Raw genomic sequence first — 72089 nt, 5'->3', positions numbered from 1 at the left:
ATTTATTTGTTAATGTTTATTGGCTATTTAATTTCGGGTGTTTAAAAATTTAAAAGGTTCTCTTTAACGGCGAATGAAAGGAAGATGACGATTTGAGGAAGAGAAAATATTTCACTGAGTTGTTAGTCAGCGCTGCGAGCCTGTTTCCCCACCCGTGCCTGCTTCGATCTGGATAAGCATCGTACCGGCGTGCGGTCCTATTTCACTACTGCGTGGTGCACGTTAATAATAAAAGACCCCAGGCTAGCAGTCGTACTACACTTGCTAAATCGCTTATCTACAGTGGGAAACTATTGCGCCATGTTCAGGCAGACTAACCTCCTTGTGATGGGTGATCCACCACGAAGACAAGGAAGAAAACACGTGGAAGAACAGAGATGCGCGAGGGATGGTGAAGTTTTTGAAAGGGGCTCGAGAAGGGCGCGAGCACAGCTCGGACTCAGAAGGCGAAGCTGCGAACAGCTGTTCGAACCTCCGTAGACGTGACCAGGAGTCAGAGGCCCGGCTCTGTCCCCGCCTCCTCTCGTGGTCAAGGCGGTGGCCTGCCTTAGGCCGACTGCACTACGCGAGGCGCTGAAGACAACTCTAGCGGCCGGGTTCAAAAACATCTCCGGGAACCAGACGCTCCAGGCTAATAACAACTGCCTCCGAGCTCATCAACGACGAGCCCTCCACCATCCTCCGGCGCTACACGTCCATGTGACCAGGGTAAAACTGTGAGAAAGGCAACACGTATAATGACATTCTGTAAAATAGCCGCAGTGTAAATATTTTGTTTTTCTTTTCTTCTGACGTCTATATTGCAATAGTGAAATATTCCCGAACGCATCCTGAGTCTTCCGTTATTCTGTTAACACCCTCAACACAAAAACCGTACCATCACAATTGGCGTCCGCGACAGGACGGAGGACACGTTGGATCGTTCGGAAATAATCACTAAACTATGCATCTGAAAGAAATTATAGAGCTAGGCAAGCAGCTTGGCCTTCAAAGAGTGGAACTTAGAGAATGGACGGAAAAGAAAGTTGCCTACGAACGCGAAGAGGAGGCGCGTGAAATAGAGAAAGGTTTTGCGGATAGAATAGCAACCCGAGAGAAGGCTGAAGTAGAAGAACGGACATTACAATAACGCATAAGGCTAGCTGACACAGGAGCGACAACTACTGCCGAGATCACAGAAGAGGGGAGCACTAACGGAAGAACAAACTCCAGTCACCTATGTCCCCGGAAATTAATTTCTCCTAACGATGAAAGGCGAGACGATTTAGACTCCTACTTCGAGCGTTTTGAATGCAGTGCTAAGGTTTGAACACAGGCCAGAACCTAAATGGGCTACCGCTCTAAGCATGTGCCTGACGGGAGAGACGTTGAAGGTCTACGGCAGACTATCGCCTAGTGAATCTATGAGTTAGGAAGCGAACAAATGACCTCTCCTGAATAGATTCCGATTTACAACTGAGGGATATTGAGAGAAATTCAGGAAATCAAAACCCAAAGAAGGGGAGACAGCCAGCCAGTACACTGCCCCGCTTCAAGGATACTTTGATTGGTGGATGGAGGTGGGAAAGACACCTTCAACATACGAACTGCTGAGAGATGAGATCCTGGCAGAACAGCTCTTATCTGTGCGCCACACAAAAATTACCATCTTTTTGAAAGATAGAAACTGTCAGACGCTAGCATCTATGGTTGAGGCCGCCGATCGATTTCTAGAGGCTCAACAACAAAAAAAGCTCTCCTCCTTTAGAGAGGACCCAAGAGCCACGTCAACCAATAAAGCTAACCTCGATGCACGGGCGTTTGCGAAACCTAAATGTTTCTTCTGTGGCAAGCTTAGTCACAAAGCACGTGAGTGCCGAAGTAGTTTCAGACAGAAGATCCCATCCTGTTCGTTTTGCCAAAGAGAAGGGCCTGAGGTAAAAGACTGCCTTAAGAAACAAAGAAATCCGCGAATCATGTGTATGGTGGAGCCAGTATCAGTTCAAAGTACACAAACTCCGCTTGGAAACTTTATAGAGGGACCAGGTCTAGTATCCACAAACAATTGTAATGCAGGGCTAGTTTATTTTATTTATTTATTTTACCCTTAGGGTGTGAGCACTACAGAGGAGGAAGTGGTTGCATGAGATATTGAAAAAACAGAGACACATATAGACAGGAAATACAATCAGTGTAGATTAGAAAAAAATACGTTCCGAGGCTTTTTTTTTGTTGAAAAGGTCGTGATCTATGATCGAGACAACGGGTGCAGCCAGGTGGTTCCAGTCAAAGGATGTAGACGGTATGAGGGATTGGTGAAAGACCTTGGTGCGAACATATGGGATGCCAACTTTGTGTTGATGGTGAAGCCTAGGTGAAACGTAAAGAGGAGGATAATTAGCTTATTACGCAGCGTCTAATTATTGAAATAAACTTTATGAAACAAACTTAGACGGGGTACTTTTGTACGAGTTGATAATTCAAGGAGAGAAACATTAGACTTCATAGTGCTTACGCTGTCTGTCCGATGGTAATTCGAAAATATAAATCTAACAGAACGATTTTGGACGGTTTCAATCAAATCAATTAGTACAGACTGACCAGGGTTCCAAACAGAAGATGCATATTCAAGCTTTGATCATACAAGGGTTTCTTAAAGAATTAGCTTCAAAGACTGGGGTGTTAAAGAAAATTCATTTTAAGAAAACCTAGCATGCGATCAGCGTTGTTAACGATGTAGTTAATGTGAGTCCTTCATGATAAATCAGATGTAATATGAACTCTTAAATACTTATAGGCTGTAACTAATTCAAGGGGACGGTTATTTAGCGTATCATGGGGCTGAGATGAAGTACAACGGGCACTCTCAAAACTTTACATTTGCTAGAATTTAGTAACATGGACTATGAGTCGCACCAGTTGGAAAGAGAGTTCATATCGTTTTGTAGTATGTTAGAATCAGAATCATGAGTAATTTCTCGATAAATAACGCAGTCATCAGCAAATAAAGACATTTTCGAGGATACATGAGAGGGTAGGTCGTTAATGTATATAAGAAATAATAACGGACCGAGCACAGAACCTTGAGGAACGCCTGATGTTAGTGATACCATAGCAGTGCTTGTGTTATTTACGTTGACAAATTGTTTACGGTTTCTTAGAAATTACTGTATCCACGCCAGTACCGCCGGATCAATATTTAGTTTACTGAGCTTGGAAAAGTGTAAGGTATGGAGCACTTTATCGAAGTCTTTAGAGAGGTCTAGAAATACGAAGTCTGCTTTGGTGAAAATGTCAACGATAGAATGAAGGTCATGCGTGAATGAGAGAAGTTGTGTTTCGCATAAGAATGTCTTTCGAAAGCCGTGTTAAAAGGGACAAAAAACCTATTTGATTCTAAAAAATTGACTATGTAAGAGTAAATGATATGCTCTAAAATATTGCTTGGGACACTGGTGAATGAAATTGGGCGAAAGATTTGAGGGTGGAATTTGTCACCTCCTTTGTGAACTGGGACCACCTTTGCTACCCTCTAGTCGTCTGGTAAAATACCTTGGTCTAAGGATTGGGAAAATGTACTCGGAAGAAGAATGGAAGAGTGCATTCTAGTATTCTTAAAAAAACTTGGAGTTTATGCAGTCTATACCACATAGCGAGGATAGTTTAAGGGAATCGATTATGTTCACAATTTGTCAGGACTGATTGATATGGGGTACATGGGGAGGTAGACATAGGACATGTATGTTTGATCATTACTTATAGGGCGGTCAAAAAAACAGCTGACAAAAATAGCATTGATTTCATTGACACACCCTTCACAAGAAATAGGGCTACCATCATCGGCTCTGAGCGCTACAACTGTATTACTTTTCTCTTTCGTGGGGTTCCAGAACTGGCGGGGGTTATTAATTAGCATAGATGTTAACGTACAATTAAAGTAAGTACTTTTCACACTACACACAACTGTCATGTACAAATCAGCAGAGGCATGGTATGCGTCCCATCGGTGAGCTGTGGGATCACGCTTAGCGGCACAAATAAAAGAACTCTTTTTCTTGTTCCTAAGTCTCCCGATTCTTCTAGTAAACCATGGTGAATTTAAGTTCGAGTAAATTTTTTTGAGTGGGATGTGCGATTCAAGGAGCTCATTTACTTTCAGTTTGAATATATTCCGATTTTCGTTAACAAACGCCTGAAAAAGCCACTTAGAATAGTGTCTAAAAACAATGCCAATTCACTATTAATAGCATTGAAGTCTGCTTTACTATAACCCCGAATGTTTTAAATAGTATTGGAAGTAGCTTGCAAAGGTATGTTTAAATCAATCTGTAGCAAGCAGTGGTCGCTCAAACGTGGTTCACGAGAACGACGAGGTATTCGACCTATATAACATGGCCGTCTTACGAGGGTTACTTAATGAACAATCAATCAGCGTGGTGCGTGACAAGGTGGCAATGCAGTGAGAGTTCGATACGGCTTGGTGAAAGATTCTTGTCTCACGGGAAAGAGAGAAAGGGTTTTTCTCGAATGTGTACATCCTTGCAGTTGCCGGAGGCAAAAATACTGTTGCGTTCTCCATACTTTGTCGGGAAATTGATCGTGGAGTGCATGGACACAGCTCTCTAAGATGTGATTGTAGGAAGTATTCAGGGTGCACGATTAGTCGATGAGCCGGCCTTCAAATGGAAAAACAAAACGGTCCAGCAGGCCTTACAAGAACCTGAAAAGGAAGATGCCTCGATAGACACTGCTGCAACGACTGACATATCAGCTGCAAACAAACTGAAGTCCTCGAACAAAAAGGGCACATCTAAGGAAGTGGAAAGGCACAAGGTCGCCACCGAAGTCCTAAAGGAATATCAACGATTCGATCGCACTTTGGAGAATTGTCATAACAAAATCGGAGAGATATACCACGGCAAGGATGAATCGACATATAGTTTGTATTTCTTGAAGGGTGTGCTATGTCGATGTTATAGACAGAATAAAGGTGAGGTGTTTAAGCAAGTAGTCGTTCCAGCCGACCTGAGAACGTACGTAATGGAGATAGCACATAACAGCGTAATGGCTTGCCACCAGGGAATTAAACGTACCACTGACAATGTACTAGAGGCCTTCTATTGGCCAGGAGTGCAGGCCGACATTAAAAGATATGTGAAATCTTGTGATGCATGTCAGAGGGCCACCACTATGGGGACGGTCAAGAGGGCGCCTCTTGGCCGAATGCCAATCATTAATACTCTATTTGAAAGGTTGGCTATCAACCTGATATGTCCGCTTCCTACGAGCTCCGAAATGAAGAACCGCTACATTTTAACTATGGTAAATTTCGCGACGAGATACCCTGATGCGGTTGCGGTACCATCCTGTGACTCTCACACAGTAGCGGAAGGCCTATTGGAGATCTTTTCGCGCGTGGGCCCCCCCAGACAGATTTTGTCTGATCGTGGGACAAGCCCCACATCGGGGCTCATGCAGGAGCCTGCTCGACTGATGTCCGTCCAACAGCTGCTGACGGCTCCGTACCACCCCATTTTTAACGGTTTAGGAGAGAGGTAGAACGGTACTTTGAAGCAGATGTTGTGCAGGATGTGCTAGGAGAAGCCCCGATCATGGGATAAGTATCTCGCCCCGCCCCTGTTTGCTTATCAACAAGTCCTCCTAGCGAGCCTAGGTTTTTCTCCATTTTAATTGAGCTATGGGAGGCATGTTCGGGGACCGTTGACGATACTAAAAGAAACCTGGACGGACGAGGAGTTAGGACGAGATCTAAAAACAACATACTCGTATGTTTTGGACCTGCGGCATCGCTTTGAAAAAAACCACGGAACTGGCACATCAGAGCTTGGCAGCCACCAGCAAGCACCAGAAGAGGATATACGACAAAAAGGCGGGAAGGCAACTTTTAAAAGTAGGAGATAGTGCACTGCTGTTGGTACCGGTCAAGAATACCATGCTGCTCGTGTACTGGAAGGGTCCCTATAAAGTAGTAGGAAAAATAAATGAAGTAGACTAGGTCATAGATTTAGGGCATACCTCCGAAGGTGTTTCATATTATTATGCCAAAGAAGTATGAGGAGCGAGAGAGGAATACCGAGGACAAGAATCAGGCGTGCTCAATAATACCTATCGAGGAGGGGGAAGCGGAGCAGGGCATACCGTATATGGACATCAGGCCTTTCCAGGGAATTGATGATGTGGTGGTGGCCGAAGACCTCAGCGAGAGAAAGAAAATGGACGTCAAGAGCGTTCTACAAAAATTTGAAGATATCTACCGAGGTGCCTGGACGAACAGAACTGTTGGAGCGCAAGCTTGAGTTGACGGCAAGCAATCCTATTCAGACTCCACACTACCCAATCCCCTTCGTAACGAGGGAGACGATAGAGGAGGACGTGTCACAAATGTTGGCGCTACAAGTGATTGAGCAATCAACGTCACCGTATCGTTCTCATCTGTTCGTAGTGAAGAAGCAAGATGAATTACATCGCGTCTGCGTTGACTTCCGACGTCTAAATGACGAATTCATTCCTGATGCCGAACCAAATCCTCGGATAGAGGACGTATTCGCGGAAGTTGGAAAAAGACAGTTCTCCACGTTAGACTTGTCAAAAGGGTACTGGCAGATTCCCCTTACCAGCGACTGTAAAGAAGAAGCATCATTTTTTACCGAAAGCAGTTTTTATATCACTTCAAATACATGCCTTTTGAGATTAAGACTGCTTCTGCCGTTTTTACGGGACTAATGAGGAAGGTTTGCACAGGTTTCAAAGGGTTACAATATTACATCAACGATATTCTAATCGCCACTGAGACTTGGGATGAACACATCAAGGTGCTCGAACACGTACTTCGGCTAATTAGCGAAGCAGGATCTGACTGCTAAACCGACTGTGATTAGCGATCCCGCGACAAGCCGAAGAGGACGAGGAAGAAGAAGACGAGGTGGGGGCATGGAGAGAGCGCGAGAGGGGATTCGGGCGGTTGAGAAAGGACGGAGCAGACGCGACCAGGCCGGACCTCCGTCGGCGTGACCAGACGTCAAGAGGCCCGACCCACAACCCACTTCTCACGCAGTCCGGGCGCCAACCTTCCGGAGGTAGACAAGACTGCATGCGTGGCGCAGTTGAACACCCGCTGCCGCTCCGTGCCACAGACGTTCTGGGCCTGACTCAAGCCTTCGGCCAACGCCCAACTGCCTCGTCGCTACATCCTTCGGCCCAGACCTTGGCGGACACCTGGTCATAGGCTGCCACCGGCGTACGGAGCCTGATTCAAGCCTTCGGCCATTGGTCAACTGCCTTGTCACTACGTCCGGACCTCGGCCCTGACGTCGTAGACCCCTGATCATCGACTACCACGGGTGCTACGCCGCAAGGACTGAAAAGTCGTGAGCGAGGGACTTTTTAGGGGACACTGAAACCTTAACATTTGTTGAAGTGGTGTAAATAGTTGTGTAAATATTCTTTTTCTATATTTCTACAGTGCAATGTGAATTATCCCATAACGCATCATCGTGTCTTCTGTCATTTCTTTACCATATCACGAACCTCACGACAATTTGGCGTCCGCGACAGGACGGAGACACTTTGAATTGTTCGGGATAATTCACTCCACCATGGATCTAAAAGATGTAGTAGACGTAGGCAAGTCGTTAGGCCTACAGGGCGTTGAATTGAGAGAGTGGGCAGAAGAGAAAGTTGCCTACGAAAGGGAGCAAAAGGCGCGGGAGAGAGAGGAGAGAGCCGCCTAGAGAATAGCAAGTAGAGAAAAAGCCGAAATAGAGGAGCGGGCGCTGCAGCTGCGTTTAAGGCTAGTTGAAAGCGGAGCTGCAACAAATGTTGAGGCAACGCCCGAGGGCAGTAACAATGAGAGGACGAATCCTGGTTCTATTTTTTCCCGTAAATTCATCCCGCCATTTGACGAGAAGCGAGATGATCTGGACGCTTATCTGAAACGGTTTGAATGTATCGCAAAGGGAGAAGAATGGCAAGAATCAAAGTGGGCAACGGCGCTGAGCATGTGCCTTACGGGAGAGGCTTTAAAGGTGTACGGCAGACTATCGCCACGAGACACTATGAGTTACGAAGCCACCAGGAGAGCTCTTCTGGAAAGATTCCGATTTACGACAGAGGGATATCGAGAAAAGTTCAGAAAATCCAAACCCGAGGAAGGAGAGACAGCTAGTCAATGCGCCGCTCGGCTAGAAAGTTATTTTGATAGGTGGCTGGAAGTAGGAGAGACGCCTACAACGTACGACGCGTTGCGAGACAAAATCTTGGCGGAGCATTTTCTGTACCAGTGCCACGAGAAGGTCGCTATCTTTCTGAGGGAGAGAGACTGCAAGACACTTTCGTCAATGGTTGAGACGGCTGATCGATTCCTCGAAGCACAGAAACAAAAAAAAGTCTATTCTCTTTTAGAGAAGAGACAAAAGCCGCCTTGAATCAGAGGGGTAATTCTGACGCGCCTGAATTTTCCAAACTTAAATGTTTCCTATGTGGCAGGTTCGGACACAAGGCACCTCAGTGTCGAAATGGGTATAAGCAAAAGATTCCAGCGTGCTCTTTCTGCCGAAGAGAAGGGCACAATGAAAGAGACTGTCCCAGGAAACGCGAAGAGAGACCACATGCAATGTGTTTCGTTGAGCCTCCTGGGACAACTAAGGGTGAGGTAGAACCACCTACGAGCGCTATCAAGGAAAAAAGGCCTTCACTCTCCGACGATGATGAGGTTGAGGTGATTAATGTAACCCAAGAACACAAGAAAGTAAACAAGGGTCGAAACATGCCTCTCTTGCAAGGTGTACTTAACCAACAACGAGTCAGCGTATTGGGCGACTCTGGCAGTAATACGGTAATTGTTCGACGCAGCTTAGTCGAAAACACCAGTCTCACTGGAAAGACGGGTGTGGTATTCCTTGTGGATGGAACATCGTTACAGCTACCAGAGGCTAGGGTGGAACTGTGTTCTCGATATTTCACCGGAAATTTGCTTGTAAAGTGCATGGAGTCACCTCTTTATGATGTAATCTTAGGAAATATTGAAGGAGCCCGAAGTGCAGAAGAGCCAAATCCCGGATGGAATGGCCAGGGAGGGCAACCAAGCCCGGAAGGAAGAGCTCAAGACACTCGAACAGAAAGTGTTGCTATCAGCGACGTGTCGGCCGCTAGTAGATCGAAGCCGACAGATAAGACGGACAAATCAAGCGAAGTCAAGAGGAATGAAATAACCTCTGAAATTTTAAGAGAACGCCAGAGAGGTGATGCCACGTTGGACTTCTGTCGCAGCAAAATTGAACAGGTGTACAAAAGAAAGGATGGATCGACGTACAGCTTTGGTTTATCGAAAGGCGTACTGTGACGAAAATACGAGGAAAAAGGGGGCAAACACTTCAAGCAGGTGGTCGTTCCAACCACACTTAGAAATTACGTCTTGGAGGTGGCACATGACAGTGCGATGGCTGGTCACCAGGGACTAAAGAGAACTACTGACAGACTGTTAGATGCTTTTTATTGGCCTGGAGTTCAGGCTGACATTAAACGCTACGTTAAATTGTGCGATGCCTGCCAAAGGGCCACTCCGAAAGGGCAAGTCAAAAGAGCGCCACTTGGGCGAATGCCTATTTTCGACACCCGGTTTGAGAGAGTGGCAATCGACTTAGTAGGACCACTTCCGACGACTTCGGAAAGCGGAAACCGATATGTATTGACGATGGTAGATTTCGCCACCAGATACCCAGACGCGGTTTCGTTGCCTTCCTGTGACTCTCGCACGGTGGCGGAGGGATTATTAGAGATCTTTTCTCGAGTGGGGCTGCCCAGGCAAATCTTATCGGACCGTGGAACAAGTTTCACGTCCGGGCTCATGAGGGAGCTTACACGGCTACTGGACATCCAACAGCTTCTGACTACTCCGTACCACCCTATCTGCAACGGATTGGTCGAAAGGTACAACGGTACCTTAAGACAGATGTTGTGTAAGATGTGCCAAGAGAAGCCTCGATCTTGGGATCGAAACCTGGCACCACTCCTGTTCGCGTACCGAGAGGTCCCGCAAGCCAGCCTGGGTTTCTCTCCCTTTGAGCTGATATATGGGAGGCACGTTCGAGGGCCGCTGACAATCTTGAAAGAAATCTGGATGCAGGAGGAGTTAGAAGGAAACTTGAAGACGACATACTCACACGTTTTGGACCTACGCAACCGCCTTGAAAGGACCACCGAACTGGCGCACCAGAACTTAACAGCAGCCAGGAGGCACCAGAAGAAGATATATGACAGGAAGACGGGGAGAAGACTTTTGAAGGTCGGAGACCGTGCATTATTGTTGATACCGACAAAGACGAACAAGTTGGTTATGCACTGGAAAGGCCCATACAAAGTCATCGGCAAAAAGAATGAGGTCGATAATGTGATAGACTTAGGGCACACAACCAAGGTCTTCCACATTAACATGCTCAAAAATACGAAAAGCGAGAGCCAGATACTATGATAAAAGAGCACGTTTCCTTAATGATTGCCATCGAGGAGGAGGAAGTAGAGCAGCCGATACCCTGCGTAGGTATCAAGAGCAGTCAAAGAATCGTCGATGTGGTGCTGGCCAAAGACCTTACTGGGGGCCAGGTAACGGACATCAAAGACGTGCTAGGTAGGTTTGAAAGGATTATCACCGAATTGCCTGGACGAACACATCTGTTGGAGTGTAAGTTGGAGTTGACTACTAACGATCCCATTCAGACTCCACAGTATCCGGTTCCTTTTGCAACAAGGCAGATGGTAGAAGAGGAAGTTGCAGAAATGTTGAAGTTGGAAGTAATAAAAAAATCGACGTCACCATACCGTTCTCCGTTGGTTCTGAAGAAGCCAGACGGTTCACATCGAGTCTGCATCGACTTCCGTCGGCTCAACGACATCCTTGTAGCTGCCTCTGAACCTATTCCTCGGATCGAAGACGTATTCGCGGAAGTTGGAAATAAAGTATACTTCTCGAAGCTAGACCTCTCGAAAGGGTATTGGCAAATACCTCTCGCCAATGATTCGAAGGAAAAAACGGCCTTCTCCACCGAATCTGGCCTTTACGAGTTTAAATACATGCCATTCGGGATAAAGACGGCATCTGCCGTTTTCACACGACTCATGAGGAGGGTGCTTGCAGGCATCCAAGGCGTACAACATTATATCGACGATGTACTGATTGCGACCACAACTTGGGACGAACACCTAGATGTACTCCAACAGGTTCTGCAAAGGATTGAGGAAGCGGGCCTAACTGTCAAGCCCAGCAAATGCCAACTGGGAATGAGAGAGATCACGTTCCTGGGCCATCGACTAGGGCACGGTGAGCTTGCTCCTATACCGGAGACGCTAGAACAAATTGTTGGTTCAAAGCGACCAACGAATAAGAAGCAATTGAGGTCATTCCTGGGATTGACAGGCTACTACCGACAACTCATTCCCAACTATGCGGAGAAGGCCCTACCCCTAGTCGAGCTCACCAAAAAGAAGGAGCCAAACATGTTGCGGTGGACAAACGAGCAAGAGAATGCATTTCAAGAATTGCAACGAGCGCTTTCAGCTGGGCCGATTCTCCGAGCACCCGACTTTACGAAGCAGTTCGTGCTTCGAACAGACGCGTCAGACAGTTGTCTGGGTGCCACGATGATGCAAGAACACATGTCGTTCCTACATCCAGTTGCCTACGCAAGTAGGAACTTGTTGCCCAGAGAAAAGAACTATGCTACAATTGAAAAGGAAGCGTTGGCGTTAGTGTGGGCGATCCTGAAGTTTCACGTGTATTTGTATGGGAGGGAGTTTAAAGTTCAGACGGATCACCAGCCGTTGGAGTATTTACGTAAGATGAAAGCAGCAAACAGTAGGATTCTAAGATGGAGTTTGCTTCTGCAGGAATACCAATTCAGTGTGAGGTATATAAAAGGAGTGGATAATGTGGGGGCAGACTATTTAAGCCGAGTGTGAGGTACGCGATGAGTTTGACCGGTGTCGTCTTTGGTATTATGCGAATTCTTGGCCACGTGCGTTGAGATTTACGACAGAGACATGGATAATTGGAGCTCGGGTTCAATGTATTCTGCGACTGAACGAGCTGCTGTGGACTGGGGTCGACTCATGTAAAGTGCGTTTTTTTTTTTCTTCTTTTCGGTTAGTGAAAAAGAAAAAAAAAACACTTTGTTTGGGGGGTCATTGTGATGAGCGATCCCGCGACAAGCCGAAGAGGACGAGGAAGAAGAAGACGAGGTGGGGGCATGGAGAGAGCGCGAGAGGGGATTCGGGCGGTTGAGAAAGGACGGAGCAGACGCGACCAGGCCGGACCTCCGTCGGCGTGACCAGACGTCAAGAGGCCCGACCCACAACCCACTTCTCACGCAGTCCGGGCGCCAACCTTCCGGAGGTAGACAAGACTGGATGCTTGGCGCAGTTGAACACCCGCTGCCGCTCCGTGCCACAGACGTTCTGGGCCTGACTCAAGCCTTCGGCCATCGGTCAACTGCCTTGTCACTACGTCCGGACCTCGGCCCTGACGTCGTAGACCCCTGATCATCGACTACCACGGGTGCTACGCCGCAAGGACTGAAAAGTCGTGAGCGAGGGACTTTTTTGGGGACACTCAAACCTTAACATTTGTTGAAGTGGTGTAAGTAGTTGTGTAAATCTTCTTTTTCTATATTTCTACAGTGCAATGTGAATTATCCCATAACGCATCATCGTGTCTTCTGTCATTTCTTTACCACATCACGAACCTCACGACACCGACCAAATGCCAACTGGAAATAAGAGATCACATTTGTCTTTGAACTTGGAAATGTAAAAGGCCTCAGTTATCTCCCTAGTTCGTTGGTGACTGTGTCGGTCCAGGACCGTCGTATCTTCCAAAACCGCAGAACTACCATATCTGTCACAGTGAACTGCCAGATTCCCTGACGGAGATGCCATAATCGAACGCACGTGTTCACATAGTCTATCATTAATGCAGCGACCGGTCTGGTCGATGTAAACTTTTTTAAAAGTCAGGGGAATACTGTAGACCACCCCACCCCTACGCAAGGGACAAACTTGTGTTTATCCTTCTTATCACATGCGGCCCTGACAACCGATCCCCTCTCCAGCCTTGCTCATAAACGTGCCTGCTTGACCGGTGCAGAGAAAACGACCCGAAAATTGTGGCGTTACGCTACTTTATTCAACCTATGCTCCACCTTATGGATATGGGGCACCACCACCGGTTTCTGCGTAGACTTCCTACCCATAACTACCTCCGGATTTCTTACCCTTCTCAAGAGGTATTCGGCCACACCTACCACGAGATTGCCAGAATAGCCACCCTCCAAAAGTTTGTTGGCCTGGCTTCTAAAACTCGTCGTCGTTTGTTGAGGACATGACCTGATGAGTGACCCCCAAAGACTACTGGATATGATTCCCCTTTTAACTATCTTTGAATGACTCAAGTCGAACGGAAGTACACCTTTGTTCGACCTAGGACAGCAGCACCAACACTCGTGGGATACCGAGAAAGTTAGCTTAATGTCTAAAAACTCTACAACACCCCAACAGGGTCTTCTTTCAGTGACGTATTTCTGTCCAGGTGTGATAGAGGCATAGCTGGAAAATTAGGGAGTGACGTCATCGTGTATTTAGGTACGTAGATGACTTTTTGGTGTTGTTCCGAACTGGTTACGGCCGAAGCAAAGGGGGTGTGGTTGCAGACATGTTGGACGTGTTGAACTTTACCAGAGAAGACTCTGTTGCGAGTGTTCTACAGTTTTTAGACATTGAGCTATCTTTGTCGGACTCCCACGTGTGTTGGTGATACTGTCCTAGGTCGAAGAAAGGTGCGCTTCCGTTCGACTCGAGTCATTCAAACATAGTTAAAAGGGGAATCATATCCAGTAGTCTTTGGGGGTCCCTCGTCAGATCATGTCATCACCAAATGACGACAAGGTTTTGTAGCCAGGCCAACAAACTTTTGGAGGGTGGCTATTCTGGCAATCTCCTGGTAGGTGTGGCTGAGTGCCTCTTCAGGAGGGTGAAAAGTCCGGAGGTAGTTATGGGTAGAATGTCTACGCAGAAACCGGTGGTGGTGCCCCATATTCATAAAGTGGCGCATAGGTTAAAGAAAGCAGCGCAACGCCACGATGTTCCTGTTGTTTTCTCGGCACCGGCCAAGCTGGGACATTTATGTGCGAGAGTGGAGCAGGGATTGGTTGTCAGGGCCGCATGTGATATGAAACATAAAAACAAGTTTGTCCTTCGCGCGGGGGGGGGGGGGGGGGTGGTCTGCAGTATTCGCCTGACTTGTAAAAAAGTTTACGTCGGCCAGACCGGTCGCTGCATTATTGATAGATTATGAGAACGGGAGTGTTCGATTCGGGCATCTCCGACAGGGAACGTGGCGCTTCACTCCGACAGATGTGGTTGTTCTCCGGTTTTTGAAAATACCACGGTCCTGGGAAGACACAGTCACCAACGAACTAGGGAGATAACTGAGGCCTTTTACATTTCCAAGCTCAAAGACAAATGTGTCCGTGCGCCTTCGATATATCTTTATGCTTGTGAATTTGCATTTTTGAGGGGCTTTAACTCGTGACGGTCATGTGTCGTGATGTAATTGTTGTTTGGTGTGCCCACGCCGTTGGGCGTTTCTTTCAAAATAAACAGTTTACAGTCAACGCTCCGTCTGTGTACATCTTCTCTGTCCTGTGTCCTCGTTCGTGCTGTTTTACCTGTAAACATACAATGAGTTGTCTACGTCAAGAGAAGAGCAATCTCGGTGGCCCAAAAGGTAACCTGCAGCTGCTGGATGACTTGATGTAAACGGACCCAAAATTCACGAGCTTGGGGAGAGATGCATAAACTATATGATATTAAACTGAAAAGTTAATATTTTCAAATCATTATCCAATTTAAGCCCAAATTCCATGATGCCCACATGCTTATTATTTTCTGTACGAAGCCAAAGGCAAACCAAGTAGTAGTCCGTTGAATTTATTGCCGAATAAAATACATTTTAAATACCAAACTGGATGCTTGGCTTATGTTTGAAAAATTGCGACAAAAATGCGATACTTAATTGGGTGAAAAGCAAAGCATCGTAACAATTGTGGGCATGATTACATTCTACAAGTCGTTTTACATGTAGACACAGCATTCTATTTGAAAGGTAACATTTAAAAAAAAAAGCCGTGAGAGTTAGGTCAATGTCTTCTTCACTGCGTATTAATGGGACTCGGCGGAGATTAGTAAAGTGTATAACCATCACAGTATCTTGATTAATTGACCAAAATCTGTTAGCTTTGTAATTAACTGCTTTATGGGCCATGTTGCAACTGCAGTGTTAAAAGCCAGTCAATATTAAAGGCTATCCCGATTTGAACATTTCACGAAAAGCCAAGCGGCCACGAGATATTCATTGTCCAACTTTCGCGTTTTTAAAGTCGGATGCAAAAACCGCGCTCAGTTCGAGCTCAAGAATTCGTGCCGTTAGTATAGAAGAGTGACATAGTCCTACCAGGCACGTCGTCACTACCTCGACAGTGTGCCCTTGGTGGATGCACCGGCGTTATGCTTCCAAGGTAGTGAAGGTGCGCTCGAAGCCACCCCTTCTGCACAACATACCGAGGTCTTCTGAAAGCAAGATTTTGGAATTGGGTGACGAAAAGGTAGATTTTTAGCATTGAATATGTCGAAACTTGTTGCCATTCGCACATTGTGTCAATTGGGTGAGTCTTTGTATTCACCGCCTTTGAAACTAGATTTGAGACACGCCCCATAAAATCATTAATTAAAAATATTAGTAAAACATTTTGGTAGATTAGTTTTGATTCACATTTTGCGACGGTTATCCTCTTATCTAATGTCTTCCGAGCCCCTCAAACACACAGTGAAGGCGACATGCAAGCAACACTCACGCCGTTTATTTTTTTAAACTTTCGTTGGAATCAAAAAGAGTTTTGTATATATGTATATATATATACCAGGTGCATGTGCATGCAGCCGTGTATTATCGTGCTATAGAGGTCCACTTTTTCCTTTCATAAAACTGGATCAAACTGAACAAGGCCAGTTTTACATAAACCCCCAGCACGGCATGTATCAAGAACCGCCAGAAATGATTGCTCACCTCATAGAACACTCTTTGCGGCTTGAAGAGAGCGGCTTGCGGTCTTTGACGGTGGGACTACCCGATTGGTTCAGCTGGGACCTGCAATGAATTTATAAAGCTTGCCATATAACACAAAGTAACAAAGAGAAAGCCAGTAATAAATAAGCCTACAGCACGGCATGTCCCAAGGGCCGCTAGAAATTCTCGCACACTTCATAGAACACTCCATGCGACAAAACCCTGCATTAACGACCGACTGAACTTAAGGTCTGTTCACACGATGCATCTTTTAGGCACGCAACAGTTCGCGACACTCAAGTTTCGCGAAATGTGCTCGTTCACACGTACCGCTTCACGTGCAACAACGATGACGTTTAGACTCGCGAAAATAGTTTGGGAGTTGACCATAAAGTGGCGCTTCAGTTGAAAGCCAACATCCTCATCATCACCATTAGCCATTCAGCGTCGTGTTCTCCATCTCCGCGCCGTCGCGGAAGGCGCTGAGATATATATGCACCGTGGGTATGAGGTCCCCCCTCGGCGTAATAAAACCAGTACAGCCTACAGCTGTCATTTGCTTTCATTTACTTCATTTTCTTTTAAATTGTCATTTACTGGTTGTTGAATTGTCATTTACTGCCATTTACTTTATTTACTGTTGAATATGTATAAGTTGGATGGAGGTTGACAAAGAAGAAGACTGTTGTGGAAGTAAATGAGAGCTGTACGCTGTGCTGGTTTTGAGACGGTACTGTGTACGTCCCTTTTTGTTTCCTTGTCTCAAGGTTTTATTTCTTAATTATGACTAAAAATACACGCGAATTATCATCATCACCAATTACGTCTTCGTCCATCGCTGGATTTTTTTCCGATATGCTACTCACTTTTCCTTCAGTGGTGCTTGACGTGCTTGCGGAAGCGCCAGCAGTATCCATCGTTCGTGGTTTCGGTTTTTTTCGGATTCGGCTCGGCTACAACACCGGCAGTGAAGTGGTCTTCTCAAACAGCTCGCTCCCCCTCAAAGGCCACGTAAGAGCGTTTCTGAGCGGCCATTGGCGGCGCCCTCAGAGTGATTGACATGACTCGGCAAAGTTTCAGCAAAAGCTCGCTCCAGAAGCGAGGTGTGCGCGCAGCTTTTTTTAGATGCGCGCGTCCTTTTCGGACTCGTTCAGACAGCGCAACCATTTCGCGAAACTACGTTTCGCGACACAAGATGCGCGAGAAAAATGCATCGTGTGAACGGCCTTTAGTATAAATGTTGCAGAAAAATAAGGATCTGTATTCATCTGTGTCAAAACAAGTAATCTAATGTAATAATTGTGTGTCCTTATAGAACACTACTTAAATAATTTTGACTAAAGAGAATGACCACTAGTATATACTGAAAGAATCAGTAACAACGATGAAACCTAGAAATCTGTTGAATGCCTTCCCTGTGTTTCGCCATTTCGCCATCGAGTGGAGGAGGTTTATTGGGCTATATTTTAGAAACAGGCGTGATGTCTATCTGCTTTTTTTTCTTTTTTAAAGTCTTGATGATGTGCATGCTATTTTTTATTTCCTAAGTTGAAAGCTCAAGGGCATTCCCTGTTGTTTCTTAAATAACATTTACCCGCACGTTAGTAGGTTGCGTCTTTGCGTTTACTCTCCTTGAGTATATCAGGGGTTGTGAACAGTATAACGTTGTAAGGTCCAGGAAGAAATTCCCTTTGTAGAGGGGCGGTAAGCTGAAGAGAAATTGTGAAGAGTGACTTCATGTCTTCCCCTATTTGTTTTGTCTCTTAAAACTCAGCTGTGTTTTACGCTTCTCTGCGTTTCTGTTATCCTTCAGAGAACCAGTCTTGAAGAAATTATTAGTGTTTAGCCTGCAGTGATGTGATTGGTCCGAGTAATTCTGGAGCAGCTCCTGGAGCAGCCAAAGATCAATTTTGGAGCAGCCAAAATAACTTTTGTAACGTCATTTTTATTCATACAAATTCAGACATTAAGTTAAGATTAATGTGTCGGCCCGTCCAATTAAAAGGCAATGTCCGCATTGCCTCCTCACTTACGTGCAACCCTCAGTTAGCATCAACTGAACAGCAGGAGGGAGTCCCTCAACAGTAAACTAGCATTTATTTGGGTGGAGATGCACCAGACAGGGTGAGAGAAGAGTGAAGAAGGACAGCACAAACTGCTGTGAACGGTTATTTTAGGTGCTAAATCTCACTGAAATTATAGCCCATAAATTAATGGTTTCTTCGAGTTCTAAAGGTTGTAACAAAGCAGCAATTTATAATTCATATAAAAAACGAAGCACTTCTCATTTGATTATGAAGGTCGATTATATTTTATGTGTAGAACTCCATAACAAAAGCGGCATGTGAACAAAACTTAAAAGCAATCCCGCCGAACTCATTAAGGTTGTTTACGAGCTTCCATCCACTGCTCCAGCCAACGTAGTTCTAATTTACTCACATCTCCCTATTGAAAATCGCTCTGATGGGACTTCAGGACTTTTTTAAAGGGTGTGAAGGGGACTTCAGGAATTTCTGAGATGTTTGAAGGGGGCACCGATATTTCCTGGTGGGTTCACTGGCCCCGTCAGAGGCTCCCCTGAAATGTCTGAAGTGCCCTTTACAATGCCTTGAAATGTCTGAAAGCCTGTCGAGAACTTTTCCAATGGGGTCGGGAAAACCTTCAGGCTTCGGGCAACGGCCTAGGTGGAGAAAACACATTTCGCAGAATTAATGAACATAGCTGCTTATTGTACGCTACGGGGAAAAATTAAGTATTTGGAGAATGCCGATCGTGTGTGTGTACGGTTCCATTTTTATTACTGCTCTTCTATCAAATACGAGTGGGCTCCTGGACCCGTCTGTCACTGCCCGGGTGTTCGGTCGGCGAAGAGGCCACTGAGGGCGACCGCCCCATGTGGAGGATTGATGAGCCGCGGGCCGAATGGTGTTGGCCGAGCGGCGTTTTGAGGCGAACGCAATCCTGTCTACTCGAGGCGAAATCCGTGCAACCATGTATAAAAAAAATTTTAAGAAAACAAGCCGAGAGCAGTGCGCGCTTTCCAGGAACAGGGACGCACGCCCCTATTGAAAATAATTCTAAAGGGCCCATCAGCCTTGAAGGATTATGGGACCTCACAGGACTTCAAAACCCTTCAGAAGTACCCTACAGAAAACCCCTTCAGGGATACCCCACAGAAAAACCCTTCAGCCCCACATCCCTTCAGCCCAAACCCCTTGGCCCATCAACCTTTTAGACGCGCAAATAACTGTGAATCATAGACAAAAATGCAGTTCAAAACGTTATTACAAGTTTATTTCAGACATTTGGTTTTACAGGCATACTGTAACTCAAAAATACGATAAAAAGCAAAGTGTGTTCAATCCCGGACGGAAGCAGCTGTAGATAAAAGCGACCACATCAAATAGGGACAACTGAGTTCTTTATCACACAAATCAAAATATATTAAAGTACTCAATGCCTTTGGGTAAATTCCTGATATACGGTAGTTCAGCTAATAAAGCCGAGCAGTGCACGTCACGGACACATAAACACACTAAGTAAGCACGTTTGGTGAAAACTACGAGCTCGCAAGGAGCACCCGCCATCGTTGAGAAATCCTGAGCACAGTCAAGGTGTCGTCCCGGATGCCGTCGTGGTGGCGTCTTCGGCGTCATTTTCGCTAGCTGGATGCTTCTGAAGCTCGACGGAGGAAGAGGCGCACGGAACAGGTCCGGACAGCGGCCGCCATCCACTGTCTCAGGTCCCGCAGTGGCATGATCCCGGTGCGCAGGCACTACGTGCGGTGGGACGCTGACCCCGACGGCCCGATTTTCGGCGAGTGGGCCGACACCGGCTAGCACGGGAGATCGCTGGAGAGACCGCGTTGCTGAGGGTTCTCGGGCATCGCCTTGCCTTCTAGTGGGTCGCTGGTCACTGCGGGATTGAGGGCATTAAGCAGGCTGACAGGCTGGCCGACAACGTGCACGTCGAGCCCCGGTTCCGGACGTCCAGCGTTGGCCCCTTTGCCGACGCCAAACTCCTTGCCGCCCGAGCGGCTGCGGCGGCGCACCCCGATGAGCGGTGCGCGGCCGGGAATCACCCGGCAAGACCCCCCCCCCCGCCCCCGGGGCACGATCCGTCGAGTCAACGCCGTCGTACATCGCATCCGAACGAGCTGCGCCATGATACCGGTGCGGCTCCACTGTTTCCGCCGCGACGCCGAGACGCCAACCCACGCTGCCCGAACTGTGGAGAACGGACAGATAAGGCGCACCTCCTCCTCGCCTGCAGGGGGCACGACGGCGTGAGGGCGGCCATGACAGGATCCCCTGCCGCGCTGGGCCTTCCCTTCGGAACGAAAGACGAGAGTTTGCTGCCGCGAGTCGACAGACGCACCAAGGAAAGAGCTCTAAAGATCCTGCTCACCTTTCTCGAGGATACCAGCCTCATCGAATGAATGTGAGCCCGTGGACGAGCGGATGGCGCGGCCGGTTAAGTAGACCACCGTGTGCGCGCCTCAAACCAGCGAACTTGCCAGGCGACAAAAAAGGGACAAATGGCTTCCGCATGGCTTTCCCGAACTGTCCTCCCCCAGCGTAACCGGTCCGGCGACTCCTCCTCGCTCAACGGGAATTTCCCCCGCCCCCCCGCTGGGTTCCTGTTTTTGCCCTCTCTACCTCCCGCTTGCTCGGCCATTCCCCACTCTTTCTCACCTCTATTTTCAACTCTATCTCCCCCATGCCGCCCTGCTTTCCCCCCCTCCAGAGCCAGTGAGAAATGCGCCCTGCGCACATACACTATTGTCTTTCATTTTCCCCCTCATTTTCATTTACAACGCTTACACACACGAGCGGACGGGATTGCATTCGCTTGCAAAAGCCGCTAGGCCGGCGCCTCGTCAATTCTCCAAATGGGGCGGTCATCCCCAGTGGCCTCCTTGGAGACCGAAGACCCCGGCAGTGACAGGCGGGTCCAGGAACCTACTCGTGTTTGATAGAAGGGCAGTAACAAAAATTTGACCGGACACATACGATCGGCATTCTCCAAACGATTATTTTTTTCCCATCGCAAACAATAAGTAGCTAATTAAACTTGAGGAAGAGAACCAGAAGTACGGACAAATATAAAAGTTTGTTGTTGTCCGTCCTTCTTGTTTTCTTCCTCAAGCTTAATTATCCCTATCATCCCGCTCATGCGGTCCTTAAGTAAGTAGCTATGTTCTAATTCTGCGAAATCTGTTTTCTCCACCTAAGCCGTGGCCCCACAGACATCTCAAGAAGCCTGAAAGTCTTCCCGTCTCCATTAGAAAAGTTGTTGACAGGCTTTCAGACATTTCAAGGCATTGTAAAGGGGACTTCAGACATTTCAGGAGAGCCTCTGACGGGGCCAACGAACCCGCCAGGAAATATCGGTGCCCCCTTCAAACATCTCAGAAATTCCTTAAGTCCCCTTCACACCCTTTAAAAAAATCCTGAAGTCTCATCAGAGCGATTTTCAATAGGGGCGGGAGCGACTCGTTCCGGGAACCGGTCCTTCCACGGGGGACTGTCCCCAAAAAGCAATCCACACTGCGCCTCTCTCCGCCCGGCGATGGGGAGGGTGCAGGGCCGCCAGGCCAGCGGTCGGGGGGTGAGGGTGGTGTGTGCAAGCGGGGGAGGCCATAGCCATTTTCTCTCTGCTTGTGTGCGGTTCCGGTTATCCCGCGAGCCGGGATGTTTGGAGCGGACCAATTTCCTCCAGGAAGGTGAGCATGCATGGTTTTGAGGGCTCGCCCCTTGGTCTGTTTTGATCCGTGGAGTTTCCTTCTTGGTACCGCAGGTGAACCATAGTTCGGCGCAGGCCGCCTTCAGCACCGCTCGAGCGCCATTGTGTTCAGCGCATTCAAGGAGATGGTGGCCGGTGTCGGATTACTCGCTGCAAAGCCTGGCAGTCGGGGTCAGCGTCCCACCGCATGTTGTGCCTGGACACCGGGATTATGGCACTGTGGGTGTTGAGACGGTGGATGACGGCCGCTGTCCGGACTTGTTCCTTGCGCCTCTTCGTCCGTCCGACTTCAGACCAGCGAGCGAAATATACGCCGTAGACGCCGGCGCGATGTCATCATCGACGAAACCGTGACTGTGCTCGGGATTTCTCGACGGCGGCGGGTGCTGCTTACGAGTTCGTGGTTTTCGCTAAACGTGCTTACTGAGGCTGTGTGTGTGTCCGTGAGGTGCACCTGCTCGGTTTTATTAGCTGAAACACCGTACATCAGGAATATACCCAGTGGCATTGTGAGTACTTTGAAAGGTATTTTTCTTTGTGATAAAGAAGTCAGTTGTCCCTGTTTGATGCGATCTCTTTCGTCTACAGCTCCTTGCGCCGGGTTTGAACAAGCGTTGCTTTTTATCACCTTTTTGAAATATAATATGCATGTAAAACTAAATGTCGGCAATAAATTTTCCATGATGTTTTCAACTGCATTTTTTGTATGGTTCACAGTCGTTTGGGCGTCTAAAAGGGTGATGGGCTAAAGGGTCTGACGGGTTGAAGGGCTGCGTTGCTGAAGGGTTTTTCTATGGGGTATCGTTGAAGGGTTTTTCTGTAGGGTATTTTTGAAGGGTTTTGAAGGCCTGTGAGGTCCCATAATCCTTTAAGGCTGACGGCCCTTTAGAAATATTTTCAATATGGCTATATAAAAGTGACAGCTAAACAAATCAGTTGGCATAAATAAATAAACACATGAAAGAGCGCATATAAATTTTCCTGCAATACCGCAGTATCCTCGCTAAATCTCGAATTGGTAAAAAGTACAGCCAGTATATCGTAGTCTATCATACATACGAGCCAAAGTTGTATCCAGGAATTGTGTGGCGTCTGGCTCTGGGGGATTGCTGTTCCCTTAGCACGGTGGTGCGCTGAGGCGAAGCAAGACACGCAAAATTGCCATAATTGCACGGCGGTTTGCGATGATGATGATGATTAGGAGTTTATTGGCGCAGCAGCAACGAGGGCTATAATGCGCCAAACTCAACGTATTTAGAGCATATTATAACAAAAGTTTACTTTGAGGCTACATATTTACAACTGGTATAAATATCCAGTTTGTTTTAAAAAGTCTAAGGCAGGTCTGAATGGAACTAAAGGTTTATCACCAAGCAAAAAAGAGGGATGAAATGGGAGATGATCCCTAAAAAGTTCGAGAAAACATGATTGACGGAGTGGTTGATGGGACGAACAATGCCACAAAATGTGCAACACGGTCAGAAGCTCTCCACAATGTTCACATAGTGCAACATCCCCACCACGAAGCAGATACTGATGTGTCACACGGGAGTGACCTATTCTTAGACGGCATAGAAGAACCTCCACACGACGTTCCCTGTTGTAAGAGCTCTCCCAAACGCCCAGAACGGGCTTGATAATATGAAGTTTGTTGTTGCTCTCTGTATCCCATTCCAGCTGCCATTTGAGAAAAATAGATTTCCTCAGAAGTGGTTTCAAGTCCTGGTAAGGTAAGCAATTGAATGTTATAGACGAGCCTCGGGCAGACACGGCCAATTTATCCGCCTCTTCATTGCCCAAAATCCCAACGTGGCTTGGCACCCAGCAGAACTTAATGTCCCGACCGCGTCGCAGGGCGCTATTGATCTTACCATGTAGATGTGCAAGGCGGTTCTTTGTGGGCATCGGGGAGGACACAGCCAATAAGGAACTTTGTGAGTGGACAAAAATTACAGCTTTCATTATACTATTGTCGAGTATATGTTCGACCGCTGGTAAAATAGCATAAAGCTCTGCAGTGAAAATGCTTGCCCTAGAGTCAACTTGTGTGGCTTTGCTGTAGGAGGCGGAATAGAAAGCACACCCTACAAAAGACGACGATTTGGACCCATCTATATAAAACTCCAGGTAGTCTGCATATTTTTGTTGCAAGGAGAGGAACTCCCGCCGGAGGATTTGTGGTGAAAGGACCCTCTTACTGTATTTTGCAAGTGACCAGTCACAAAAAATCGGCAGAACATCTTATGGAGCAACCCTACGAGTGTTTTTAAGAAAGGGAATCTCATGGAGGGGGATATTAAGGGATTGACAAGTACTTTGCAATCGGAGGCTTAATGGTCTAACAATGCTCGGCTTGTTTTCGAAAAGCTGTGAACTTCTGCAAGTATGAAGGGCACTGTAGGAGGGATGTTTTGGATTTGAAAATACTTTGTAAGCATAAGAGACGCTGAGGTACTGCCTCCGTTTCTCAAGGGACATTTGATGCGTATCAGCATACAAACTCTTTACATTAGATGTGCGAAATGCACCTGTAGAAAGTCGTAGTCCAATGTGGTGTACTGGGTTAAGCATCTTAAGAGCGGATGGCCGCGCTGACCCATATACTACGGCACCCTAGTCGAGGCGGGATCGAACTAAGGAGTTATACGCTCGTAGGAGACAGCGCCTATCAGCACCCCACGACATATGCGATAGCACTTTTAGGATGCTTGATAACATCAAGCATTTCCGTTTCAAATTCTTCAGATGGGGTACAAAGGTAAGTTTCTTGTCAAAACTAACACCCAAAAATTTGTGTTCTTGTTGGAATGATATCTCAATGCTATTAAGATGCAAGGAAGATTCATGAGACAATCCCCGGCGTAATGAAAAAGGAACGCAGACTGTTTTTTCAGGAGAACATTTGAAGCCATTTTCGTCTGCCCACTTACACATTCTGTTGATTGTAAGCTGGAATTGTCGTTCACAACTGGAGAGGTTACAGGAAGACAGAGATTTGCACATCATCCACATATAGAGAGTAAGTTACTGATGATGGCATAACCTTAGCTAGACTGTTAATCTTTACAGCAAAGAGGGTAACGCTCAACACTCCTCCTTGAGGAACACCATTTTCTTGAGAAAAAACATCTGACAGTGTGGAGCCCAATCGGACTTTAAAGGTTCTTTCGCTGAGAAAGCTCTGTATGCACTGAAGCATGCGGCCCCGTACACCACAGTTGTACAAGTCACGAAGTATTCCATACCTCCATGTGGTATCATATGCTTTGTGTAAATCAAAAAACACCAAGACACAATGCTGCCGGTGTACAAATGCCTCACGAATAGCGGTCTCTAGGCGAACCAAATGATCGGTGGTCGCTCGTCCCACCCGAAAGCCGCACTGGTTTACATCAAAAATATTCTCAGTCTCTAAGAAATGAACAAGACGACGATTCACAAGCCGCTCATAAGTTTTCCCTAAGCAACTTGTGAGTGCGATGGGACGATAGCTCGAAGGAATGGAAGGGTCTTTCCCAGGTTTCAAAAAAGGGGTTATGTGGGCATGTTTCTAGCAACGAGGAAAGGCAGCAGCTTGCCATAGATGATTAAAGAAAGTTAACAGACCGTTCATTGATTCAGGGGACAGTTTCCTCAACATTTCATAGTGGAGTCTGTCTGGCCCTGGTGCAAACTGCTTCTTTGCACCAAGAGCGACTTTGAGTCCACACATTGTGAATGGTCTATTGTAAAAAAATGAACCACCCTCCGACGTCGAAATGGGCAGCTTTTCAACAGTCGACTGGAACTTCTTGAATTTTTCGCTAAAATTAGAGGAGCTGCTAATAAGCTGAAAATGCTCCCCGAGAACATTTGCATGATCTTGCAGCGATACAGAGGGGGAAGAAAACAGAGGAGTTCAAAAAGATCGGTAATCTCCTCGAAATTTCCGCAGGCGATCCCACACTTCTTTAGCTGGAACAAAGATATTTAGAGAAGATATATATTTTTTCCATGATGTCCTCTTCGCCTGTTTCCGTGTCCAACGTGCCTTGGCCCTACAATTTTTAAATTCAATCAGGTTAATAGCAGTGGGATAACGGCGAAATATACCCCATGCATGGTTCTGTTTCCTGCGAGTGACTGTGCAGTCCTCATTCCACCAGGGTTTGCATCTCCGGGGTAGGACGCTGGATGTTTGCGGAATAGAAGATGCAGCAGCATTAATTAGACATTCAGTGACAAACACCGTCGCCTCCTCGGGGGACATACTGAGAAAAGGCGATGGATCCAGTATGGCATTTAAACCAAAAAGAGCCCAGTCAGCCTTCTCTAATTTCCACTTTGGAAGGTGGGTCGAAAGCGAAGGAAGGGGTATTGAACTTTCTAAAATTATGGGGAAATGATCGTTGCCAAATAGATTATCTAAAACCTTCCATGAAAAGCATGGAAGTAAAGCTGATGATGATATGGAAAGGTCTATTGACGTGAAGGTGTTATGAGCAGCACTAAAAAACGTTGGCTCCTTTTTATTCAGAAGACAGAACCCGGAGGATAATAAAAGTCGTTCTATAACTCCACCACGGGAATCCTGACGAACACTACTCCACAGAGGGTGGTGGGCGTTAAAATCACCTAGAATTAAAAAAGGCTTAGGCAGCTGATCTACGAGTCCTTGTAGCTCGTGGAGCTGCAGTGGAACGTTGGGTGGCAGGCAGAGAGAGACGAGGGTGATGCGTCGGTCAAGGAGAACGCGAACTGCTACTGCCTCGAGTGGTGTTTGTAGAGGAACCTGAGCACACACAACCCCGTTCTGCACTACAACTGCGACACCACCAGAAGGGCTAGGAGAACCTGGTGCCGGCGTAAGACCTGTGTGTGTTTATCGTTCAGATGGGTTTCCTGCAAACAGAGTGGCACAGGACGAAGCTCATCGAGAAAAAAATTAATGTCATCAATATTACGAAGAAGGCCGCGACAGTTCCACTGCATGATACCTAATTGTTTAGTCATAGCAGTGCTAAAATTAAAATAAACTCTAACTTATAAACTGCAAAAATGGGTAAAAACAGGTTCCCTACTGAAAAAACCTGTACAAATGTATACCGGCCTATGCCGGTTCACACCGGAGTCCTGTATTCTCATATCGGTAACCGGTAGCTCTGTACCGGAGACCTGTAACCACGTACTGGCGAAGCCGATACGCCGTACCGGCTGCCCATACCATGTACAGGCGGCCGGTAAACATGTACGGGAACAGCCGGTAGGCCACACCGGTAACCGGTAACCACGTACCGGCGAAGCCGATACGCCGTATCGGTTGCCCATATCATGTACAGGCGATGAGTGAACACGTACAGGCGAAGCCGGTACGCCACACTGGTGGGCCGTAATAACGTACCGGTGGCCAGTAATCGATGCGCGGCTAACAGCAACCACGTATCGGAGCGACCGGTAACGCCTTACCGGCGCCGGCACTTAAACCGGCGGTCGGTAACCTTGTACAGGCTCTAGTGGTATACACAATAGATCGATCTCACAAAGCGTTGGGCGCATGCGTAAAGCCGCCATAACTTTAGTTCACAGGAGGCAGACGGCCGTGCACGCGAGGGCTCGTGCCTTCTCGTGCTCTGCACGCGAAGAGCTCCAGCGAGGTTGTCGCACGTGCCCAAAGACTAAAGTTCCCTCGCTGCATTGCGGCAGCGGTGGCGTAGTCAAACTGGCCGGTGAGATCGGTCTATTTAACGCGACCAGAAATTATCAGACATCGACGGGAACGCGCTCACCGCGAAACTAAACTGTGATATTTTTTTCAATAAACAATTTTAATCAGAAAATCACATATTAGGTCATTTCAGTTTAACAGTTTCAGCTATCAAACTCAACCATTTTATGACATGCATATTTAAAGTCATAAAATGAGAAAACCAAATCCATGGGAAGCGAGGCCGAGATAAACGAGAGTTTGCTTCACAGCTTTGAGCCCTGTACCGCGGTAGTTTCGGTTTCGGTTTATTGACGTCGGATTGGATTGGATTTCGTAGCTGCAAGCCAGAGTGCAGAAAAACAACCAACGACGGACAAACAATGTTTTTCTTAACAATAAATAAACTTAACATGGTACGTTTCTATGCATTTAAATGTTCTAAAACTATTTTGAGTAATAATAGTAGTGATATAAACTAAGGCAGATTATTTATTTAATCCAATCCAATCCTTACATACCAGCGCCGCTGGCCAACCGGCCAGTGCCAGCCAGTGCTGTGAACCAAAGCCGCATTGACGTTAGGGCTATCTCGATCGGTGTGGATCGGTGTCGATGAGTACTAAGCGTACGTGATTTATACTGATGGCGCGAAGGCAATAGTCAGCGTGGTGAACCGTATCAAGAAGTTCAAACCGGCGAGCGTTGGCGACTTCGACCCCGACGTGCCGAAAAGCGTCTACTGGGAGGCTGTTGGAGCGTGCGCCGGGGAATGGTAAGTTGTTGTCTACGCATCAGGGGCTCGAAGCACAACGTATACTGCAAACCGTTAATAGGGAGTTTTCGTAGATCGTTTTCGCTGTCCCGCAACGCCCTCCGCAACTCGCTATATACCCGGAACTCTACAGTCAAGACTATCGGCGGGCAGGCGCATCTTCGTTGCGGAGGGGGAAACGCGGTCTACGAACACTCCCTAATGTTCGCCAGCCCCCGATTTTTTGCAAATTCCACGCGTCCAAAAATTAGCGAAATTTAAGGACACGTGGAAAGCGGAAATTTCGTGGGCCCCCGTTCCGGCGTCCCCCGTTCCGGCGTCTAAAATTCGCGACATGTGGTGGGCACGAATATGTCCTTGCGCCCGATTCGGTCCTTGCGCCCGATTTGTGAAGAACTGGGCGGCAAGAGCAAAGGGGTTTACGTTGTTTAACTACAGGGCGCTCCAGACGGTAGCCACGACACTCAAAATAAATCGCAACAAATTGGCTTTGTAAGCTCGACAAATTTACCACATAAGTTCGACTAGGTGGTGCATTTAATGTGTAAAAATATCGAAAAAAAATAATTTTTGAAACAAGGGTTATAGCGCAGGCTGGGTGGTGAACGGTCATATTTATAAACCCCGATGCAAGAAGGGAAAGGGAGACGAACACGACGACTTTAAGATGTAAATTTCAGGGACTCAAACCGAAAAATATAACGTTTCGGTTACGGTTACGGTTACCGCTTCCTGTTGATAACGGTTTCGTTTCGGTTTTTTACTGTTTTAATTTTTACGGTTTCGGTTACCGGTTACACGTTCATAAAAACCGGTTTATTTCGGTTTTTCCAATAATTTGTCTAATTGAAATGCTAGACAGCCATTTTAGAAAAAACTGTTTAAAGTAGTCTCAGATATCCAATAACGTGAAAGACAAGGAACCTAGAAACGTCTTAATACTTCTAATTGGTCAGAAGTTGCACACGTTCCTAGCTCCAACTCTTGTTCACTACATCTACTTACATTATTTAGTTTGATGGCCGAGCATACATGTTACTTCTAGTACTCGGGGATCATTGCGTTCTATATAATAAATATTAAAATAAACACCGCTACTCTGTTGTTTGGCACCATTTATAAACAATTACCCTAAGAAAGTTCCCACTTGATGCTGGAAGAACCATTCGCACTTTCTCGTCGCTACAGTTGATTTCAACCTCATACATGCAGGCGAGTCTTCGCTTCACTGAAGGAAGGAACAGAACTACAGCCATCCACTAGTAAAATACTGCTAAGTGAAATGAAGTAATAAAATTGAGAGCTGGGCTGGGCGGGCCGTGAGGCAAGAAGCCTTCGTGCAGCGAATGGAAAGTCCGCCGTAGTCGGGCGGCCCGTGAAAACTGCTTGCCTCACTAAACACTGCCCAGTCGACTTCAGGTGCCTGCTGGGTCGAGTGGACTGGCGGTGTAGGTCCCGTCGCTTTTGACTTGTAGGCAGTGCTACCCAGGTCCGACTGAGAGTCTTCGACGACGCTTTGTTTGTCTGTAGTGTGTTCCTTTGTGTTGGTGTGGTTTTCCTCCTTGCCATCGTACGTGTCGAAGGAGCCGTCACCGGCGTGGGGCTCAATGACTGTCGGTCCTGCTGAGCCACTCCAGGATTCGCTCGGTGGCGGTGGTTGTCGAGTCGGGATCCATTGGGTCGTTTTCTTCGATCCAAGATCAAGCTCGGGCACGGTCGGCCGAGACGCCAGCCTCGCAAAGAGCATGGGCGAGAATGTCCTCGACAGGAAAAACGCACAGGAGCGTCGAGGAGACGACTGTGCCGTCGATGACGGCACTGGTGGGTTTCGAAGACTCAGCGTAGCTGCCGGACTCACGATTAGGGGGCCTCTTCGACTTGGTGTCTGGGCGGTAGCTGGTGTGCGCGGGAGCACGAGGCGTGTGGCGTCCGCGTCGAGGCTGGTTGGGTAGCTGGTCGGGGAGCTCTCTGAAAACCTCAGACTCGAATCCTCGACGTCTGGGATAGGACTGCCGTCCTACAGTTCCCTCTCGCGACGACGTGGAAGAGTTCCAGTCTATCGAAAATGAGTTGCTGGTGTTCGGGGAGCATGCCATCCCAGTAGAACCGATGGCGGAGGAGATGCCTGATCTCATGGACATCTCTCGTGGAGAAACTTATGGTGTCCTGGGCGAGGTCGCTCAGAATGTCGTAGGCATGACGGACCCTCGCTCCGGCGTGGGTGGTGGGGGCTCTATCAGAGGTAGTTGGATTGCGCTGGTGGCTCTGGTAGAAATGATTCTCGTAGAAGCCATACCTCCGGCGGTGGCAGGGGGAGGCCTCCGGCGATGCTGGAAGCGATCTCTCGGCGCGTCTGTGGATGTTCGAGCTCACCGTGCCGACGTTCGAATAGCTCGCGTTCACAGTTTTGCGAGAGAGACTGTTGAGACTGCTGGCCGTGTGGGGCGAGATTGGCCAGGCCATCGACGATTGGAAGCAGGGCAGCTCCCAAGGTTCAGGCGAAGGAGGCAGAAATTGCATCCCATGTCTGTTGGACGAGGGTGGCGCGTTGGCGCGTTTGACGAGGAGGCATCCTTCTCCTTGACTTTTTATTTTGTCATGTTGAGAAGCTGAGAGGCGTGGCAGTGCCAGCGACGGTAAAGCCCCTCTATCCTGGGAAAAGTGGCGCCGTTCATTGTTGTTAAATGCTCGAGGCACGTGGGACGCGCTACTTCTGGGAAATTCATGCCGTCTGAAATAGCTAAGTGTTGCGCTGTGCCGCCATGATCTTCCCAAGGGCTGCACGTTGCACGTGCCTTGTGCATCGACGAACATTGCGCTACTTTTGAAACATGAAGGGGCTTTAGGCGGCGGGTGCCACTCGGTTTGAAGAAGGGTCTCGGCGCGGGAAGGAAAAGAAAAAAACTCGGACACCCTTCTGACGTTTCCTCGCTCCTTCCACCACTCTCAGCTCGAGCATATATATATATATATATATATATATATATATATATATATATATATATATATATATATATATAGATATATATATATATATATATATATATATATTGTATATATAATACAAAACGCCAATGTCAAACCCCTGACTTTTTTTTTTTCTTTCTGTGTTGTTTCAAAATCGTCACTCGCGACACGTTTCACACTAAATAAACAACATAAACATTATTAATGAACAGCAGGGCCCATTAAAGCCCCTTCATGTTTCAAAAGTAGCGCAAAGTGCGTCGATGCACGAGGCACGTGTAACGTGCATCCCTTGGGAAGGTCATGGCGGCACAGCGCAGCACTGAGCTAGATTTCAGACGCCATGTTCTTTCCAGAAGTGGCGCGCTGAACGTGTCTCGCGCGTTTCCACAACAATGAAGGCGCCACTTTCCCCAGGATACGGGGGCTTTAGGGCCCGTTTGCTCGAAGCGCTAACCGCGGCTAAAGTTAGCCGCAGTACCTAGGAGAGGGATTCTGAGATCATGTGACAGGGATCGGTAGGGATCCGGGAAAACATGGCGGTGCCCCGCAAAGTGAGCGCCGCTCGCTTCGGAACTAATATGTCGTTGTAGCTGCAATATCGCGCGCGTTAGTCAGTAACTAATGGTGCAGGAGGCTTTCGCTTTGCCTTACCTCACTTAAATCGCAAAGCATGAGCAATGACGTCGCCGCATTTTTTAGATAGTATTTCGATTCTGGCCATTCTTAAGCCTAAATGAACACGATAATTGTCGGCATGCATGGAAACGACTTTGGAAAGTGGATTGCCTTGACTCAATCGGCCTTGTATTGATAGCCCACAAATTTCCCAAGCACCGAGGTGCATGCTACGAGTGTAGTTACAGGCATTGCGCGTGCTGGCGTATGCAGTAGTAATATACCCGTTGCTCTGGGCAGGGGGCGCGACCGCGTCCGGAAGACTTACGCAAGACGCGACCAAGTTTTGCTGGCTGCATCATCCGTGTGGTGCTGTAACGTTCGATTTTGCACGTGCCACGTTCGAATACAAGCCGCTGTCAGCATCTGTAGATGTGCGGTAAAAAAACGTCTAAAAAAAGTTAAAAAAAAAATAACAGAATTATGCTGCTTGCGGCCGCAGCGTTCCATTAAACATTCCTTTCATATTTGCTTTCTTTCACAGCTTCCGCGAGCACGTATATTTCACTTTACGTGATAGTGAAGCCGAAGCTACTCGGAAAAGCGCGTCATCCTGAATGATGCTCGCACTGCACGAGCGCGCGTGCTTGGCAGGGACGCGGAAAGCTCGCAGCTCGCTCTTGTAGCCTCTGCTACGCTGGAACTTAGAATGGAACCGAGTAGAAAAAACTCTAGTGGGGAAGCGTATTGATGCACGTTCGAAACGCGAGCCGAATATTCTATTTTGCTCGCCTGCAGCGCTGCTCAAAACTTGTGAGCTACGGGCCTATCGTTCTAAAGGAAAAAGTCTAAAACAAATTTTGCCTTGCACGCGCGTTCGTCCAAGTCTTATAATGATTATTTACTTCGAATCTTTTATAAGAGGAAGGACAGCGAGCGCGGACCATAGAATTACACTTCCAGCGTTCTTCTCGATGCTTGGGTAATTTAGAAAAAGGTCTGTCGGGGCGGGACGCTGGTCTTCTTTTGTGTACTATTAATATCCGGTCGATTGAGTCAAGGCAATCCGCTTTCCAAAGACGTTGCCATGCCGACACTTATCGCGTTCATTTAGGCTTAGAAAGGCCAGAATCGAAAGACTATGCAACAAATGCCGCGAAGTCATTGCTCTTGCTTTGCGATTTTAGCGAGGTAAGGCAAAGCGAAAGCCTCCTGAACCATTCGTTGCTGACTAACGCGCCCGATAGTGCAGCTACAACGACATATTAGTTACAAAGCGAGCGGCGCTCACGCACCGGGGCGCCGCCATGCTTCCCGGCATCCCAGCCCCCAGTCACGTGATTTCAAACTCCCTCTCCTAGGTACTGCTGCTAACTTTAGCCGCGGTTAGCGCTTCGAGCAAACGGGCCCAGGTTTTCTTTTCCGCCAGCTCTGCATGATGGCCAATTTACCTCGTTTCTTTATACTGGCTACTGCATGTCAGGAACATCGGTGGTTTTGATAGAACCGAGTTGGATGGACATCTGAGAATTCGAACTTATTAGTTAATACACTGAAAGCGACACGTACTGAATACATGTAGCGATGTAGGAGTGTGGCAGATTTAGAAATATAGAATTTTTTTAATTATAAGCTCGACCACTAATTCAATCTGAGTATTCTTAATCCTCAAGTCAGATTGAATGGAAATATGTAACCAGATGCACCACTCGCTGACAGTAACTCTGTCAAATGGCCTCAACAATTTAAGATCCCTCCTCCAGGTCATACTTCAGAAAAACTAATAGTTTATTTTTCGGTTCATATTGGTTAAAACCGGTTACCGGTGAATAATTTACGGTTCCGGTTCCGGTTACGGTTTTTATAAATATCAAATAACGGTTTCTTTCCGGTTACGGTTACAGAAAAAATTTCGTTCCTAAACGGTTTTCGGTTTCGGTTACGGTTACGGTTTGAGTCCCTGGATGTAATTCAGTGTGCATGTTTTGTTTTACAGAGACACTAGCTGAGCTGGTTGCTGCTTTGAAAAAGAAGCACGTGGTTATCCCTATGGTATTGAACTCAAGGTTCGAGGTTTATGTGTGCCTTTAGGCTGTTTTTCTTACCTCATCTTCGACTCTGTTCAGAAGGAGGGGGTTCGTCTTTTGTTTCCCTTTTTCAAATCAGCAGCATACTTCACTTCCGTTACCAGTGGGCAGTAATTGTGGGTAAAATTGAACGGTTAGGCTAAAGAATATCTTGCATTTTGTTCACTTTATGAGTAATTGTGTCCATTCATTATGGCTGGTCAGGACTATTTGTACAGACACTTTTTAAATTGCTTGCTATTCTGGTACACAGATCCGGTGGGTAGAACACTCTATGAAAGTGGACCACAAGCCGCACTTTAACACACAAAGTGCCGCAGCTCGGCCACTCCTGGTCTCGACTGTGCCGTAGCTGCAGTTGTCCCTCTTCAATTTCAAGAGACACTCCCCTGCTCGTTTCTCGACCGCATTAAATCTGAATTCGACACTCTTCAGTCTTACGAGATGTGCTCACCTGCTCTAAGTCAAGTCAAAATCTCGCTGTACACGAAGTTACATCTCTTCTCCACTATCGCAAGACGTCCTCATTTGTTTGGCGTCCTGCTTGCGTTGCAGCCGAAGTTTCCTCTCTTTAATCTTTTCATCCGCTTCAATGGTCCTCTTTTTGCTACTTGCCTCTCCAGCTTTCAACAAACATGTTTTATATTGTTCCGAAGTACCCTAGGCACTTTGCTTTCACTGTGCCTCAGCACGCTTGCGTAATGTTCCTCTGGTGAGACCTGCTTTCGCATACCGACAACGAAAGATGATACTCAAGTCTGGTTCACAGAGCTCTCCTCAGATGTGGCTATGTACGACTGCGACCAGATGCGGCGCACATTGCTATGGCAACAACGGCGTTGAGTCACTGGCACGTGCATCAACGCAGCTCTTGCCTGCAACCAGTAGCTCTTTCGCAAATGCTTACCCATGTATGCTCGTAGTGAAGCGGTTACGATGCCCGGCTTAGACCCCAACAGTTGTGGGTTTGAGGCGCAGTGCCGGCGGCATGTTTTTCTTTTCTGAATTATAATGTGCCGGCACATGCTGTTTTCAAAAGCAGTTACAAATCCTCGGACCAACAGACGCCTAAAGTGCATATGCTTTGCTTATAGACGCTATCGTATTTAAAAGCACTGAATTGCAAGTACAAAGCAACTGAGAGTTTACGTTCCTCATAGAAAGTACACTGGGTGCAAAGTAGTATTATCATATTTTACTTTCTAACTAACTTAGAAGTGCCTTTTAACACAATATTTTATCATACTATTTCGTTTACCTACACAGTGTTTTCTGACAACAGGTATCGTCCTTTACACACTAGAGTATGTAAAGCACGATATACCAATTATTTCCTGTACTGACAGTTAATACCGGATATCTTGTCAGGGGCGTCTGGAAGCATTTCTTGAGGGAGGGGGCAATCACAGGTATAGGGCTGAAACCTGCACCTAAAAAATAAAGGGGGGGGGGAAGCAATTTAATGTGAACTATGTGTGTCTTAATTATGTGTTGGAGTTTATATTAAATAAAAATTGCAGCACCTGGACCTTTTTCTTTTCCAGATTTTGATGTCGCCATCCCCTGCAGTGGGTGGCAAGTACAAGAAAAAAAAAAGAGAGGACAGGACGTCCGCTGTGTCGCTTGGGGAGCATGCCCGACTGGTTGAAAAGCTGAGGTCGGCAAAGCAGAGGGTGCTGAACCTGGAGCAGGAGCCCCAGATAGAGAGGACGCTATCAAGAAGCAGCTGCTGGCACTACTAGGTAAGCGTGGAGGCACTTTCAGTTGCTTACCTCACACACTACACATTATGTGCTCACACCTTATCTGAGGGATCAAAAGTAATTTTTTTTTGTCGCAAACAGAAGTAAGCATATACTACAGCGGTGCCTCAATGTATCAATGAGTTTAAGAGGTGTCTATAATTCTCTTTTCTTCTCTTAGGGTGCAAATGGAGCTTTGAGAGTTTGTTTCTTGTTGCTGATGGCGATGAGTCCGTTTTGCTCGGCAGCACTTTTGCTTTGATTGAAGAAATATTTTTCTGGTTCTGCAGTATGTCAAACAATTATGTCATACCAAGACACCATGGTCTGTGCGCATAGATGAGGCTTGAAGTGAAAGTTTGTTCTGTCAGTCAAAACATTTTAAATATGCGCTTTCTGATGAGCCCGGTCAGCACAGATCCTTTCGTCATTGGGGAGAAAGGAGTTATTTTTGTTGAGGAGGAGGGAGTGAGGAAGCTGGTCGTAGGCATGACCACAGCACCAACAAGGCTGAACTTTAATCGGGCGGCAGATTGTGCCTAGCGACGCAACTCTGCAACTGGTTAAAAGGTGAGCAGATGATCTGCTACAGCATTGGATTTTGTCAGAAAGATTGAGCTTATATCTCGCAAACCGTTGGAAATGCTTGGCATGAATATTCATTAGCTATTCACCGGTATTTTTTTTTTTTGTAAACTAAACAACCTCTCTGCCGCCCACTGCCGGCGAACTTGAGCGCATTTCTTTTCTTCCTCTTTTTCTTCTTTGGTTTTGTTTCTCATCCTTTTGTTTTGTGTCCTGCTTGCGCTACTTTTCCAGTCCCGGTGTGTTGCGGAAAAACAAATAAGCACACTGCCGGTAGTCTTCTGTGGCATGAAGTACTATGAAGCCCTCATGCCATCAACGAACCAGGAAAGTGCTGAAGTCCGAATAATCAAGCTTGTCTGAATTTTTGGCGTCCGAAAAATCGGTTGACTCCTGAACTGTGTCTTGTTTCTAAAGAGTGTTTTATTATGTTGCAGTGGACAATGTCCCGTCTGGCGGTGTTGGGTCAGCTCCTCCAGCTTGCCCAGCAGATGTTCCTGCAGCTGGCGCTCCTGCTTCAGTTAACGTAGTGCGAGCTGGTGTGGATCACGCTCGACCTGTACCGGCCGCTGATGCTGCTGTTCCAGCAGCGGATCTTGTAGCAGGCCCGCCGGAGGCATTTCCCGAGTGTGTGCCAGTGCTTGCAGAGGCTGATGACTGACGAGGTAAGTTCAGAATTTCATGGAATATTCATTCCAGATATTGGGCAAGTGACTAAATTTTATTGTTTCCACAGCTCCTTGAATGAAGTTATTTATATGCTTCCTTAAATTGAACCATCGGGCTGCTTCAAAATGCTGATGAATGTAAAGAGTAGGGCCGGGCATTGATAAGATATTTCTTCCCAATCAATTGGCACTTTTCTGAAACGTTTTCTATCTAGTGTCCTTGTCTTATTTCGAGCTTTTTCATAAATCATGTACCAAGTAGCCCAATTAAAATTGTGTTATAATTGGTACCCTTCTTTCGCTTTCTCTCTTTACTCTGAACTCACTTAAACGGACACTTACACCCCCCAATAAAAGTTTTCATTTTTTGCCAGCCGATTTTTAATGGTGTCGAAAGACTACCAAAATAATATTTTGCAACAGTCACATATATTTTTATTAAAGCCAAAAAACGCAACTGCTCAGAACCGAAACTGAAACCCGCGCACGGAGGTCGGAGAAGTGGAGAGGAGAGAGTGAGTGGGCGGAAGTCACGTGGCTACACCCGACCGTGAGCTTTTTTGTTTTCCCCTCCGTGTTTATTTTGTGTGCATAGCAGACGACATGCGTGGCTGGAACTGTTTGCTGTGCGATTCTTTTGCAGTTATGTTTGTTCCACTCTCTGTTCTGTACTTCAAGATGAGGTGTTCTTTACATTGAGAAGTTGGAGACGAGTAGTGAGTGCCCGTGGTGAATTTCTGTGATTGGTTTTGAAAAGAATACCCCCAAGATGTTGCGTGAAGAGCTGCCTTGCATGTCCTGCGTCCGAAAAAAGTGGCATTGTGCGGTAGACGTTTGCACAAGTTTCCGAAAGATCAATGAGATCGGGACCAATGGCTGGCTGCATTTCCTGTAGAGCATTTCTATCTATTTCTAGGTTCACCTTTGCCATGGTGTCTTGGTGGAAAAGGACAAACTGTTCTACGTGAGGGGAGCCCGGGGAGACTCCATGTTCGTTAAAGAGGCCACGAAGTTGATCTTCGGCAGGGAGAACCTGCATGGGCGGAGTGTGACTGGGGTGCTATGCCGGCGCTTCAAGGGCGCTGTCGCCGAGAGGGCCCTGACTCCAGTTAAGTTGGCAGCAGTAAGTGCCCACTTCTCAAAGATGTCTCATACTTGGTGAGTCACTCAAACCTTATGGCTTCTGAAGTTGCAACCTGCTACGACAAAATTAATGTGATAAAATATTCCAAGGCTTTCAGAACTTTCAGTGTTATAGGCTGTTGAAAGGTCACGGTTCGACTAGTTCGAGCTTTAGGAACGTGAAGCTCTGAGCGCAAAACCGAAATGAAGAAGCCCTATCTCCCTCTTTGTTTTTAATATATGAAGAAAAGTAAAGTGACCTTGTCACGGTCATCTAGGTCCCTTGGTGCTTTCTGATGTATTCACACTGAGGAGGTTTTACAGTAACATGATCCGCATTGCAAATATCTGCTAATCCCTGCAAGGTTTGGGGGAGGTCCATGATATCAGTGGCCTGCTTGCGGGACCTTCTGCTGAGGCACTTATTTTTTTCTTTTGAACGAAAAGCTGGCACTAGCAAAGTTGTGAAAGTGAGTCTGTTTGTTCACTAGAACTGCTGCAACCGAACTATGTTTGGCTCTGTCCTTTGAGTACTGCCCATTTTTTCTGAACCGCCTTCTCACCGTGGGTGTTCCTCCTTTCTAGTGCTCAGTTTTCTTACCAGGGAACTATCTATCTCGTATGAATAGACCATTGAAGGGTCGTAACACGGATATTAAATTAGTTAAATGGTTCTTGATATCAAATCTGTGTTGTCAATTTATATACATGCCCAGAACAACAATTGCAGGTCAAAATCTTTCTTTCGCACTAAAACTGCCGGTCGAGAATTGTGTGTTCAGTGTTCCTTTTACTTGTTCCCATGGTGACATTGTTGGGCATGAAATAAGTTAGAGGTTGTAGGCAATCAGAGGCCCATGCTCATAATTGAAAATACATATTTAGATTTATAGAACATACTTTTACTTCAGTTAACAGGCAGGCGAGCTGGTTAAGGATAGACGTGGTTACCCGGGAACGTGGGGAAAAAAAGGGACATACAGACACGAAGCTCTGGAGCTTCGTGTCTTTCCGTTCCTTTTTGTCCCCTGCACCAAGGTCTATAATTTTCATAAACACTGAAATGCAAGGAACACACTGTTGCAAGCAAACTTTAAGTGCATAGTTGTGGAAAGTCACACTAGGTCTTTTCGATTTGCTGGAACTGGCCGATCTAGTTCAAATAGTGTAAGAACTGACTCATTAGATTCAACCGGAAGTTGCATGGACGCTGAACTGGCCTGTTCGATTTATTCCAGTGCTGCACGAGCTCAGCCTCAGTTCCACAGAATCTTGCGCTGGCCGAAGTCAGTTCAGCGTTCATGCAGTAACAGATGGCAACTCTTCGGTCTTTCGGAAACCAATTACAGGGTCGTTTGTAACGCTGCAGCTTAAGTTGACGCAGCCGCAGCCCGACTTGCGCACTGCTTCTGCACTCCTCTGAACTCGGTCTGAACTGGTTCAAAACTTTCGGGCCGAATCATGCATGCCTGCTGTTTTAAGCAGACTGCGTAATCGTAAGAAGTTACTCTTGGGGTCTACATGGTATCACAAGATATTAACAAAGTATAAATTGTAGCGGAAATGGCTTACTTATAATTGCAGGAAGTAAAATATTAAATTTTTCAGGGAACTGTAGATATACATGACTTATTGTTGTATTCCTTTCCCCTGCAGATGCCTTCAACGAGTACCTATGGAGGCATCCTCGAGAGGCCTCTCCAGGGAAGAGGACAGCTCGGGTGAATCTACTGCAGTATGCAAATTTGTTAATATCCTACTGCAGGATATTAAGTAGAAGTTTGACTTCTAAGCTTGCTTAGAGGTTAAGCTTCTTGTTGGTGTTCTGCAGATGCCAATTTGCGTTCACTAAATACACGTATAACCTGAAATGACCTGGCTCATGCTCATTCTTTGCATGACAAATGCCTGCGAATTGTTAAACCTGCAAAGATCCATCCATCCGTTTGCAAACGTTGGACACCATGTTGATTCCTATTACTGCGTCAGAACGGATAAACCTTTAAAGAAATAGGTTTCTCTATCTGAACAGATGAACATGCATAAATATTGGTTCCTATATCTAAATGGATCAACCTGTAAGGTACGGGTCCCTGTTGGAAAATATCGATGATGGAAAGATGTTGGAAAAGGCTCATACAAGCGTAACCGTAATATGGGACATCCTATACAAGCGAAAAGGCAGCTCCAGTATAGTGGATTACGGCGGAACGATACAGGTAGGCGGAACCATACAAGCGTGTCGTATTATGGGACGTCCTATACCGGCGTAGTGGATTATGGCGGAACCACGTAGGCGGGCGGAACCATACATGGATAACGTAATATGGGACATCCTATACCAGCGAAAAGGCGATACCGGCATGATGGAGCCATATGGCTCCAACTTGGTGGTTTCGCCTTTTCACTGTTGTACACGGCAATTTAGTTTTAAGCTTTACATATATGTTTAGAAAGGTCGTGAAAGCTAAATTAATGCGATTTGTGCAGGCGAGTTATATGGCCAGGCGTACGTAGTATAGGGACCTAGTCGTAACGATCAGTCAGATAATTAAATACAATTTGTTAATTAACTTTTTAATTAGTGAAAATGAAACTATGGTTTCTATTGGAACCTTGCTGAGTCACTGAAAACCACAAAATCAACTCTTTTTAGAAGGATATAATGCAGGGGTAGCATTTTACGCGTTCTGTAAAAATGCTTTATTTGGACGAGTTTCTAGGTTTCAGTTTCTTATCAGAGCTCATCTTTGCGCCCACGGTCCTGTTCCCCAGGGGCTTAGACGCGCAACACACGTGCACCTTGCTTCCCTCCATCCTACGAGGGAGGCGAGGGGGCGGCTTCGCACTGCGGCCACCGGGCAGCAGGACCGTAGGTGCAAAGATGCGCTCTGGTAAGAAACCGAAGTCTGGAAACGCGTCCAAATTGACCATTTTTTTAGAACACCATAAAATGCTGCTCTTGTCTTATATCTTCACAAAGAAAATTGATTTAGTGTGTTTTGATGATGCTTAGAAGTTTCTAATTGGAACCATGGGTCTATTTTCACTGATTAAAAATTTCAGGAACATACTATACTTAGAGAGAGGCTGAAGCGGTTTTGTATTTGAGAAAACACTTTTAAATCTTCTTCATTTGACCTCCAGAATCTCAAATATCAAAATTATTTGCCAATTTAATTAATCGAGGCTGCATAGTCATTTTTAAAGCGCTTTGAAAGCACTTCCCTAGAGAGCGACGTCACAAGAGCAGCTTTCAAAATCTTTGTTCACGCATCTTCAGCGCCTATGAAAGCTATGCACGCACATGCTATTTTTTAAAGGGGCAGAAAAATGTGTCACGACTGGTGCCAATGCGGGAGAATATACCTAGAAAACTTGCGACTGGACGCGCGGCCCTTAAGCGACACACACTTGGCGGCTGAAAGGTCTTCTTACGATGTCACTATTGGTAGGATGTTTTTTTTGTGTTTTCTCACGTTTAGTTATATCTTTGTGGAAAACGAACGGGATATTCAGATTCGTAGGATAAAACCACGCGAGAATGAACCTCCATCTAGTTTTCTGAAAGAAGTCTGGCACATCTCTGTAATAAGCCGACTGATCATTACAAATTAGCCTTTTATACTATGCCGCCCTGGCCATATAACTCACGTGTACAGACTGCGTAAATGTAGCTTTTACAGCTTTTTTTTTAAAAATCTGTAAAATATACAAAAAAAACACTCTGTAGAATGTCCCCCAATACAATATGATTGTATGCTTCCTTTCTCGCTTGCATTGTTCAAGAAAGACTTGTGGATATCCAGCGTTTCATTGGAATGCCGGATGTCAATGAGTCTCTACATCAGTGAGTGGTTTCAAACAATTATGATGTTTGCACACCAGTAAGCTCTTATCTGAGGCTCACCAGGAGCACTAAGAGCAGAGGCAAAATGTCGTGACCTGGTAAATTTGGTTGCAGGTATTTATTTTTAGAAGAACTGCATGCAGCAAAGCTTAACTTTGCTCAAAAGAAGATAATTAAAAATTCAATACTGAACAATGGTGTCCCTTGAGCTGTCAGACCAAACTCCCACTCTTGTCACTCAGGAGTTCCTAACTTGTGCGTAGAGGATCAGCACAACCCAGATTTGTGCTGCAAGCGCACCTGCAATATAAAAGTTGAAAAAACATGAGATGAAATATGAGACGTTTACAATTCTCTGTAATGAGAAAATACAGTACAGCTCTCGAAGAGGAAGATGGGAGGGTATGCCCCTCCTTCCCCTCCCCTCCTCCTCTTCTGCTCCCTCCGATTTAGGGGGAAATTTCCCCACTAAATTTAGCGGGTTAAGTTTCCCAATAAATTTAGCGCGGAAATTGATGTCACATAACCTCAACACAAATGCAGTTTTTCCGCTAAAAGTAGCGGGGAAAATGACGTCGCATGACCGTGTCACGTCATCCATAAAAACATTCAGTTTCTCAGCTAGACTTAGCGGAAATATTAACGTCACATCACCACAACATTAATTCAATTTCCTGCCAAGTTTAGTTAAACGGTTACGCCGACAGCGACGCCGCGAAACGCGGAAACGGGTGCTAACAGCTGCGCTGAAAACTAAATGCATCAGGTGAAATAAAGTGAACATTAGATATACTGTAAGAAAAAGAAGAGAATCTAAGATACCGTTCTCAGATCCTTCCTTTTGTCCGTTCTCAAATGTTTTGATATCAAGAAATGTTTATCTCTTTATTCATACCCAGAGAACCCATCCCAGTTTCAGCATGAATGCATTAAATCAATGCAGACTAGACCTAGTAAACTATAATGCACATAAAAATGAATGTTTGCCACATAGTCATGTATCAGTCAGTGGCTCAGATCTCAAAATACATTTGTATTGAGGAACATTCTTGAATAAAACTTCTGGGCTTCGAATTCAACAGTTTGTACTTCCATAAGGAACACTGTATGGCACTGATTTTTTTTGTTTTTTGTGACACATCAGAAACGGCACAACACTGTCATCCTTTGCATACCTAACAAGAATTTGTATTTTTTTTTTTTTAGCATGTCATGTGCTATTCTAATGCCCATACAGCCTCCTTTAACAAAATTTCCTTTGTATAGCTTTTTATTGGTTCTTATTTAGCTCGCACGACAGATTCGGTACCTTGAATTCTCACTCGGCATCAACAGTTTTATATATTAATGTAATAGCGAAAGACAAGATGTATGGACTTGAGTACGGTTCAACAAGCACAGATGTTGAGAAAAGTACTGAGGAAAACTCAAATGTCAAAATAAAAATAAGCTGGAATGTGGATACAATTATGGACATGGTCATGAATACAGTTAGCAGATTCAATATAAAGAATATGTGTTAGACGCACGCTCAAAGAAACCTGTTGCATCATTATTCATTCCAATTACTTTGCAGAACCCAGCGCTGCAGTTTCAGGTGGAAGTTCGCTGGATGAGTCTACTGAAAATGAGTGTAGACGGAAAAAGCAGTTTGATCTGCGATAATGAGCATTACATAAGTGACATGTCATTATTACTGTTACAGTGCCGAATGTTCCAAACTGTCAGTCGCATCATTCTGTGAATTCCCTCCGTACATTACAGGGTTTGGCTCTTTCGAATGCTTTGCGAGAAAAATGATGAACTGGAAATATCTAGAGTAGTTCTAGAAAAACTATTTCCAGAATCTTATCTCATCATCGCAAAGAATATAAAAAGTTTCTAAAGACAAGGTTAGTGCAGGAGTTGAATAAACTGAATACTTTGTTTTTCGAAACCATCTTGCCGTAGTAAACGTATGAAGTTACCCTAGGTAGAGCTAGTCATTACGGATGATTGTGCCCATTGCATACCATAAAAATTTAATTTGCGACCTACAATATTTACAAACTCAATTAACTCTGAATAAGTGGACCACTTGGCATTAAAGATTGGCCTCACCATGACTGTCTGCCAACATCTACATAATAATTTTCATGAACCTATGTATCTCAAGAAAATATTTGGTGTGAGCTGCTTAAAACACAATAGCACTTTTTAGCAAGTGCTGATTGTTGGGCAAGTTGGTACGGTACGTTAAAAAACATGATTGTGCTTTGAAGACGGGGACATAGGAAGGACAGACACCACAGAGTGCTAACTTTCAACTGATTTAATTCAAGAACCTCGGCGTAGAAACACACTGCGTCACAGCACCACATCTCAACCAATCCGTGGCCCTGCCACGGACCACAAGTACGCCAACTCCTTATCCGCCAAGTCAATTGACGCCACACTGACACAACACGTGCCGGAACTATTTATAGCATCAGCCTCCATAATCTCTCTAACAGTCATATCTTTGTGCCTAGCAAGAACAGTAGACTGAGCAAATAATGGTTTGCACTCGCAGTCATGATCTGTCGTGTCACTGTCATGACTGCGGGTGCAAACCATTATTTGTTTCGTCTATTGTTCTTGAGAGGCACAAAGATATGACTGTTAGCGAGATTATGGAGGCTGACACTATAAATAGTTCCGGCACAAGTTGTGTCAGTGTGGCGTCAATTGACTTGGCGGATAAGGATTTGGCGTACTTGCGGTCCGTGGCAGGGCCACGGATTGGTTGAGATGTGGTGCGGTGACACAGTCCGTTTCTACGCTGAGGTTCTTGAATTAAATCAGTTGAAAGTTAGCGCTCTGTTTTGTCTGTCCTTCCTATGTCCCCGTCTTCCAAGCGCAATCATATTTTCTACCGCACTTTCTAACACTAATAGAAAGCCTGTAGTGGGCCACAACTTAAGCAGTTTTCACTTCATTATAAAGAGCAATTACACATATGTGAACCATGAATATAGGCCTGCACTGAATTTTTTTCTTAAGCTGAACGTGCTATGCTCTGTTTACTATATAAATCTTTGCAGAGCTGACAATGTGCAAGTTCCTGTTTTTTTATATTTCACATGTCCCGAATTGTGAGTGTGGTAGGGACATAAGATTGATGACACCAACGAAACACAATAATTATTTTAAGAATTTGTTTGGATATAGCACGAGCAAGGCGATCTGCGGGAAGTTATTTCTGTGACACCGTCGAACCTACATCCGCGGGCTTTAAGTTCACATGTTAATCATGTCTGCAGACTCCTTTTTGTAATTGGAATTTCATCCAACCCAAGATTTGAATATGTTTTTTTTTTCATTTTAGGCTTAGTAGTGCTTTTGCTGTTCTATTAATAGGTAAGAAAAATGCTTATTTCAAGTGGCATACCTAACACCTGGTGGCACGAGGACTCCCCTGTCGTGACGCAGACCGAAAGTCACAGCCAGGGAGATACTGCGATGCTCTTGTTGCTGGGATTACCTCCCCCATGGTCCTGCCCAGACCACAGAAAAAGATTGAGTCCAAGCTTGTGGCCACTAGGATCTCCAGATCTTGAGGCACCCAAGTAGCTGAAAATAAAAACAAATCACAATCAAGTACTTGGCAGAGCTACATTAGAATGGCTAGCATATTCTTTCATGATCAGCACATAGATCCTCTTATTTTAGTCATAGTCACCCCCCAGGACAAAGCTACGTAGGCGTTAAAATGATGGGTACCGAATTTAGGTGAATGATCAAATGCATTCATTTAACCCCCTTTCGCCCCAACCTGAGACTTCTGTCAAATATTCACATTCAACTGTAAAGACTACAAATAAAACTACTACTGCAATGCAAAGCCGTATAGTGGGAGAGTTTAGCCAGCGGGTGTAGCAACGAAGGCGCCGGAGAGGAGGAAAGGGAGGAGAACGCCGAAGGAGGGAGAGAGAAGGCAGCAGAGAAACAAAGAGGAGAAGACCACCATTTTGACGCAAAGCTGTCTGCACGGAGCACTGTTGAGGCTATGTGTCGTCTGCTACGGGCTTATTTATTTTTTTTGCCTAAATAAAAGTGCGTTCAAACATGGAGGAACTTCTTTCTTTGGGTTTTTAAGCCACCGAGGAATAACACTATATCATTTTATTGCCAGAGCCTGCCAAATAAAAGGAAAGAACCGAAATTTGAATATCGATCCCATGCCGGGCGAATGAATGAAAATGGCGGCCCTCCCCACTCAGCTGGGAGCAGCCTAGAGTTCACGCGCATGCGCTCACGCCTCTTGCTCTGTGCCGCGGGCTGATCAGCTCACTCGGAAGGGAGACGTTACGGCAGCGAAATCATAGACTGCCAGACTCTCCCCATATATGGCTCTGCTGCAATGGAAAGATTTTCCTACCCTCGTGCTCAGCGAGTGTCGACTGTGGATACAACTCCGGTTCATACACTCGCTGAACATGAGGGTAGAGTGTACCAGCAGAGGGCAGGTGTCTGTATACAAAGAGTTTAGTTGGCACACCAAGAGGCTAACGAATAAGAATGGGTACCACTCTGAGCAAAATGCCAAAAAAGCGTGGATCTCGGCTTGACACTAACAGCGGCACACAGTATCTATTTTAGTGACAAAGGGGTACTAAATCATTATTTTCAGCTTCCTAACTAAACTAAATATTCTTCCCGGCTTGCTTTTTAGGAAAATCTCCAAATTTACAAGAACTACTAAGACAACGTCTAAAAAAAAAAAAAAAAAGCAATGGCAAAACCAGCAATCGAATTCGCCTGCTCTCCAGTAGCACGACATCTATGGCAGGCAGACCTGCAGAATGAGCAAGCAGTTTAAGAAACAGAGTATGTCCTATGTATAATTTTTTTTATGCTGCAAAGCAAGCGCTGGAAGGAGGTTTCACGACATTAACGAAATTTCTTGCAATCAGTTGAGAACAAATTAGAGCAGTGAACTTGTCCTTGCTTCTGGCATAACGTTTTAGTGTTGCCCATGGAAACTCACATAAATTTGAAAATAAAAACAAAAAAAGACTAACCTTCATAAAAAAATCTAACTTTGGCAAAGAAAAGTTACCTTGGAAAAAATATGTACAATACAGTTGTACAGCGTGCATTTGTGTGCTTAACCAATTTTGAGGCAAATCGGCGACAATGAAAAGAAGACGTTTGAGGACAATTAAGGGAAAGACAGAAAGGATGCATACCTACAACAAAAACATTTAGAACAACCACGGGCAGGAAACTCTGGTGAGGCTCTCGGAGTGACTCCCTCATATGGGCCTGCGCAGACCACAGAACAAGATCGGTCAGAGCTTGCAGCCATAAGGTGCTTCATACCATAAAGTTACAGAAGCGGGTGCAATTGGAAGCAAAGTGCATTTCATTTCTCTGAAAAACGAAGAGTTTAATAGGTAGCTTGCATTCATAAGTCATGAATGCACAGACTTTTCAATGCAGCGCTATATCACCAACTTGTTAACCATGCCGGGCAACACTAAAACTGAGAGCATTATTTTAAACTATCTCAGCTTAAAGTTAACCACGACAGAAGCTTCAAGCCATCCTTGCAAATTCAGTGCACAAAGCAAGCAATGTGACCTTCTAGTTGGACGCCATGGTACGTCGAGCTTATAATCATGCGTCATGCTGTTTTGCTGCAAAGGCTTGTAGTTTCAAAAGTGGTCCAGCTTAAAGAGACTAAAAGTATAGATGTTTATGAGTGGGGCCCTCATTTAGTCTGCAGCTACATTGCGAAATAGGACGTTCCAACCGGGATGTTTGCTGCCTGTAACCACACGACCAGCTTGTGCCCAGCGATTGTTCGAGCTGAATACATGTCCTCGACAGTGCCATTATTTGACAAGCATTTCTATGACTGTTAAACATGACTGACTTACAGAGAGACTCCACCTCAACGACTAATGACTTGGGATACCTAACTGAATACTGATATATCAACTAAATGCAAAACAATTACCTGGCAAGCATTAAATTTTTCAAGAGGCTGGGTCAACTCCGCATTAAGTTGAAGGAGTCGATGCGTAATAGGACAATACAAACAAAAATATGCCTTAGAATTCCTTTTGCACCCCCAAAATGATGTGTTTCTGAAGGTAAGGTACACAATGTTCTTGATTTAGAAAGTGCCTCAGCTGTACAAATGCATATGCAATAAGGGCACTTGCCAAGCCTATTCTACTCAGCTCTGTGTAGGTTAAGCTAAGTTAGAGTATAGAAGTACATGCTCACTGACACCATCAGAAAGGCACGGAGAAGTCTCCGTTGTTCGACCTCCAGCCCGTCTGCTACCTTCGATGACGTTTCAGCGCCTGATGAGCCTGGAGCGAGCACATCTGTCTAAAGCAGGGTGAAAAGCACAAGCATGTGCTGGAGGACGCCCAGCCATTCTCTTTTTGTCATCGGCTATACTACATATTTTTAGTAAGACATATTTTTAAGTGAGGAAAAGTACTGCAAATATGCAGTCCACCTTAAAGATAACAACAGTTGCCATTCACCATTTTCCAAATAAGTGCTCCCACGTACCGGAACATCTACACATGTGGTGCGTGAGTAGGTTCAGGACTGAGAGGCTAGAAAACGAAGCGCTCGCAAGGCTTGTCTGGCCCTTCCAACCATGCGGGTACATTCGTTGCAAGTTCCCGATTTGTAGACAAAATGATTTAGAATGAGCAAATCTTGTCTACGCCCGAGGTAGAACATTGAATTGCGATTCCCCCATATTGTGCGAACCATCCTTCAAACTGCGGTACCACCTGCAAATAAACTATGTTGAGCTGCGGCACGCGTCCATGCTGCCTGCTTCAGAGGAAAACCACTGCTCGTGTTGAAGACGACATCCCACAGTGGACAGGCAACAATTTTTAACGAACAAAAACAAAATTTATATCATTCAATAGACACAGATAGGCTCACAAGGTGTCGGCACCATGATTGTTGTTGTTGGTTTTACTCTTGCATACAAACAAAGGTGACTTCCTCTCTCCTCCGATGGACAGTAAAACCCCCTTATCTTGGTGGCCCCTATTTCTTCTCGAATCGGTCACAGAGGACATAATCGCAGTCACTGAATTCCGCAAAATTAAAGGCCGCGAAAATTAAAGGTTCGGCAACATTAAGGGGTTTACTGTTCTTCTGAGTGTCACATGATGTTAACATTTCAAGGAGGCTGAAGGTATTGGTTTAAGAAAAAATTGACCTATGAAAAAAATGCCCTTCTCCAGGTTAGGCACGCGAGGTTCTTTTGCACTACCTATAAGGTGGCAAGTTTATTTCGGCAGAGCTTTTGGTAAAACGGAGTCACAAAAGTAGCTATACTTGGCGTCAACTATTTTTTGCTGCATTATAAAGCCAGAGTAGATTCCACAGTGCGTGCTTCAGCAGAGCACTGTTTGTTGCGAGAGCATATGTGGTTTAGTGTTGCATCCCATTTGCATAATCTAGAGAAACTAGCGCTGACAGAGTTGGAGCACTCCAAATATTAACAGCCGACTGTAGAAGCATTGAGAGATGCACACATGCGAACTGTGCATTTCTTAAAGGTGGGTTCGAGCAAAGGTAAAAACAATATCTATACTTACGGCGGCCATACTTGCCTTTCCCAAGCACGACCACTTTTCCCTCGGTAGCACCATCCAGTAAGAAGCACCAGCAACACGCCCATGAGACGCCGCCGCCTCCTGGATTGAATGACGACCCGCCTGAGGTCTTGGAAGGAGATCCGGAACACTGCTTTAGGCCAGATGTTGTATCTGGTGGGGCAGAGACTAAAAGCAAAAATTAACAAATTTATCTGAAGCGCTACATTCCTATACGACAGCAGTATTTTTTTTAGGCCAGTGATTCGCTTTAATTAAACACAAATGGTTGGTTTATATGATGAACCATCAGCCCCTATTTTTCTTAAGTGTAACGCAGTGTCTAACGTTACGTCCGACGGAACCCGAAATAAAAATTAAAGTTACGCCCAACGTAACTGTCAAGCATTCAAGTTACGTCCGACGTAACCCAAAATAAAAATTAAAGTTACCGTATTTACTCGAAAATAGGTCGAACTCTATTTGTTGGACCCACCGAGAATAAAAAAAAAAAAATTCAAATATAGGTCGACTTTTTTTTTTATTTTTAAGAACAGGGGAAATTTTGGGCAAAAGAAAGAAACCTTTATTTACATCACTTCACAGCTTGGTAGACATCCTCGCAAATCCGCCACAATACTTCACTGACACCGTTGTAAAATGACGACAAGAAACGAAAGAAGGTGCGAAGCGACGAAAGACAAACTACAAAGACGCAAACAAAGCCGCCGTGTCGCCATGAGCAACACGCGAGCCGAGCCGCCTCAAGCAACTAACAAAAGTAACATCTTTTTTTTTTTTTTCTTTTTTTGTGCGCGTTTGCGAGGATGGAGGACAAAGTGCATGGCGCATCGCGTTCCTCTCCTTCCCCATTGCCCAGCAAGGGGAACGCTAGAGGTGCGATGGCGAAATCCAATGCCCCAAGAGGTGCGCGCGATAGCGGCATCGGCCACCGCTGTTGTTTTCGGTTGTTTAACAAAAGCCTTTGGAAACAAGAAGCGGCGCAGCTCTACGGCAACGCCGGCTCGGTGACTCGATAGCTTCATGCCTCCGGTACGGTCGCAAAATTTGGTCGCGAATGTAGGTCGAAATTCTTTAGTCACGATTTCCGAAAAAAAAAAAAAATTTAAATAAAAGAAAAGAAAAAAAAAAAGGTCGACATATAGTTGAATAAACACGGTAGTCAGCTGCGCGACGAGACACACATTATGAAAGCGATTGGTGCGAGCGATCAAGGTGATGAGCGACGTTTTCTAGAAGCCCAGGAACTAGTGATGGGACGAATCTTTATCCGAATCGAGATTCGGAGCCGAATCTGCAGATTCGGAAAGATTCGGAAGAGTAGCCGAATCTCAAGCGATTCGGAAAAGTTCGGAAAGATTCGGAGCGTTGCCATGGTTGCCAATTCACGTTGATGTGTGTTTCAACTTTTTGTGATATTAAATTCACTAAATTCTACAAAGTACACGAAAGATTATTGTAATATAATATCACAGTAATAAATACAATGTTCCACCTTGTTTATATTATTTTGGATGTTTATCGAGAACGGTAGCCAGACATCGCGGGAAAGTTGGTTTCGGTTCTGGATTACGACCCAAATAGGCACTTGATGCACGCACGTGGAAATACAAGCGCATGTTTTCATCGCCGCAAGAGATCGATGCCGTAAGTGCTGTTCGGTACAGACACATTTCGTGCCGATAATTACTGTCAGTGTGGCACACACCACACAAGTGAGCACGTTCGCTTCGATTATCTCCCACGATCGAGTATCGACTGAGGTATTGCTATCGGAACACGGGAAACAATCTGAAACTCCTGGTTAATGCATGCTATCCGATTTAGTTAGTGTCTTTCCGAACAATGAAGTTGCGTTGGACACCCCTGTATTGTATTTCTTTTTCATCAAATAAAGTTCACGTATACAAAACTTGCTGCCGAGAGCGGAGAAACGACAGTGAGACGTTTTTCTTTGACACCGGTAGGGGGGATCGGTGGCCGAGTGGTCTAGCGCACACCAGCTCGGAGCACGTGGAGCGAAAGCTCGCGCTGCAGAACCCAGGGATCCTGGGTTCTGCAGCTCGGAGCACGTGGAGCGAAAGCTCGCGCTGCAGAACCCAGGGATCCTGGGTTCGAGCCCCACCCCTGCCCGTTTCGATCTGGATGAGCATCGTACCGGCGTGCGGTCGTGTATCACTACTGCGTGATGCACGTTAAAGACCCCAGGCTAGCGGTTTGTACCGCACTGGCTAAATTTCTCATCTACAGCTGGGAGACTCGTCGCCCCTGTGAGGCAGACCAAGTTCTAGGCTGTATAAAGACACACACAACCCAATTTTTTTTTTTTTTTTTTTTTGACACCGGTATTTCGCTCTCGCGCCTTGCAGGTACAGACATACGCAGCTCTAGAGAAGGAGACGAATCATTTCCTTGGCTGAATATATATTTATTTTTCGTTGCGCAACCTTACGTATAAAACACGGCGTTTCGCTACATTTTACCGATCACCGCGAAACCGCACAGAAAGCGAGACCGTGCATTGGTTAGGCCTACGTCAACCACACCGATCAGCTCAGCTGGACCTAGGCGCCTGCCAGGGTCTAGAATGACAGTACAGTACATACCATACGTTGAAATAAACAAGACAAAATCTGGTTATATGCAGTAACAGTAGCTAAGAAAAGCACAACTGACCGTATTCGCGAGGTTTACGACCAGGTTCATGCTGCCGCCTGCAACCAGCGACGATTCGGACGAATCTCCGAATCTGCCGAATATTCGTCGTGGGAAGTTCGGAAATTTCCGAATCTGTCCGAATCCGAATCTCGGGTGATTCGTCCCATCACTACCAGGAACCGAGCGGCGCAAGCAGCGAGAGTGAGAAATCTTCGTCGCTCGGCGCCGGCACTCGTAGCTTCTCGTCGTCGCTCGTCTCGTTGATCGCTATATTGCTTACATGCTGTTCAGAAAGGTGCTCTAAGTGGTTACCATTGCATTGGGACCAGCCTCGCATCCAACCGTAACCAGTCTTGACTTTTTTTTAAGCCGCCCAGGTAGAAGTTAACATCGTACATACATCGTTTTCAAGCATGGCTCCTCGTTCATTGCTCGATTTACTTTTTCGTAAATGACAAACCGCAATGAAGCACAATTATTCTAGTTCAAAATTGTCACGAACACTTGGCACGCATGCTTACACTGTAGCGCACCTAACGTAATTTAAAAGTAGAACGAAAACGGGACGAGATTCGCTTACCGCTTCACGGAAACAGAGTCCTTCGGATCCTAGGCCTAACGGCCGAAATCGGAAGTCGCCTGCGGTCCGGCGATCGGACGAGTTGAGCCGGCCGCGCTGTGCTGACCCCGGCTGACCACGCCTGGTTGAACCATGAGAGGCGTCGTCGAGTTGAGAGCCAGAGACGCAGTAGAAACGGACCGTAAAACATCTGTCCCGTAAAACGCAGAAGGAGCCAGCGCCAAAACCGCTACGTCTGGCTGCGTCGCCATCTCCGCGACGACCGGAAGCGTGTAAACCGGGACTGGCCGGGAAGTTAGAAAAGGCGCGGCAGCGGAAGCCACTGGGCGGAAGCTTTACGTTTCGGTTTCGCTTTTCTCCGACATCGGCCACGGTCGCGGGCTGGTATGTTTGCGGCTGGTTGCGACGACGCGAGGGGCCACGAAAAGACGCCGAGTTGGCCGAGTACGAGTCACGGCCCACGATACGAGCAACGGGCCATTTGCCCCTGTCGACCGGCGATGCGGTATCCGCGGCTTAGTGTCACGATCGGTTTGTTGCCGTGCACGTTGACTCAAAGCTCGAAGTTATGCAGTTCCGTCAGTTCCGTTCCGGCACCAGCCGCACCACGTTTTCCAGTGCATCGCACGTGGAGGCCTTTCGACGCATTCAGTGAACGTAAAGATCGCGCCCGCTGTCTTCGGTGCTGTGGAAGAAGTTGGGAGACGGAAGAAGCATCAAAACCAAGGCGTTTAGGACTCCAGTCCGGGCCGCCGGTCCACTCTGAACGAGAGGCGACGTGTGTGTGCACGCTTTGAGGAAGCCTCCACGTTTCGCCGCGCCAGACCTCGCCGATCGCGACCAGACCCCGAGTCCGAGAGGCTCTTGCGCAGCCAGGAACGGCAGCGAGGTAGGAGCTGCTCGTTCTGCGCAACCATGCAGTGCTCTACAGTGATCGGAGCTCTCGGTGTCATGCGTGCTTGCACCGAAGCCTTTGTGACCCCTTCGGACGCGCAAGTCGTACTTCGCAAAGGTTTGGACGGGGCCGCCCTCACCGAGCAGCTCCGCTAAATTCCGCTTACTTATGATCGCAATAAAAGCTTGCGTTTGTTCTCGGGAAAAAAATTGCGGGACCGCTCTCCGCGCCGCCGACGAGGTTGGCCGCCACCATGTTCTCAGCTGTTCACTCGCTCCCGCAGCGAGCGCCTTCCGATAATCCTCCCCGTTCTAAAATGCGATGCGATCTTCGTTTACATGGGCTGAATGAATGCGCACTCGCCATCTCGATCCACCTCTGTCTAGCGACTTTAATGCGATGCGCTTTGCGCATTATGCCGTTTACATGACCGCATATTGAATGCGGCAACTGGATTCAATGCGACTAAGTCGCATTCATGTAAACGCGGCTTATGTTATTTTTCGACATGTATGATGTATGTAACGATACCGGTGGTAAACGATGGACGTTTTTGGTGGAAGATGGCGGTCGTCTTTCTGCATGTATGGTTTAGTTATACCGGTGGTCTTGTGGTATAGGCGTTTCGTTGGAAAGATGGCGGTCACCTACGTCATCGGACGCAAAATCATACCAGCCATACCGAGTCATATCGGCGAGCAAACCGGCTGCCAGTATAGACAGACCCGGAGCCATAGCGGTGCCGGTATCTCCAGTTATGGAGAACGCAAAACCAAACTAGCCGCATGTATAATAACAATAAATTATTGTGGTGTCATACCAGGACTGTACAAGCAGCAGGTTTGTTTCTTGTACGTTTTTCCAATAGGGGTTCCTATATCTAAACGGGTCGACCCGTACAGGCACGGTTTCCCTTACCTAAACGGGTCAACCCGTACAGGTACGGGCCCCGTATCTGAACGGGTTCCTGTATCTGAATGGGTCAACCTGTACAGGTACGGGTTCCCAGTATCATACGGGAGACCCGTATCCCATAACACCGTATGAGATATACGGGTCAACCAGTATGAATTTTTATACGGGTTTTTTCAGTAGGGTTACTAGGGTTTAAAATCAATTTTTATGCGCGGAGCGTTTTTCTTTTTCGCGTAGTCATTCTGCTTCCCACTAGAGGTAGTGGGAGCAGCGAGGGAGGACTCCGATCTCGAGAGGATAGCCTCGTCGTCGGATCTGAGCCCACACTCTTCCATGGGCTCTTCCGGGGGTGTCGTCAGTTGACCCTTAGGGGCCAACTGCTTCGACGTCTCACCGGGCTTCCTCGGGGCAGTGGTTCGGGGTGGCTGGCCCCGGCCCCGGGGGAACACAGAGGCAGGGGGGGCCATCCCCTGCTCGGGGGTGGATGCTGGCGGGCCAGTACCCTCCCTGGGCTTGGGACATCGCGCCGCTGGCACCGTCCCTGCGGGTTTCGGTGGGGACTCCAACGAGACCCGCAGATCGTCCGGAGACGTCTGTGTTCCCGCCGACGCCATTACTGGCCGTGCAGGTCCCCTACGCACGACCTCGGCATATCCGCCTTTTGCCAAGAAAGAAAAACGTTTTTTGGCCTCATGGTAGGGAATATTTTCCTTTGCCTTTAGAGTGAGAATTTCTTTCTCTTGCTTCCACAATGGACAGGAGCGAGAGTATGCCGGGTGAGGACCGTCACAGTTGGCACATTTCGGATTGTTATCGCAGGTGTCAGTAGCATGATCTCTGCTGGAGCACTTGGCGCAAGTGTCGGCTCCCCGACAGCTCCGCGACCCATGGCCAAACCGTTGGCACTTGAAGCACCTCTGAGGGTTCGGCACATAGGGCCGTACACGGCACTGTAGATTGCCTGCCTTCAGAGTTTCAGGTAGTGTGGTCGAGTCAAAGGTCAGGATGATGTGTTTAGTTTTTCTTTCAACACCATCTCGGCGGATGGTGATGCGGCGCGCAGCTACAACCCCTTGACCAGAAAGGCTCTCAACGATTTCTGCCTCGGATGTTTCAAGCAAGTCATCCTTAGAGATGACTCCCTGTACGATGTTTAGCTTGCGATGCGGCGTTACGCTAACTTTGTAGTCTGCAACGGCGTTCAAAGCTAAGAGAGCTTCACTTTGTTGTTTTGTATTAGTTTCAACAAAATCACCCGATGCCATCTTTTTGGCATTAAAATTCATTCCAACAATACCTTCAAGAACTTTTGATACGAGGAAAGGGGATAACTTTCCAAGTGGCTTTTCCTTTTCCGAGTGTAATACAAGGAACTTTCGAAATTTTAGGAATTCAATACGTTTCGTGGGATGGTCTTTTGCTTCGGTGCGGACCCTTTTCAGGGCCCGATCAGTGGTTTTTTGCCTGGAACCCATAAAGATGGGAGGAAAGTTCAGTGCCCGGGTGCACCGCCCACCACGGAGCCCAACGTGGGGGTAGGTAATGTGCCATAACAAGAAAGGCTTGGCTGACACAATTACTCTACCAGTGCTGCCCGGGCACTATAACCGAGTGTGGATGCAGGGACAGGACCTGTTTCCACTCAAGGTTAGCCCTTGCCGCCTAAGAAGGTGAAAAAGGAAGAGAGTGCAGAAGAAAAGAGAAAGAGGTGGAAGGAAAAGTGAAAGAAGGAAGAAGAGGGTAGAAGAGGCGACTGACTGAATCATCCTGGTCAGGCCAAGCCAGGACACCCGTCTAGGAGAAGCAGGGGTCAAAGCGGTGTATTGCCTCGCCCGGGGGGCCCCGAAGGGTGTGAAACATACCCCGCGCACAGCTCAACCACCAGGGTCCCCTTTTCCCCGGACATGGGTACGCCACGCACAGCCAGACGTGGGTGGGCGAACCCACATGGTTCGGGGTTCGTAGTGACGCCACTCACCAAGCACCTACTAAAGTAGGTGCCCCCTGCGTCCGGGTATGGTGGCCCACGTGGCTGGGGTTCGTGGTGACGCTACTCACCAAGCACCTAGCACCTAAGGTGCAGGCGCCTCTGCAGGGCTCGGGGTCCGTCGAGACTCCACTCTCCAAACACCTGCTTTCACAGGTGCCCCCTGCGGGGACTGCGGTTTTCGTTTCTCTTCAGTACTCCAGAGCGCAAGGAGAAGCGCACTCGACGAGACTAACTAATCCTCCAGCAGAACAGACGACGAACATGAGAAATATTGCGAAACTTCCGAGTACTGTCAGCCTTTCGTACGAAATGCGATCGAATAGTACGTTATCTAAGACGATAGTTATAAGTTGTGAGAATTCGCATAATGATAACGTAACGGTCCGGCCGAGCAGCGAGGCCTGAGCTATAATATTTTCAGTATCATTAAAGTGAAATTGAGTTTTGTCGCAACGTTGGCGCAAATTTCTCAAATTTTGGTAAAATGTAGCAGGATGTAGCAGGGTAAGCACTTTGGCGCAGTTTGTCGCATATGGCGCAGCAATCACGTCACTGAGCCTGTATAGCTAGCTTGCACCCTTGTTTTTGTTTTTGTTCATTAATAAATGAGTGTAGGATTCAACTGTGAGCGCAGTGTTAATGCATACAAATAAATAGCAGCATACTTTTGTTGACTAGTGCTGATGATTTTAACAGTTGGTAGCCAATTATTAAAAAGAAACCATGAAGAATATGGGAACCGAGGATACGAACGCAACACAGCGCTGTGTTGATCTCTTCCTTGTCCGTGCGATTCACACTCCGTGTTTTTAATATTACATTTTTTATATTTTCTGCTTGATATCATCTGTATAGGGGTTCACTGGAACGACCAACCTGCTCTTGTATTCACTTTAGGGCAGCTCCCCCTTCCTCATGATGCAATCGTTGAGGAAGTGCTGGGCGGACGTCACTCTCACTCTTGTGGTGCATTTCCCCAGGTTCCCATAGGTTTCAAGCTGCTAGCCAAACTGAGTCAGGCCTGCCAGCCCTGCAAGAAATGTCAATTCCACTCTTTTAGACCTTGACACCCACATTTTGCGTGTACCTGAAAGAAGCTCAAACAGAGGGGAAAGAATATGATTGGCCCTTCTTGAATGCATTCTTTTCTTTCGCTGCGAACATACATACAACTCACACGCTGCTGTACATTCAGAGGTGCCGCTTAATTTATGTAGAGCACTTTTTTTATACAACTTCGAGCTTTTTAAGAAACGATTCAATATAATGGGTCAGACATACATGGCTGCTATGAACTGTCCTTTATATTTACACATTACCTGATATCATAAAAACTGTAGAGCAGCGTAGGGCAGTACTGCATCAATTACGAATTTGTAAACAATTAATAGTCGGCATTTATTTATTTATTACTATTGGCTATTGTTCTTTGACAGAAAGAATAGCCGGGCGGGTTGGTACGGTGGTAGTCTCAACTCCATCGAATATTCAGGTTTGACACTGGCGATTAAGTTAATTTTTTTCATCTTTTTCATGTTTTCGTTTTTTTTAGCTGTTATGCTTTTTGTAAAGGCTTTCGTCACCGCTAAAAAACGTAACATCCAAACTTTTTTCTTTACATCACATAATCGTAAACTTTGGAATGGTGATTGAATGCTTGAGCGTCCATCAGACGGCACTTGAACGCTCCGCAAAAGCGTCGTCGGAGGAGCGTCGTTGGACGGCGCCTAGAACATGCCCACGGTTCCGCCGCACGGGAATCCTTCTTACACTGCGGAGCGAGACAGGTTTTGAAGAAGATACGCTGTTTTCAAATAACAAAATAACACAGGACAGAAGCATAGTTAAAATAAAGCACAGCTTAGCAAGCACACGGTACTCGACAAAGTTTGAAACAGTAGCCCACTTTGCAGAAACAAAAAGAAGTTACTTACCGGCGTTTGCACGAGTAGTCCATGCTGCCCTGAACTTACGGGCGTTGGCCAAGACACAGCGTCTCCCAGCTCTCAGTCATTGCTTGCCATTCTTGAACACGGTATTCATAAGGAATATACCAAAAATATCCGCTAAAACGTCTATAGCGTAAAAAGAGAGGAGATTCCCGAAGCATCTGGAACCCCTACGGCCATTCAAAAGCAGCCCACACTGATCTCTATTGTAGTAGGCTGGATCGCGGACCGCGGCCTCGGCAGCTGGGGCCGAGTGTCGCCACCGGCGGCCATTGATTGACACCAGCAAATGCATGGGACTCTATGGGAAGAACGAGAAAAAGTGACGTTTTCCCCTGTTTCTAAGTTGTTGTCGGCACTGAAACTTTTTGGATGCTTTTCGATGAGCCCGTCAAATAGCTTGCGTACAAAACATTAAAAGTGACAGTCCTCGCAGTTCTTGTAAATAAATATTTAGTGGCCGAGAGTGACTCCGCTGTAGTGCAGCTCAATAAGGCGAGAGTCACCTAGAGTTACCGCGGAGTCAGTGGCGGTTTCGTTGAGTTGGGTTTAGCAGACGACAAGCTCGAAGGCTTTGCTACGCGGAATTCGCTCACTCACGGAAAGCCGCTGTCGAGATGGAACTTCTTTATCATTCACCAACTTCTGGGCTTCCCCGAGGACGGTCTCATTGACCGGCAAGTTCCTTTGTTTCCTCCACTGTGAGAGCAACCTTGCCAGCTCAGCCGTAGGTGCTTCGGTAAGTTTGATTTTTTTATTCGGCGAACGGAGGTTTCACAAATACCGATTCGATCTCCAAACACCCGACATAAGGATCGCAGCGCATCATAAAATACTCGTCTCCAAGCACAGCCTACATGCTTCAATATGCTTACTTTTGTGCGTTCCTCCCATAGACTTGCGTGTATTGCCTGGTGTCAAGCAATGGCCACCGGTGGCGACACCGACGGGCTCCCGATCCGCGATCCAGCCTACTAAAATAGAGATCAGTGGCAGCCCAACCCAACGGAAGCTGATGGCAATAGCGATGGTCTTGCGCGTCTTGCGCAGTCTTCAAGAGTCTCTTTTACTTTTTATTCTTATTTTAGAACGATACTAAGCAAATCGTTATTATATTGGTAACAATAAGAATGTCCCTACAATAATAATGTAAAAAAATTACAAAAAGTTTGTAAATCGTAGGTTTTATTTGAACGTTAGGTTGTTTCTTTTTTTGTGTAAAACCTAAAAGTAGCGGTCCGGAGTAGTTCTCCGCGCAACTTTTTTCGGAGGAGTACGATCTGTAGTCATTCGCAACATTTTAGTTTCGTTATCAACGTTCCCACGGGGGAGTGAACGAGTTCCGCGACTTTTTTTGTGTCGATTGCTGGGTGGGCTTTGCTTTGCTCTCGTTCCTCCCGTCATGACCTAATCGCCCGAGCATACTGCGGTGATGACAGCAATTCAGTTAATTTCAGAAGGTCTAATAAAACGCAGTGACAGTGAAATCAGGCACAGCGACGAAGATACCAGCTTGGCTCCAGCTCGAGTGACGTGACGACGAGGCAGCCGTTCTCGGCGGAGTGTTTGCCGAATTGTTCGCCTTGCCAGCGAAGAGGCCCAAGATCTCACGTTATGTCGAAGACGTTGTGCGCGCCTATTCGAATGAAGAGCTAGGTATATCGTTTGTTCGACGTGTGGTCTCTGTAATCTAATTGGTATAATTAGAAGACAATACGCAGAATACTCCGCAGGTGGAAGTCGCCTTCGGAGATGACGATCGCTTTACGGCATACATGTTTGGTACGGCTCGTACAAGTACCTCTAGCTGTCTTCATCGGGGTAATATAACTGTAAGGAAAAATAAATTGTGTCTTAACGTCGGCGTCACCGATATCAAGTAGTAAACAAACAATTTCTTTTGTCAAATCATGAAGTTCCGATCAGAACATCATGCTTTCAGCAAGATAGCAGACGCTCTGAAAGCGGTGGCGCTGGGAGCGTTACGCTCGATTTGCTCCGCAGTGCTTGCCACTGCGGTGGATCACGTGACCAGCCGTTCACAAAGGCCAGCCGCTCGACGAACGCTAGCGCGGAGCGCTCGGCATTTGCCAGGGGAAGGGGCTATTACTGAGCAACTTTTCCTTCGTCGTATTTGTTTGCGTGCTTGTATGTGCGTGCATGCGCGTGCGTGTGTGTGTTTGTGCGCGTGTGAATGGATGCGTTCGCGTGCATGCGTGTGTGCGTCTGTGCTTGTGCGTGCGTGTGCGTCTGCGCGCGGGCGTGCTTTTGCGCGTGTGCATGCGTGTGTACGTGTGTGCGCGCGTGTATGTGTGTGTCTGGGCGCGCAAGCGTCTGTTTGTGCGTTCTATTGAACTGCGCCAGCAAGAAGACCAATTGAATGCCCCAGGACACTGTTAAGACACTAACCTATTAATTAGTATTATTATCAACATTTTTGCTGTTGTTGTTGTTGCTGTTATTGAAACATAACCCCGAGTCTTTAGAGTCAGGGCCATAGAATTTTCTATAGGTAGGTAAAGAAAACATATCGGTTCCCAGTCTTTAGATTCGGGATCATAGAATTTTGTATAGGCGGGAAAAGAAAATTTTTTGGTTCCATGTCTTTAGACGCAGAGTCTAATTTTTTTTATAGGTGGCTGTAGCTGTATTTATGAATCTCTAAGGCCGACCATACAGGGCTACAAGGGGTCATAGCCTGCCATTTAATTTTCCATAGACCATAGAGCATTTTTGTATGGGATGTCTCGGACTGGTTTATTATGGGTTCTGCCTCTTTATGTGTGTGAGTATGAACTTATATATAAAAATTTGTTTGCAAACATAAAAATTGTATGCAAATGGGGCACTTGATTATCAGCTATTTGCATGAATTAAACTGATATTATAAAAAAAAAACTTGACTGCTAACAACCGTTGCTTTTCAAGCAAAAATCTAACCTGTACATTATGGAGAGAGCCATATGTAACCTTTCTAAACCACTTGAAATTATTTATTTAGCACTCTCTTCTACACCCTTCTTACACCTTTAACTAAATGGAGGTTGTAATACGAAACGGCACCCCTTGCGGTAAAATTGTGAGGGTGTGTTACGAGATTTAGGGTGTTAAAAGGGTGTAGCCGAGTGTGTAAGTTGCTACAACACTCCTTTTACACCCTTAAAGGGGTAAAAACTTTTACTGTGTAGTGTAGTCGAGGTTCAAGCTTGACAGCTTTGCCTGCGAAAAATCAGAGAAATCTTGTACTACGACAAGTCTTCCAGTAACGTGATCAGTCAATGCACGCTACATGGTTCCAATCGAAACTATCATTAAAAAAGTGGCTATGTGAGCAAACTAAAACAAACAAAAAGTTACTTTGTTATGGTAGGAGGCATTTTTCAGGAGAAAATCCCTTCCATGACGTAGCGGTCAATTGAAGAGCCCGAGCTGGGAAGGCCGCTCGCTTAAGACGGAAACTGGGGCAGGATTCAGAAAACGCGCTAATTTCACCTGCCACAAATTTATTGGCATACCCGTCGCGCTAGATGGCACAAGTGTATTCAACGGTCCAGCCGCAGATTCGACCTTAAGCGAATCGCCTCTCCTGCCTACGCTGTTTCCATGAGCGTTAAATCATGGAGTAATTATTCGGCTGCAGCCAGGATACCCAAGCAGCACCAGAAAGTGAATTTCGATCGACCGACGGTTGGCCAGTGTCTGGACAGCTTGGCCACTTTAAGTGCTTGGCCACCGGAGACATAAACAAGGCCGGCAAGAGTCCGGCCACAAACTAGCTGTTTTTAGCTTGTCCGCCGGAGACATAAACACTGCCGGCAAGCGCCTGGCCAGAAGTGCTGATTTTCAGCTTGGCCGCTGGAGACATAAACACTGCCGGCAAGTGTATGGCCAGCAGTGCTGATTTTCAGCTTGGCCGCCGGGGACATAAACACGGCCGGCAAGTGTTTGGCCAGAAGTGCTGATTTTCAGCTTGGCGGCCGGAGACATAAACACGGCCGGCAAGTGTGTGGCCGGAAGTGCTGATTTTCAGCTTGGCCGCCGGGGACATAAACACGGCCGGCAAGTGTTTGGCCAGCAGTGCTGATTTTCAGCTTGGCCGCCGGAGACATAAACACGGCCGGCAAGCGTTTGGCCAGCAGTGCTGATTTTCAGCTTAGCCGCCGGAAACATAAACACGGCCGGCGAGTGTTTGGCCAGAAGTGCTGATTTTCAGCTTGGCCGCCGTGGACATAAACATGGCCGGCAAGTGTTCGGCCAGAAGTGCTGATTTTCAACTTGGCCGCCGGGGACATAGACACGGCCAGCAAGCGTTCGGCCAAAAGTGCTGATTTTCAGTTTCGCTGCAGGGACACCCATAATGTAAACTTTCATCGCGTTGACGAAACTTTGGCATAACGACGGGCAGCGGGAGAAGCATCATGAGCGAGTGGTTGGCAGGATATTAGCGCTTGCATCGCGCGAACACTGTTAGCGCAAGCAAACGATCACCGTTTTATTCAGTTTTGTTTTTTGTTAGACTTGAAAGGCTATTGTCTTAACTAGCACTGTCGTGTGATATGTTCATTTGGAACATTACCATAGTGGGAAAATATTGTGGAAAAATTTCATTGAAAATGAAATACGAAAACAGCGCCCACGTCATCTTCGCGCTAACAATACCGCTCTGTCGCTGCGCGGCACTCTTAGCGCGAATACCACATCCGCGATTTTTCGGTTAGTGCTCCACATATTTACTTCTCAACTGCACTCGAAGAAAAAAAAGTAGTCGGTGCATCGGGTGCACATGCTCCCCTTTCCTGGAAGACGCACCCTCTATTACCCAGTCGGTGTACTTGTACACCGACCATAAGCCCCCTTCTCTTCCTTAAAAACCTATAGGTGTATCAATGCACTCATTTAGTAAACCGCCACGCTTTCCGATCAGCTTGTGCTTGAATCGGATAAGATTGGATATTTCAGGCTTTGTGTTTTGGAAGTGCCTAAACAAGACGTCTCTCATATATTGATTAAACGTAAGCTATACTCCGCGACAACTTTTCTTGGCAATGCAGTGGAAGGTACAGGCCCGCGTCCCCTCTCCCATTTTGAGTCTACGCAGCCTCTCCTTCTCCCCCATTTCCGGGGAGAGGAAGAGAGCCCGCGCACACTCAAAATGGGAGAGGGGACGCGGGCCTTTACCTTCAACTGCATTGCCAAGAAAAGTGCTCGCGGTTGATAGTCTCAGTAATGTTCTATATAGGTGCTAGGATACTGATTTCCTGAGCCAACGAAGGCTCACAGCTTCGGTTAAAGCCGTAACGGAAACGTTCAAAATCGAACCACACGTAAAAGAAAAAGAAAATGAACATCTCGACCTAGATGTGCAGAACGCTGGTTTTGTTGTTAACAACGTGGTTCTTGGCGGGTGGTGGGCAACGCTGTGACGCTATTGACGCTATCGTTGTGATTGACGCCAGTGATGCTCGGCCGTACTACACAGTAAAAGCTTTTACACCTTTAAGGGTGTAAAAGGGGGGTTGTACCAACTTACACCCTCGGGTACACCCTTTTAACACCCTAAAAACTAGGAATACAACCTCATAATTTTACCGAAAAGGGTGCTGTTTCGTGTTACACCGTACATTTAGTGAAGAATGTGAGAAGGGTGTAGAAGAGGGTGCTAAATAAATAATGTGAAATGGTTTTGGAAAGCTTATATATGGGCTCTGTCCGTAATGTACAGGTAAGATTTCTGCTTGAAAAGCAACATTTGTTAGCAGTCTAGTTTTTTATAATGTCAGTTGTAATTCATGCAAATAGCTGATAATAAAGTGCCTCTTTTGCATACAATTTTTATGTTAGCAAAAAAAATTTATAGATGAGTTCATATTTCATTTTCTTACAAATCACTCTATGCTCAGAAATTGGAAAGTGGGGTGAAATGCTCTATACTAGCATTTTTTACAAATATTTATTGATGGAAGTGTACAGTACAAAAATCAGTTAGTCTCGAGTTTATATCTGGCAACATGAAATCAAAATATAGTGAGAATGTTTGACAAATGGGAAAAGACAAGCGCCGAAAGACTAGGACAAGGTAAGAAAACGACGAAACAAGGCGCACTCGCAACTGAAGTTTTATTTATGGAAAAACATAGTCTCATATACACTTTTAAAACACCCACGTCACTTTCCACGTGCCCACTCTTTATCCAAGAATAAATGCTCTTTATCTCCCTATTGGAAAAACGTACAAGAAACAAACCTGCTGCTTGTACAGTTCTGGTATGACACCACCATAATTTCTTTGTGTTACGCATGCAGCTAGTTTGGTTTGGCGTTCTGCATAACTGGAGATACCGGCACCGCTATGGCTACGGGTCTGTCTATACTGGCAGCCACTTTGCTTGCCGATATGATTCGGTGTGGCTGGTATGATTTTGCGTCCGATGACGTAGGCGACTGCCGTCGTTCCAACAAAACGCTTATACCACGGGACCACCGGTATAACCAAATCATACATGCAGAAAGACGACCGCCATCTTCCAACAAAAACGTCCATCGTTCACCACTGCTATCGTTACATACACCATACATGTCGAAAAAGAACATAAGCCACGTTTACACGAATGCGACTTAGTCGTATTGAATCCAGTTGCCGCATTCAATATGCGGTCATGTAAACGGCATAATGCGCAAAGCGCATCGCATTTTGGAACGCGGAGGATTATCGGAAGGCGCTCGCTGCGGGAGCGTGTGAACAGCTGAGAACATGGCGGCGGCCAACCTCGTCGGCGGCGCGGAGAGCGGTCCCGCAATTTATTTCCCGAGAACGCAGGCTTTTATTGCGATCATAAGTAAGCGGAATATAGCGGAGCTGCTCGGTGAGGGCGGCCCCGTCCAAACCTTTGCGAAGTACGACTTGCGCGTCCGAAGGGGTCACAAAGGCTTCGGTGAAAGCACGAATGACACCGAGAGCTCCGAGCACTGTAGAGCACTGCATGGTAGCGCAGAACGAGCAGCTCCTACCTCGGTGCAGTTCCTGGCTCCGCAAGAGCCTCTCGGACTCGGGGTCCGGTTGGTCTGGTCGCGATCGGCGAGGTCTAGCGCGGCGAAACGCGGAGGCTTCCTCAAAGCGTGCACACACACGTCGCCTCTCGTTCAGAGTGAACCGGCGGCCCGGCCTGGAGTCCTAAACGCCTTCCGTCTCCCAACTTCTTCCACAGCACCGAAGACAGCGGGCACGATCTTTACGTTCACTGAATGCGTCGAAAGGCCTCCACGTGCGATGCACCGGAAAACGTGGTGCGGCTGGTGCCGGAACGGAACTGCATAACTTCGAGCTTTGAGTCAACGTGCACGGCAACAAACCGATCGTGACACCAAGCCGCGGATACCGCATCGCCGGTCGACAGCGGCAAACGGCCCGTTGCTCGTATCGTGGGCCGTGACTCGTACTCGGCCAACTTGGCGTCTTTTCGTGGCCCCTCGCGTCGTCGCAGCCAGCCACAAACCCGACAAACCCACCAGCCCGAAACCGTAGCGACCGTAGCCTGCGTTGGAGAAAAGCGAAACCGAAACTTAAAGCTTCCGCCCAGTGGCTTCCGCTGCCGCGGGTTTTCTAGCTTCGCGGCTTCCACTTCCGGTCGTTGCGGAGATGGCGAAGATAGAGCGGTGTGGGGGTTCGTTGGCTCGTTTACGGTTACGGGACAGATGTTTTGCGGTCCGTTTCTACTGCGTCTCTGGCTCTCAACTGGACGGCACCTCTCATAGTTCAACCAGGCGTGGTCAGCCTGCGTCAGGCCGGCTCGACTCGTCCGATCGCCGGACTGCAGGCGACTTCCAAGTACGGCCGTTAGGCTTAGGATCCGTGAAACGGTAAGCGAATCTCGTCCCGTTTTCGTTCTACTTTTAAATTACGTTAGGTGCGCTACAGTATAAGCATGCGTGCCAAGTGTTCGTGACAATTTTGAACTAGAATAATTGTGCTTCATTGCGGTCATTTGCCGAAAATGTAAATCGAGCAATGAACGAGGAGCCATGATTGAAAACGGTTTATGTACGATGTTAACTTCTACCTGGGCGGCTAAGAAAAAAAAAAAGACTGGTTACGGTTGGAAGCGAGGCTGGTCCCAATGCAATGGTAAGCACTTAGAGCGCCTTTTTGAACGGCATGTTAGCAATATAGCGATCAACGAGACGAGCGACGGCGACAAGCTACGAGAGCCGGCGCCGAGCGCCGAAGATTTCTCACTCTCGCTGCTTGCGCCGCTCGGTTCCTGGGCTTCTAGAAAACGTCGCTCATCGCCTCGGTCGCTCGCACCAATCGCTTTCATAATGTGTGTCTCGTCGCGCGGCTGACTGCCGTGTTTATTCAATATAAGTCGACCTTTTTTTTTTTTTTTTTTTCTTGTTTTTTTTCTTTTCGGAAATTGTGACTAAAGAATTTCGACACCTACATTCGCGACCAAATTTTGCGACCCTACCGGAGGCATGAAGCTATCGAGTCACCGAGCCGGCGTTGCCGTAGAGCCGCGCCGCTTCTTGTTTCAAAAAGCTTTTGGTTGCCGAAATGGCTCGCCGCCCGCGGTGGCCGGTCGGGCGTCGGATTTCGACATCGCGCCTCTAGCGTTCCCCTTGCTGGGCAACGGGTAAGGAGAGGAACGGGATGCGCCATGCACTTTACCCTCCATCCTCGCAAACGCGCACAAAAAAAAAAAAAAAATGTTATTTTTGTTAGTTGCTTGAGGCGGCTCGGCTCGCGTGTTGCTCATTGCGACACGGCGGCTTTGCTTGCGTCTTTGTAGTTTGTCTTCCGTCGCTTCGCACCTTTCTTCGTTTCTTGTCGTCATTTTACAACGGTGTCAGTGAAGTATTGCTGCGAATTTGCGAGGATGTCTACCCAGCTGACGAAGCTTGGGACGATGATAACATGTCCAGAAGTTCTGACGGTGATGAAGTGTTTGGCATCGCCCCGTGATTTAGCTGAGAGTGATGCAAATAAAGGTTTTTTTCTTTCTTTTGCCCAAAATTTCCCCTGTTCTTAAAAATAAAAAAAAAGATCGACCTATAATTCAATTCTTTTTTTTTTTTTTTTTTGTTCTGGGTGGATTCAATAAATAGGGTTCGACCTATTTTCGAGTAAATACGGTAACTTTAATTTTTATTTTGGGTTACGTCGGACGCAACTCGAATGCTTGACAGTTACGTTGGGCGTAACTTTAATTTTTATTTCGGGTTCCGTCGGACGTAACGTTAGACACTCCGTTACACTTAAGGAAAATAGGGGCTGCTGGTTCATCATATAAACCAACCATTTGTGTTTAATTAAAATGCATCACTGACCTCAAAAAAAAAAAATACTGCTATCCTAGAGTTTATGCTATAGGAATGTAGCGCTTCAGATAAATTTGTTAATTTTTACTTTTAGTCCCTGCCCCCTCCAGATACCACATCTGGCCTAAAGCAGTGTTCCGGATCTCCTTCCAAGACCTCGGGCGGGTCGTCATTCAATCCATGAGTCGGCGGCGTCTCATGGGCGTGTTGCTGGTGTTTACTGGATGGTGCTACCGAGGGAAAAGTGGTCATGCTTGGGAAAGGCAAGTATGGCCGCCGTAATTATAGATATTGTTTTTACCTTTGCTCGAATTCACTTTTAAGAAATGCACAGTTCGCATGTGTGCATCTCTCAATGTTTCCACAGTCGGCTGTTTTTTTTTTGTTTTTTTTTTAGTGCTCTAACTCTGTCAGCGCTAGTTTCCCTAGATCATGCAAATGGGATGCAACACTAAACCACATATGCTCTCGCAACAAACAGTGCTGTGCAGAAGCACAGTGGAATTTACTCTAGCTTTATAATGCAGCACAAAATGGTTGACTCCAAGTATAGCTACTTTTGTGACTCCGTTTAACCAAAAGCTCTGCCGAAACAAACTTGCCGCCTTATAGGTAGTGCAAAAGAACCTCGCGTGCCTAACCTGGAGAAGGGCATTTTTTTTCATAGGTCAATTTTTCCTTAAACCAATACCTTCAGCCTCCTTGAAATGTTAACATTATGTGACACACGGAAGAACAGTAAACTCTTTAATGTTGGCGAACCTTTAATTTTCGCGGCCTTTAATTTTGCAGAATTCAGTGGCTGCGATTATGTCCTCTGTGACCGATTCGAGAAGAAATACGGGCCACGAAGATAGGGGGTTTTACTGTACATCGGAGGAAAGAGGAAGTCACTTATGTTTGTATGCAGGAGCAAAACCAACAACAACAATCATGGTGTCGACACTTTGTAAGCCTATCTGTGTCTATTGAATGATATCAATTTTGTTTTAGTTCGTTAAACATTGTTGCCTGTACATTGTGGGATGTCGTCTTCAACACGAGCAGTGGTTTTCTTCTCAAGCAGGCAGCATGGACGCGTGCCGCAGCACAACATAGTTCATTTGCAGGTGGTACCGCAGGTTGAAGGATGGTTGGCACAATATGGGGGAATCACAATTCAATGTTCTACCTCGGGCGTAGACAAGATTTGCTTATTCTAAATCATTTTGTCTAAAAATCTGGGATTTGCGATGAATGTACCCGCATGGTTGGAAGGGCCAGACAAGCCTTGTGAGCGCTTCATTTTCTAGCGTCTCAGTCCTGAACCCACCCACGCACCACATGTGTAGATGTTCCGATAGGTAGGAGCACTTATTTGGAAAATGGTGAATGGCAACTGTTATCTTTATCAGACTTCTGTATTATGGTCAAAGTTGGACTGCATATTTGCAATACTTTTTCTCACTTAAAAATATGTCATGCTAAAATATGTAGAATAGCCGATGACAAAAAGAGAATGGCTGGGCGTCCTCCAGCACGTGCTTGTGCTTTTCACCCCACTTTGGACAGATGTGCTTGCTCCAGGCTCATGAGGCGCTGAAACGTCATCGAAGGTAGCAGACGGGCTGGTGGTGGAACAACGGAGACTTCTCCCTGCCTTTCTCATGCTGTCAGTGAGCGTGTACCTCTATACTCTAACTTAGCTTAACCTGCACAGAGCTGAGGAGAATAGGCTTGGCGAGTGCCCTTACTGCATATGCTGAGGTAGAATAGCCGAGGTACAGCTGGGGCACTTTCTGAATCAAGAACATTGTGTATCTTACCTTCAAAAACACATCATTTTGGGGGTGCAAAAGGAATTGTAAGGCATATCTTTGTTTGTATTGTCCTATTACGCATCGCAGGCACGTAGCCAGGGGGAAGCTTATGAGGCCCGCCCCCCCCCCCCCCCCCCGATATCTTCCATTTTGCATGGGTCCTCCTCTCCCCCCTCCCCCTCATACAGCGTTTTGTCATGAGGGGGCCCCCCCTGAAACAAAATCCTGGCTACGTGCCTGACGCATCGACTCCAATTTAATGCGGAGTCAACCCACCCTGTTGATAAATTTAATGCCTGCCAGGTAATTTGTTTTGCATTCAGTTAATATATCAGTATTCAGTTAGGTATCCCAAGTCATTAGTCGTTGAGATGCAGTCTCTCTGCAAGTCAGTCATGTTTAACATTCATAAAACTGCTTGTCAAATAATGGCACTGTCGAGGACATGTACTCGGCTCGAGCGATCGCTGTGCACAAGCTGGTCGTGTGGTTACAGGCAGCAAACATCCCGGTTGGAACATCCTACCTCGCAATGTAGCTGAAGACTAGGTCAGGGCCCCACTCACAAACGTCTATACTTTGCATCTCTTTTAAGCTGCACCACTTTTGACACTACAAGCCATTGCAGCAAAAACAGTGTGAGACATGATTATAAGCTCGACGTACCATGGCATCCAACTAGAAGGTCACATGGCTTGCAGCTTCTGCCGTGGTTAACTTTAAACTGAGATAGTTTGGAATAATGCTCCCGGTTTTTAGTGTTGCCCGGCACGGTTAACAATTTGGTGATATAGTGCTGCATTGAAAAATCTGCATTCGTGACTGTATCACCTTATGAATGCATACTAGCTATTAAACTCTCTATTCTGCAGAGAAATGAAATGCACTTTGCTTCCAAGTGCAGCTACTTCTGAAACTTCATGGTATGAAGCACCTTATGGCTGCAAGCTCTGACCGATCTTGTTCTCTGGTCTTCGCAGGCCCATTGCAGGGAGTCACTCCGAGAGCCTCACCAGAGGTTCCTGCCCGTGGTCGTTCTAAATTTTTTTGTTGTAGGTATGCATCCTTTCTGTCTTTCCCTTAATTGTACTCGGGCGTTTTCTTTTCATTGTCGCAGATTTGCCTCAAAATTGGTTCAGCACAAAAATGGATGCTGTACAACTGTATCCCGCATATTTTGTTCAAGATAACTTTTCTTTGCGAAAGTTAGATTTTTTTTTATAAAGGTTAGTCTTTTTTTGTTTTTATTCACAAATTTATTTGAGTTTCCATGGGCAACAACGTTATGCCAAGGGCAAGGACAAGTTCACTGCTCTAACTTGTTCTCAACTGATTGAAAGAAATTTTGTGTTAATGTCGTGAAACCTCTTTCCAGCACTTGCTTTGCAGCATGGAAACAAATTATACATGGGACATACTTTTCTTTAGACTGCTTGTTCATTCTGCAGGTCTGCCTTCTATAGATGTCGTGCTACTGGAGAGCAGGCGAATTCGATTGTTGGTTTTGCCATTGCTTTTTTTTTTAGCCGTTGTCTGTTTTGACTAGTTAGCTGAAAATAATGATCTAGTACCCTTTAGTCAGTAAAATAGATAGTGTGTGCTGCTGTTAGTGTCAAGTAGAGATGCACGCTTTTTAGGCATTTTGCGCAGAGTGGTACCCATTTTTATTGGTTAGCCTCTTGGTGCGCCAACTAAACTCTTTCTATCCAGACACCTGCCCTTTGCTTTTATTTGGCAGGCTTTGGCAATAAAATAATACAGTGTTATTCCTCGGTGGCTTAAAAACCTAAAGAAAGAAGTTTCTTCGTGTTCAAACGCAAAGTTTTATAAAGGCAAAAATCAATTAAGCCAGTAGCAGACGACACATAGCCTCAGCAGTGCTTCGCGCCAACAGCGTTGCGTCAAAATAGCGGTCGTCTCCTTTTTGCTGCCTTCTCTCTCCCTCCTTCGGCGCTCTCCTCCTTTTCCTCCTCTCCGTCACGTTTGTCACCACAGCCACTGGTTAAACTCTCCCACTATACGGCTCTGCATTGCAGTAGTAGTTTTTTTTATAGTCTTTAGAGTTAAATGTGAATATTTGACAGAAATCTCCCTGGTTGGGGTGAAAGAGGGTTAAATGAATGCATTTGATCATTCGCCTTAATTCGGTACCCATCATTTCAAGGCCTGTGTGGCCTTGTCCTGGGGTGTGTCTATGACTGTGGCTGTGAAGGAGCAGTTTTTTAATAGGTGCACGTACAAAGTATAAAAACAAAAGGATCTATGTGCTGATAACGAAAGAATATGCTAGCCATTCTAATGTAGCTCTGCCAAGTACTTGATTGTGATTTGTTTTTATTTCCAGCTACTTGGTTGCCTCAAGATCTGGAGATCCTAGTGGCCACAAGCTTGGACTCAATCTTCTTCTGTG

The sequence above is a fragment of the Ixodes scapularis genome, unplaced genomic scaffold, assembly GCF_016920785.2.
Source record: "Ixodes scapularis isolate PalLabHiFi unplaced genomic scaffold, ASM1692078v2 PGA_scaffold16__2_contigs__length_2301149, whole genome shotgun sequence".
Taxonomy (NCBI): Eukaryota; Metazoa; Arthropoda; class Arachnida; order Ixodida; family Ixodidae; genus Ixodes; species Ixodes scapularis.
Note: the sequence above shows the minus strand (reverse complement) of the source record.